Source organism: Vulpes lagopus, chromosome X, assembly GCF_018345385.1.
Source record: "Vulpes lagopus strain Blue_001 chromosome X, ASM1834538v1, whole genome shotgun sequence".
Taxonomy (NCBI): Eukaryota; Metazoa; Chordata; class Mammalia; order Carnivora; family Canidae; genus Vulpes; species Vulpes lagopus.
In genome coordinates, this window is record NC_054848.1 from 75,986,817 (window position 1) to 76,058,905 (window position 72,089).

General features: G+C 38.5%; 2 protein-coding genes and 1 pseudogene across 2 annotated transcripts; 1 reads left to right on the forward strand and 2 right to left on the reverse strand.

The window, feature by feature from the left end:
- Positions 1 to 12,468: 12,468 nt before the first annotated feature.
- Positions 12,469 to 21,427, reverse strand: LOC121483393 (T-complex protein 11 X-linked protein 2-like). Its single transcript, XM_041741875.1, is given in 10 exon segments — positions 12,469 to 12,701; positions 13,507 to 13,577; positions 15,048 to 15,140; positions 15,895 to 16,091; positions 16,173 to 16,228; positions 16,231 to 16,388; positions 16,595 to 16,717; positions 17,655 to 17,875; positions 18,612 to 18,732; positions 21,315 to 21,427. Coding segments are annotated over 9 exon segments (1,257 nt in total). The 5' UTR covers positions 18,717 to 18,732; positions 21,315 to 21,427.
- LOC121482587 lies at positions 20,504 to 30,681 on the forward strand (annotated as a pseudogene).
- Positions 30,682 to 35,962: 5,281 nt separating this feature from the next.
- Positions 35,963 to 37,834, reverse strand: LOC121483066 (protein C12orf4-like). Its single transcript, XM_041741284.1, is given in 1 exon segment — positions 35,963 to 37,834. A coding segment is annotated over 1 exon segment (1,140 nt). The 5' UTR covers positions 37,291 to 37,834; the 3' UTR covers positions 35,963 to 36,150.
- Between the last annotated feature and the right edge of the window lie 34,255 nt (positions 37,835 to 72,089).

A 72,089-nucleotide genomic window follows, 5' to 3' on the forward strand; every position in this document is an offset into this window, starting at 1 on the left:
ACTGAGGTGGGCACTTGATGGGATGAGCACTGAGTGTTGTTCTATATGTTGGCAAATTGAACACCAATAAAAAATAAATTTATATAAAAAAAAGATTCCTTGCTGAGTGCAGAGCCTGATGCGGGGCTTGACCCTGAGATCATGACCTGAGTTGAAAGCAAGAGTCAGATGCTTTAACTGACTGTGCCACCCAGGCACCCCTGAATGCTCCTCTTAATGTATTGCTGAAAGTAGTTTGATAATTTTGTTGATGGTTTTGCATCTATGTTCATCATAAAACTAATCTGCTTCTTCGTGGATGAAATTTGTCATTTGATCTCCTTTGATCTTTATCATATCTTTCACAGTATGTATTATTATCATAGTATTTCCTACAAAGAATATAAAAATAAAAGTAAATTATTCACTTGCCACAGGGCATAGTACCAGGAAAAATCAGAGCAGGAAGTCAAGATCCACACTTACCCTATAGCTCAAGTTGTGTTTCACTGACTTCTGGAGCCTCCACTGTTTGGGGATGCTCTCCAACATTGATCAAGCCACAGATTGGACTTCTGTGACTTCTAGGCATTCTTCATTAACTTTTTAAATATTGAATCATATTATTTCCTTAATCATAAAAATCTAATAAATTTTTAAAACTTTTTGCTTGAAAAGATATTAGAAGGAATATGAAAATCTGAGAAGAAAAACTGGCATATATGTTATTGGCAAAAGATTAATATCCTTCATATAAAAAGACAAAATTGATGTAGAAAGACAAAATTACAACAACTTAGAATACTCATTAAAAGCAACAAACGTGCTAAGTAAAAGCATGAAAATGTTCTTAGCTACAATAATTATAGTAATCTTAGTGCAGAACTTGGAATAATATGAAATGATAAAATAAATTTTCAAAATTTGAAACACTGGGATACAGAATATACTATTTTTTTTAGGAGAAAGGAATATTAAAAACAGGCCCTTATCATATGCGGTTATTTTTTCCACTTCACATTTTATAATTTTGTTTCACTTGGCATAATCCACTAGAATTTAAAATGTTTTATATCATTCGTATAAAATTTAAAGTGTTTATATCCTTTTAGGAATCTATGGCATAGAGGGAACCCCAGGTTGCTGATGAGGGCCCATCCAAAAATGGGCTCCTTTAGAATCTCTCCTTATGTATGGTATCCTTGTCCCCACTGACTCTGCTGCCAGGGCTTGCAGTTAACACTTTTCCCAGTGTGATGCTGAGAAAGTCAATGTGAAGGGTTCTGTGCAGAGGCTGACACTCAAATATGTAGACATAGCTTGATACTTGTATGTTTCTTCGGCTCAAATGCTCTATCTTCACACACACACACATACCCTCTGTGTGCCTCTTGAGTTTGGAATTCATTTCATAACCTTAGTATGATTTGTAGTCAGCAAATGTCATATCTTTATTGCCTTGTGTGCAAGCTGACTCTCTTCTGTATATTCACTGAAACTAAATCTCCTATCAGCACTATTCTAGGATACTCAGTTTATGCCTCCCTTATAGACACACAAACATAGCTAGAGAGACAGAGAGACAAAAGATGTAGTGCTTGATGAAAGTAGGGGTGCAATAATAGTAGTCCAGATAGCTTTTGGAGGGCTTTGATTGTGACACATTTCACAGGTCACAACCTGCACACAGTGGTGGTACTAACACTTACATTGCTTCACACGGAGCTGTAAACAGGAGTTTGAAGTTCAAGAGAGAAGAGTGAGCTGGGCAACTAGACTAGTGATGTCAGGGCCTAACATTATAAATGATCAGATTTATTAAAGCTGTTAGCATTTCTGTGTGTTCTGCCTTAAATTCTGAAAGGAGTGTTCCATTGACTTTTCTGCCTGAAGATGTTGGGTGCCAATTAATTGTGAAAATTGAAGATGATTGCTGCTGCAGAGATGTCTTTAATTGATAGAGGCATCATTAAGCAAAGTTTGAATATTAGGAAAGTGAAACAAATATTAAGAGAAACACTGCTCAGACTTACTTTGATTCTGAAATATGTGACCTCTGGACCTCAAATATCAAGACTGACCTCTTAATATACAGTGCACTAAGTCTCTGAAACATGTTGCTAGAAGCTCCCTTTGGCTCTAATATCTGCTAATGAAAAATGTTTGCATGAGTGTGTATATATGTGTGTGTGTCTGTGTCTGTGTGTGTGAGAGAAACAAAAAGAGAAGGAGTGAATAAGTAAATGGATATCTGTGAATACACTGACAAATTGGCAGTATTAACTATAAGTAACCTGTTATGCATACCCCGACAAGAGTTATATTCCATTTTCCTCTGACACACAAAATCACGCATATTTGCTACAAAACTCCTTTATAAATATATCATTTTAAAGGTTACTTCCAAATTATTTTCCTTTATGTGAAAATAAAAGCTTCTGGATCATGCATGTTCACCATTATCACCTCAGGTAGGCTACCTGTACAAGTTAATATGTTCTCCCCAGTTTCTTGAAATTAAAAACCCACTTAAATTCCTGTTTTTGTAATCACAGCACCAAAAATCTTTCCCTTTCTTTTTTATAATGAGTAAAAAGCAATAGTTCAAGTATTCACAACGATAAATAGAAATAAACACTCTATTCATTTAGTATATGAAATATGGAAAACATTAAATTAATTGCACAAAGAACAATTTACTTAAATAAGGAACTCTAATGCTATATATATTTAAAGATTTTATTATATATAAATATATATATAAAGATTTTTTTATTTATTCATGAGAGACACAGAGATAGAGGCAGAGGGAAAAGCAGGCTCACTCTGGCGAGCCTGATCCGGTACTCCATCTCAGGACCCCGAGATCACAACCTTAGCCAAAGGCAGATGTTCAAACCCTGAACTATCCAGGTGCCCCAACAAAGAACAATTTTAAATAATCTTTAATAAAGAACTGGAAGACAGAATGGAAAACATTTAATTTGCCTGAATTCCCTTATTTCTTCAGCTGCCAAAGAGTTTGACAAAAATTGAAAAGAAAAAAATAGAACTTTTAAGTATCAAAAAATATTCAGTGTATAAAAATACAGAAAAAGAAGTAGGACCCTAAAGGTATAATGCAAATTCATCTTGGCTACTGTCTTGAAGGACCTTCAGATGATTGAATGATGCTTTTGGTGGACACTGATGTATTGTCCATACTCTCCCTTTCAATTAAGGAAGTGCTGCTCCACAAACACTAGGAATACTGTCAGCAGGCAGTTCTCACAGCTGTAGATAGACACCTTAGATCTTTCTAGTTTGCTCGCATTTGAATGACTGGTCTTACCCCAAATAGAGAGTTCCCTGAAGAATGATTGTAGCCTGAGCTTACTACAGGGTTGGTTAAGGCTTTTGTTGAACCTGCACAACTGCTTAACTTCTCTGTCCAATCCAATACTGCTTCCTACCATTTACTTCAACAGGTGTTCATATCAAGAACTATCCTTAATGAACACCCTGTATGCTAACACCCATTTAAGAGATTACACGGAAACCTAAACCCACTGTGTTGAGAGTGCTTCACAAATTATATTCTCTCATTTGATCCTTATAAGCCTCTACTGGTGAGAAATAATCATCCCTAGTTTATAGTTCAGTTAATGTATGAGTTGGTTACTGCAACTGAAAAATTACTGTGAATTGTAGTGATTTAACATTTATTACCTCACAACTTGTGTCAGTCAGGAATTCAGGAGTGACTTAGAAGATGACTCTGGTTCAGTTTTTTTTCACAGGTTATAATCAATATGTAAGCCAAACCTGCATAATACCTAAAGGCTTACCTGCAGCCTTAGTTTCCAAGATAGCTCATTCACATGGCCATTAGCTGGAGGCCTCAATTCCTTGCCACATAAGACCACTCTACAAACTGAGTATCCTTCCAACATGACATCTGGCTTTCTTTAGAGTGTGATCTGAGGTGGGGGAGAGGGGGCAGAGACAGAGAAAACAGAAGGAACAAAATCAGAAAGCCACAGTGACTTTTATGACTCAGTCTCTGAAGTTAATTCTAGTCATTTTTACAGAATTATCCCCGATTTCTTTTTTATTATTTTATTTATGAGAGAGAGAGAGAGTAAGAGTGAGAGAGAGAGCACATAGAGGGAGAGTGCACAGAGAGAGAGAGGGAGTCGACAGAGGGAGAGGCTCTCTGCTGAGCAGGAAACATGACAGGAAGCTTGATCCTAGGACCCTGAGATAATTACCTGAGCCAAAGGCAGATGCTTAACTGACTGAGCTACCCAGGTGCCCCAATCCCCAATTTCTAATACCACAAAACTCCCACTTCTTTGAACAATCCACAAAATCACTTAACACAGGCCCAAATTCTATGTCATCACTAATACCCACTTATTAAGACACCCTCATGGGTCTCCACTATGTGCATCCTGCCTCACTGCAATGAGTGAAAAGCCCAACTTTGTTTTACTACAGATGTATTTCCAGTGTTCTTTTGGCTAGAGAATGATGATAGGATGGTCCTCAATTGGTTGACCATACCAGGGTGATAATGCAGTTTCCAAAGCCCTTTCACTCCTCATTTCTACAAGTATCTGGTCTCCATGCTGATCAAGGATCTGTGAGGGGCAGAGTCCACTGAAGATACCTGTACCAATAAATAGGTAGATTGTGTTTGATATGGGAGGACTGATGCGGATAGAAAGCAGAAAATGGAAGCTCTGGCCAGAAAGGGCCAGCAGCAGGTGCTCTGTTCATTTCCCTGAGCCCTGGCACACTCTGCTTTGGGATATGGTGGCTGGGAGGCTAGGGCTGTGGAGTTCATGTGGGATAAGCTCTGTAAAGAGGCATAATTTCAACATGTTGCTTCTTTTTCTGACCATCAGGCCCAAAAGTATCAAGAATTTGGACACCTCCCACAATGTACTCCTTACATGGGTTGCTGGTGGCCAAACCCTCCCTGTCCTCCATCAGGGCTCATGAACCTCTGTAGGGAAGCTGTCCCAGAAGCAGTGCAGGTCTCCAGGGGAGTGACTTTGATCATGCCCGCTTCTATCCCTCTTCAACCAAATTATGTCTTTTCTCAGAATACCTCTGGTTTCTGTGTGTTACTCTCTGTTCCTAATATTTTGTCCCAAAAATTGTCTCTGAACTGATACCCTTATTCCTGGGATCCCTGACTGTAGTCCTCACCTCCAGCCCTAGTGTATAGCTGTGGACTCTATTGATCCCACTTATAATACTTTAATGTCATCATGTTCTTGTGATCCCACCATTCTGCAACCTCCGCGCTGGAGAAAGCAAGTGGTTGGATATAAACACTTCATCTCCTCAGTAGCCATATCCAAGGGCAGAAACCCCAAACCTAGAAAAAGCAAAGTTATACACTGCCCCCCATCTCTATAAAAATAAAACAGAGTGAAAGAGTATCCAGATGTTCTTAGCACCTTACCCTTCATCAACAAAAGGTGGTAACATAATGGTAGGAGGGCACACTTTCTAGAGGTTCAGTAAAGCAGTCATAAAGGCATGACCTAAGGTAGACCAATAGCCAGCAAATCCTAGGACTCTGCTCAAACCCCTGCAGGATGTCATTGTAGAGCATAAAATCCACAGGGCTGCCTTATCACCAGTGCTCTGCCTGGCACTTGGTCAGCATTTAATGATTGCTCGATGCATGAATGGAGCTTTACCTATCATCCAGTCCAATTCCTCTGTATTTGCTGCTAGATTATCTTGCCAGATCTACCATAACAAAATACCACAAAGTATGTGGCTAAAACACAGAAATTTATTTTTTCACAGTTCTGGAGGCCAGATGTCCAAGATTAAGGTGTCAGCAGGTTTGTTTTTTTCTGAGACCTCTCTCCTTGTCATGAATACGGCTGCCCTTTGCTGTCTCTTCACATGGTCATCCTTCTGTGCTTAAACATGCCTAGTGTCTCTTTCTGTATGTCCTAATCTCTTCATTTAAGGATACCAGTCAAATTGGATTAGGGCACACCCTAATAGACTCATATTAACCTAATTATTTTTAAGAAGCCCTATCCTCAAATACAGTCAAATTCTCAGACACTGGGGGTTAAATCTTGAATGTATAAATTTAAGAACACAGTTCAGCTTATAACAAGTGGTGTCACCAAAATATAGAGGATGGAAGGAACTCCCAATGTTCTAGCGGCAGGTTTTCTGGCTTCTAGAAAAGTACTTCCTAGGTCTTGCAAGGCCTTTATCTTTCCCAAACTTCTTTATCAATATGTTGCCCTTATTTACCAAATGTTCCATCTGTAAGTTTTTCTGAGATACCTCCCCATTTTCCTCTTGAGGGTACCTATGCCTTTCCTGCCAATAGGTTTTCTGTCCCCAAATTTCTGCTTCGGGTTATTTGCAGATGCCACTGGCCTCTCTGAAGAGGGAGCACATGCTCATACTCCATAGTGAAACGGAAGTGAAATAATGATAGAGCCCATGGAACAAGGATGCCCTCTATTATGTGTTGAATTGTGTCCCCTCCCAAAATTTATATGTTGAAGTCTCAACTCTCAGTACTTCAGAATGTGACCTCATTTGGAAATACAGCTATTGCAAGTGTAGTTAAGATGAAGTCATAACTGGAGTAAGGTGGACACCTGTCAAATATGATTACTGTCCTTATTAAAAGAGAGAAATTTGTACAGATATGCAGAGTGAAGATGACGTGAAGAAACACAAGGAGAAGACAGCCATCTACAAGCTAAAAGGGGGGGGGGAGCTGGAGCAGATTCTTCCCTCACAGCTCCCAGAAGAAACAAATTCTGCTAACACCTTGATTTCAGATGTCTCACCTCCAGAAATGTGAGACAATAAATTCTCTATTTGTGTGTCCCAAACATTTCCACTTGTCTTGTGTTAGTGAGGTTAGGAGTACAGGCTTTGGTAGTAGAATGCCTCAGATTCTGGGTTCTGCCACTCACTCTCTATATGATCCTGCACAATTTAGCTTCACTCTGTGTCTAAATTCTCATCTGTAAAAAAAAGAATGTATAATATAATCAATCTTGTCGGGTTATTTTAAAAATTAAATGGGGTAATTTAGTTATAGACCATGTAACTGTAGTTCATATTGCCAGTGTAATTTCTCATCTAGATGATGCCTGTGCCTGTGCTCTTTGTAGGGGCTATGGGGACAAGATAGACATTTGAGAAAGATAAATAGCTCCTAAATTCCAGATTCTTTTGGTTGTTAAGCTTTTTCCCAGGATCTAACTTGTGAGATCATCCTGACTTTAAGACAGGCATTTAAGATGGTTTATTAGCCATCCCTGAAGGCCAGAAACCCAAGGCAGTGGGCTTCTCTATAGCTAGGAACTCAAAACATCTATCAAACCAGTGATGAAGATTCAAGTTTGCATGAAGAAATCAGCAGTACATAGACCCCAGTCACCAAGACTCTCTATTCCCTCTCTAGCTCTGGTTTTGAGGTTTTGAGGTGAGTCTGCATGCAGAGTCTTCTCATACTTTCAGACAGCTTGTTTCTCAGAGAAATTGATCTCTTAACTACTTATTCAACTGATGAGGTCCTTGCCTTAAGATAGCCACCACTCTAGCATAAAGTAAATAGTTGCCAGCCACAGTGCTTTGGTCCTCTCCCTTGCCTAGCTCATCTCAGGCCTAAGCCAACATAAGGAACATGGCTCACAGAGGAGCTATTGGAAATGTAGATTCCTAAGAATGGGGGAAATAGGGAATTGGGACTGACTGGTAGATACAGGGTTTCTTTTTAGGATGATGGAAGTGTTTTTGAATTAGATTGCGGTGATGACTGTACAACATAATGAATATACTAAAAACCTATGAATTTTAAAATGGTGAATTTTATGTTATATGAAGTATATATATCTCAGTAAAATTATAGCAGAGGGAAGTGACTTACACAGCAGAGAAAATATATCATTTTAGAGAATACATTAATTATCATAAACTTTTGGTAGAAATATAAATGTTAAAGGCACTGCTGGTAAGAGTTCAGAAGGAAATAGGGAAACATGTTTTTGAAAACTGGAGAAAAGGGTAACCTTGTTATAAAGTGGCAGATAGCTCACCTTATTGTGTCTTACATTTGTGTAGAAAGCAGAACTTGTAAGGGATGAACTTGATAATCTGAGGAGACATCCAAGTAAAATGTTAAAGGTGTAGCATGTTTTCTTCTTTCTGCTTATAGTAAAAAAGAAAGAAGACATAAGTTGAACGAAGAATGTTAATCATAAAAAACCCTGGACTTAATGACTTGGGAAATTCTCAGTCTATTCAAAATGTAAAAGATGTTAAGCTAAGAGATCCTCTATGAGGAAAGCGTGCTCTTTTTTTAAAAATAAATTTATTTTTTATTGGTGTTCAATTTACCAACATACAGAATAACACCCAGTGCTCATCCCATCAAGTGCCCCCCTCAGTGCCCGTCACCCATTCACCCCCACCCCCCACCCTCCTCCCCTTTCACCACCCCTAGTTCGTTTCCCAGAGTTAGGAGTCTTTATGTTCTGTCTCCCTTTCTGATATATCCTACCCATTTCTTCTCCCTTCCCTTCTATTCCCTTTCACTATTATTTATATTCCCCAAATGAATGAGAACATACATGTTTGTCCTTCTCCGATTGACTTACTTCACTCAGCATAATACCCTCCAGTTCCATCCACGTCGAAGCAAATGGTGGGTATTTGTCGTTTCTAATGGCTGAGTAATATTCCATTGTATACATAAACCACATCTTCTTTATCCATTCATCTTTCGATGGACACCGAGGCTCCTTCCACAGTTTGGCTATTGTGGACATTGCTGCTATAAACATCGGGGTGCAGGTGTCCCGGTGTTTCATTGCATCTGTATCTTTGGGGTAAATCCCCAACAGTGCAATTGCTGGGTCATAGGGGAGATCTATTTTTAACTCTTTGAGGAACCTCCACACAGTTTTCCAGAGTGGCTGCACCATTTCACATTCCCACCAACAGTGCAGGAGGGTTCCCTTTTCTCTGCATCCTCTCCAACATTTGTGGTTTCCTGCCTTGTTAATTTTCCCCATTCTCACTGGTGTGAGGTGGTATCTCATTGTGGTTTTGATTTGTATTTCCCTGATGACAAGTGATGCAGAGCATTTTCTCATGTGCATGTTGGCCATGTCCATGTCTTCCTCTGTGAGATTTCTCTTCATGTCTTTTGCCCATTTCATGATTGCATTGTTTGTTTCTTTGTTGTTGAGTTTCATAAGTTCTTTATAGATCTTGGAAACTAATCCTTTATCTGATATGTCATTTGCAAATATCTTCTCCCATTCTGTAGGTTGTCTTTTGGTTTTGTTGACTGTATCCTTTGCTGTGCAAAAGCTTCTTATCTTGATGAAGTCCCAATAGTTCATTTTTGCTTTTGTTTCTTTTGCCTTCGTGGATGTATCTTGCAAGAAGTTACTGTGGCCAAGTTCAAAAAGGGTGTTGCCTGTGTTCTCCTCTAGGATTTTGATGGAATCTTGTCTCCATTTAGATCTTTCATCCATTTTGAGTTTATCTTTGTGTATGGTGCAAGACAGTGATCTAGTTTCATTCTTCTGCATGTGGATGTCCAATTTTCCCAGCAGCATTTATTGAAGAGACTGTCTTTCTTCCAATGGATAGTCTTTCCTCCTTTATCGAATAGTAGTTGACCATAAAGTTCAGGGTCCATCCCTATCAAAGTACCATGGACTTTCTTCAGAGAGTTAGAACAAATTATTTTAAGATTTGTGTGGAATCAGAGAAGACCCCGAATAGCCAGGGGAATTTTAAAAAAGAAAACCATATCTGGGGGCATCATAATGCCAGATTTAAGGTTGTACTACAAAGCTGTGGTCATCAAGACAGTGTGGTACTGGCACAAAAACAGACACATAGATCAATGGAACAGAATAGAGAACCCAGGAAAGAGTGTTCTAAAGAGAAAGCCATAGGTATAGCTGGACAATCTTTTGCTAGAGCTTTTAAAGGACGAAAAGATCAAAATATTTATTCCTACAGATGGCTCTTTAAGGAGATTAAACATGTGACTCATGGATGCCATCAACCATTTCAGCAGAATCCAGTTACAGAGACAAGTTTATCCAGGAAAGATCTGTGAAAGATCCTCTGGTCAAATGCAATGACTCCTTGATATATATACTAAGCAGACTCAAAACGTTTTTGAGAATGTTATATCAGAAAAATACTGCCAATTTGAACTGACTGGGAGAGAGAAGGGTTCAAATGAAGGAAGGCTGTTGGATTTCCAAAATTCTGCAGGCAGAAAAACAACAATGGTGGCAGCCAAACTTCTAGCTCTGGAGTCAACTCCCTGCTAATAACAAATGCTAGTCTCTGAAATGTTTTCCATCTTTAACGGTATGTCTCTATCCTCAGAAAAAAAAATTCTGCAGGCAGGAAACAGACTGATAAAAATACTCAGCTTCAAACATGTACTATCCTTCAAGAAAAATGGAAGGGTGACTCTGAGGATATGTAAATGGAACACAGGCTAGAGAGTCCAGCCTCAGACAATTATTCCTAGGCCTTCAAGCCTAATAGAGTTTCCCTGGTTGAATTTCTAAGTTGCTTGGAGCTAATAGCTCTTTTCTTCATTTTCTCCCATTTGGAGTGGGAATGTCTGTTATTATTCTATTCCTATCCTACCACTGTAATTTGGGAAGAGGTAATTTTTGACTAGTTCACTGGTACTCTGATAGATATTTTTCCCCAGCAAGGATCATATCCAGTTTCTCATATACCTGATTGAATGATTTACAGTTGAGATTTTGGACTTATATGTAATGTGTTGAGACTTCGGGGGATATTGGGATGAGATGAATGTCTTTTGCATGTAGGTTGTATATAAATTTTAGAGGGTCAGAAGGTAGACTATGGTAAGGTAAATAAGTCTCCAAGGATATCCATACCTGGAACCTGTAAATGTTCTTATATGAGAAAGGGGCTTGGCAGATGTAATTAAGTTAAGGGTCTTCAGATGGAGAGATTATTCCAGTGGGCTCTAAATGTAATAACAAGTGTCCTTATTAACAGGAAGGGAGAGGGATATTTGACACAGAAGAAAGAGGCAATGTGATGACTGAAGCAAGATGCTATGTGGCTGGTTTAAATGATGAAGAAATGGGTCACATTGTTAGAAAAAAAAAAAGACATATGGTGAAAAGCCAATTTCTCTCCCAGTCCTGTGTCTCATTTCTCCTACCTAGAGGAAACCATTGTTATGAGACTTTTTGTGTATTCTTCCAGAGATATTTTACACAAATGCAAGTACATATTATAATAATATATAACATTTATGAGCATGTATGTTCCAGGTGCTCTTCTAAGCTCTCTACATATAAAATTTATTCCTTTATTTTCTTCTAAACATTCCAAACAAGTCAAAATCCAAACTGAATTTTTTCTTAATCTCCTAGATTGCTGTTGGTCTGTCACAGTTGGCATAAGAATGATTAGATGAATCTCTACAATCTCAAAAAACAAGCCCAGGCCCTTATGGACCTAGAACATTTGTCAAGTGTGGTTCCAACTGAGCTGACAATCATAACATAACAGTTATTGTCCCAGGCTGCAAGGGAGAAGTGTGGTGGCTGCCTCCACCCTTGAATACCTATATCACCTCTGTCAAGAAGAATGGAGTGACCTAAGTCTAGAGATGTGGAAACAGGAGATAAATTCAGCTATAGAGCAGGGCCAGGGATGAACCTGATACAAGTCAGTGGCAGAACTAATGCTTAGACTTAGTGTTAATGTCAGAGACTCCAAACCTCACCCTCAGGATCACTTGAGAGACATAAATCCTGTGGCGGCTAAGAACTGTCCTCAACTGAATGCTTGTTAGCAGACAATATCAACTTTCACCCAGTCACCAGTTTTCATATTGCTTCATCCCACATACCAGAAAAGGAGGTGGGGGCTCTTAGTATTGCTATATCCTTTAAAATTATAGGGAAATTTGACACTAGAAATGGGGTTCTAAGTCCTCTCTTGATCTGTAGCTCAGTAAATTTCTGACTTCCAGAAGCCTTTATATTCATACTCTGGATAATTCCATTCCACAGTGTTTTCATTGCCCTCAAGGAAATTGTTTTCCATTACAGAAAATAATGTCAGCACCTGATGCCCTAATGCTTGCTCAACCACCCTCACACTCAAGAATGATCAGTGAGTGAAAGGAAAACTGAGGATCCACTGGATTCTCAGATACTTAGAGAAGATAAGGGCACAGAACTTAGATTCAGTTGCAACACAGAAGGAACAGATGTTTTCTTGCAGCTCAGAAGTTTATTAATCAGGGTGGTTGGACTAGTTGGTGTTACTTGCTTGAACCCTGCATCTCTGTGTCCTAGCTGTAGTGAGGAAGAGGACTAGCTGCTCTGCTGGCCACAGGTGATGTCATCCTAGGAACCTGCTGAGCCTCTCTCCTGGTTTCAATGTTGCCATAGCTGAGGCCTGGCATTATCAGATAAACTCCACTTCTGTTTCATGTGCCTGAGCTGGAGGGATGATATTTTTAAGGATTTTGGCATAATAGGGGCTAAATACCTGCTGATTGTGATGCATCAAATTGAAAAACTTCCAGCTTAGTTCTGCCAACTCCCCTTCAATGAGACTGAGGCCTCCAGGGAAGTCTTGCAGAGATTCCTGCATGCCATGAACCAAACAACATTTGAGAAACAAATGGATTCGCTGATCTGTGAGCAAGGAAAAGCAATGAAAAGGGGAAGATCAAAGAGGTTTCAGAGGAAATTCACAATACCCTTGTACTCTCTGCTCACCGAAATTAATTAAGGTAAAAAAAAAAAGAAATTAATTAAGGTATTCACTGACCTACCCATTTATCTGGATAAACCATATAAATGAGATTTGCCTGCTTCATTTTGGAGGAGGGAGTGCTATCAAGCTTCCAAAGACAATGGATGATCAAAATATTTTGAGCTAGCAAATTTCTGGCTGTTCATAAGATTGTGTGGTTTTAAGTGAGCTCCTGGTATGCAGTGATCTAACGAGAGGATATCATACCTGAAATTAAAAGGGCTATACATTGCAACCAGTGCCCACATACCCAAATCAGACTGTTAAGATGCAAAATTCCAACATGGAATATGTCCCACAACCTAAGTCAGTATCAATTCCTTGGAGGGTAGTAGAAGCACATATGGTAACTTTTAAAGCAAAGGGCTTTCCATCATAGATTTTGGACTATAATTATAAAGTGACCAGGGATGACGTGGTAGGGTTGATGGAACAGCATTTTACACCTGCAAGTTACATGTCTTAGCTGCAGGTCCACCTTAAAACCATGCATTCACTCTTCAAACTGAGAGATCTATTTCAACCCTGCATACTATAGATGAGAAAACTATAGCCAAAAGACTTTCCCAATGATCATGCTTTTCCATTTTTAAATGGTTCAGTAACTAGATTCCAAAGTTAAGTCTACCTCCTCATCCTCCACATTCTTGACACCACTCCCTATCACTACTATGGGTCTCTTACCAATGATGTTACAAACACAGTTCTCCTTCTTGGCGATATTCTGGAGTTGGCCTATAAGAGATGCTGTGTTAAAAGGTTGTGTGCAGACTCACTTGCCCCAGAAACCAGTGCTAAAACACCACATGGAAAGGACATAGAACATAGGTGAAGGAGACCAACTAACTAATCTGGGAACTCCTGCTAGAGGGGCAGGAGACAGCACAGCCCCCCTCCAGAGACTGGGACAATGGTGGCAGTCACTTTGGCAATCTCATTCTGTCCTATTGATCTCAGCACTGAGGGCACCATTTTGGAATCATTTTTTTAGACTGTTAATGCCAGGGGTCATGCTCCACTTGGAGCCCTGCATAACATTGCACCTCAACTGGACCTCATAACTAATAGGAAAATGAATCCACTCACCAGCAAGCCCATAGCAGTGGCCAGGCCTTGTGGACAACTGGCTGGGGTCATACCCACCCAACAGCACAAAAGCAGAGGTCATGATCAGGCCTTGAAGCCAATCAGGCTGGGGGTGCTGAGCTTGTCCACTAGAGTGCCTACAACAGTCATGATCCTACCACAGCAGAAGGGTGCATACAGCCCCCAAAGGGGACAGCTCTGGAGCATCTGGATCTGGTGGTCAAGGGGAATTGCAATCCTGGGCTCCAAAGAATATCTTATACATAAGGTCACTTATTCAAGGACGTGAACATGTAGTAGAACTACCTAATATGTAGGAAAAACACAGAGGGTTAGCAAAATAAGGAGAAAGAAAAATACCTATCAAATGAAAGAACAAGAAAAAAGATTCAGAAAAAAAAACTAAGTAAAATAGAGATAAGCAATCTCTCCACTGATCAAAAGATGCTTACCAAAATTGGGAGCAAAAATGGATAAGCACAGTAAGAATTTCAACAAGAGAAAATATAAGAAAGTTCCTGTAAGAGTTGAAAAATACAATAATAGAAATGAATAATACACAAGGGGAAGTGAACAGCAGATTAAATAACACAGAAGAATGGATCAATAATCTGAAAGACACGGTAGTAGAAATCAACCAAACTGAACAGCAAAAAGAAAAAAAAAGAATTTTTAAAAATAAGGATAGTTTAAGGGATGTGTGAAACAAAAACAAGCCTACCAACATTCACATTATGGGGTCCCAAAAAAAGAAGAAGGAGAAAGGGGCAGATAACTTATTTGAAAAAAATAATAATAGCTAAAAAAATTTCATAACCTGGTAAATGATGTAGACAGCTAGGCTCAGAAACTAGAGTCCCTGGGACACCTGGGTGGCTCAGTGGTTGAGGTAGGGCCATTTTGAGGTGATCAGGTCATGAGGATGGAGAACTAATGAATGGGAGTAGTGCTTTTACGAAAGAGATCCCACAGAGTTCCCTAGCTTCCTCCACTATGTGAGGATACAATGAGAATTTTGAAATCTGAAAGAGGGCCTTCACCCAACTGTGTTGGTATCTGATCTCAGATGTCCCACTTCCAGAACTATGAGAAATAAATTTATGTTGTTTATTTAAAAAAAAGAGAGAGATGCTGTGTTTTCACTGCTCAAGGCAGTAAGGTCCATGTCTTTGAGGCCTTGATGGATTTCCCGGGACACCTGTTCACTCACACTCAGCATAGTCTCTTGAGGCCTAGATAATGGACAGAAAGCAGAATGGCCCTGGCATATGGTTAAGGCCTGGAGAGCCTCTAACAGAAGACAGGTGCACTCAAAGGAGAATTCCAGGCTCTCACCACTAGTAGACAGCAGGACTCCATGTACAGATGAAAAGTCTTCATTGTTACCCTCAAGGTGACAACTAATTCATAATACAGTAGTATACTAGACTTCAAAGAAAATAAGGTAATTGACAAGGGTTCAGTTCTATCGTTGGACCCAGTCAGTGTTCTTTAGTTCCATAAACTTTATTTAAATCTTGTTTTAAGATTTTCTTAGGGATTTTCCACAGTTGTTTTTCCTCTTTTACCAGTTAAACTATAAATATGTTAAGAGACCTAAAACCTCTAATTCCTCTTTTTATTTTGGTTGTGGTGCCCTCCATGCAGTGATGACCAATCAGTATTACCAAAACTGATAAACTTCTGGATATACATACACAAATCCGGTGTCACCCATTCGAATATACAATGACTCATTTTTACAAAACATGATAATGAATCATTTGCAGCAAACTAGCCTCCACACTCTCTTCTTTGGAAATAAGTTTAGTTTTTCTCTATCCCAAGCCTCAATATGACTTATCAAAAGACACCAAGAATCTTGCAGTTGGTACCCAAGGTCCTTTTTGTGGTTTGTGATGAGCAATAATTACATTGTCTGCCTATGTCCCAAAAACCACATATTATTTCCAACTCTAAAAAAGATCTGTCTATGAAACTTCTTACCTGGAGTTAAATTATTCTGTCAGAGCCTTGGTTATGCATTTCAGTTTATCCACAAATTCAGGTGAGTTGAATGAGACATTACCAGAGAAACATCTGGCTACTAGCAAGACTGAGGCCAGGACAGTTAACTGGTGCAAGTGGGACTCCATCTTCTGTAGCTGGATTCTGTCCATCAACAAATGTTTCAACAGGGAAGACTGGGTCAGGAGAGGAGAGTTCTAATAGAGATGTTAAATACCAAACAAAAGGCAATGTTCTAACAGAACACACTTTCCTACCTCAGGGAAATTGTCATTGTCAGGATCCCAGAGAAGAAGGTTCAGGTAAGCCTGTATAGCACCATTGTGGGATTGGGGATCTCTGAGTTGTTAGATACCCAATTTGGAGGTGAACAGGCCAAGCTGGAGGAGCTAGGAGAGGCAGGAGAACTTGGAGATGGTGTAGTGAGGTCTGTTGCTACTTTGGTTAGCCATTTTGTGGTGTAATCAAGGAGATATACAACATAAAAGGGAATATATGAGACTTAAAGTTTTAAGATATCCTCTTGGCCAATAAATATTATTTTGTAGGACTTTTTGTCTTAGAGAAGTATTTTTCCCTATCTCTTACCCAGAAAAGAAACTTTCTATTCAAAAATTAGAAAATATTTTATCAAACCCAAGGTCAGATCTCCATCTCCTGTACATAAATTTTAAACATACTGGGCTGCTTGTCAAGGAGTTCCTGGAATTTAGCTTGTTCATACTGGACAGAATGTTCCTGCAGGTAGGGTTGAAGGCTCTGGATGTCCATTTTCATCAGGCCCGGAACATGGAAGATAACCCTGTCATAAGGAGAAATAAAATATTTACACTTTGAAAGGAAATCTAGTGTGGAGGGGTGGAACTCAAGCAAGGAGTCCTAAAATCACAGTATTTTAGAATTAAAATGGGTCTTAAAAAACAATAATCTAACCTCAATTTACAGATAAAAACACTGGATTGAGGAACAAAGTCCACAGAATGAGTTGTTGTCAGAGGTAAGGAAAAATATATCTTCTGTCCTTTTAGTTACCAATCTAGAACTCTTTCCAACATAACTACTATCTTCTCAGTAAAAGTACCCAGAAGAAGGAAATTGACCAAAGTCCTAACAACTGTGAGTAACTGGAATGATGGTGACTGAATTTCTAACTCACAGGGTATATCACTTTGCCTTTCTGGGTCTTCATTCTCCTAAATGTGAAACAGGGATAATCTTCATTTATGTCCCTTCATGGGGTTTAAATTAGGATAATTTTATTTTATTTTTTTTATTTATTTATTTTTATTTATTTATGATAGTGAGAGAGAGAGAGAGAGAGAGAGAGAGAGAGAGGCAGAGACATAGGCAGAGGGAGAAGCAGGCTCCATGCACCGGGAGCCCGACGTGGGATTCGATCCCGGGTCTCCAGGATCGTGCCCTGGACCAAAGGCAGGCGCCAAACGGCTGCACCACCCAGGGATCCCTTAGGATAATTTTAGAAGAAAGAATTATTGTACTCTGTCTTAACATCATTTCTAAAATGTGTAAAAATGATCTAAAGATCACCAAAAAGGCCTTGAGAGACTATCCTTGGAAAATAAAAGCCAAGAGTCTAGAGAGGAAAATAAAAGGTTTTAGTCAACTCTTCAGTATAGAAGAGCTGGACAAAGCAGGAGCAATAAAACAGTATCAGGGGTAGAGTTTTCCGGCATCGCTGTCTAGGGCACATTTCAGGGACAGTAAATTTGGTTTCTTACTTCAGCAACTGCACAGGATCTGTCATGCTTTCTAGTTTCTGCACTGCTTCATCGCGGACTTGTGCACATAACATGATCATCAAATTAAGAATGTGCGTAGAGAGATGAGGGACATCCAGGGCCCCATATTCTGTTTCCTGCTTGAGGAGATCCATGTCCAGAGATTCTTCAAACTCATTTCTTAGGCGGTTCTGGTGTGGTAACAGCAGTGATAGCAAATTCTGCCCAGAAAAGAAAATCAATGGAGCCAAACTGTTTAGAAACCCAAACATTCTCCAATGAACAACCCTCTTAAAACAAAAACATCCTAGCCTATGTCTTTTGGAAGTCCTGAAAATAGGTCTCTAAATTTCTTATAGAAGAATATTATTTCTTTCTGTTTAGGGACCAATTATAGTTCAAGGCTTCATGGGTATCAATAATGACAGTAATGCCATATAATTTCATGAGCAAAAGGAGATTAAAATGTGAATAAAAATAGGAGGTGATAAAAATAAGCACAGGATATAAAATATATAAAATACACACTACCACAAGGTGATTGAAGCACTCTTAATAAGAGATAAGGACATTTTTAGATGATTTTACTTCAAAAGTCAAAGATAAATAAGCAAAGGAACCATCAAGAGTCACTCAAAATAGCCTTTTGACTCAAAAGTGTATGTTCCTTGTGGGCAAGAGTTCTTTTATTCACTTATGCATTTCTGAAAAACATAAAATATAGTGAGGGTTCAGTGAAAATTTTTTTAATCGAACAACATATTGTGCTATTATATCAAGATGCCAACTTCCAAGCTTCATATCATACCAAAAAATGCTTCTCTAGATGGGCTATTTAAGCAATGGACCATGTGTAGAGAAGTAGTATGCAATCTAGGATATTGACAGCCATCAACAATTCAAAGATTTGGTATGCCCAGGAACTTAACATCCACAAGTGGGAAGTTGGTTACTCACCTCCTTAACTTCTTTTAAAAGTTTAAGAGCACAAGTGAAGTCAGGGGGAGTATTCAATAGCTGCTCTTTCAGATGGTCCCAAAAACCATTGTACATTGTCTCCATGAAACTGCCTTCCAAACTGTAAAAAGGTTAAATGAGCAAATTGCTCTTTACCCAGAGAACTGATCATAGTTAGGATCATAATTTCCTAAATCCTAAATAGCATTTAGGACCATGAAAGATCATTAAATTGATAGGCCAAGGGTTATATTTAGACAAGCAGAGTTGAATAAACTGAGTTTAGTGTCAGATGCAAAGATGTTAGCCAAATCCTCTCAGAAGAGTACCTCAAGGTTCCAGGAAAGCTCTCATCCTGTAGTAGAAAGAACCATGAACTAGGTAGGAATTGAGCCTCTGAGTTTTAGCACTGGTTCTGCATTAAACATAAGCATGTGCCTTAGTTTCTTTTTTTCCAGACAGGGAAAGAATGTATATTATATGTTTCCATATTCAAGAACGTCAAAAACAGGCAAAATAATCTGTGGTAATAATCAGAATACTGGTTACCTTTGGGGAGAACAGTTAACTTTCATTGGTAAAGTGTTGTGTGCTTTAGTTTCTATATCCATAGATTTGTAGTTTGAACTAGATGTTCTTTTTCTTTCCATTTTGAAATCTAAGAAAAAATTTCCTTCAGAATTTTGTTAAGACTTTTAAAATCAATACAAAGATAAATGGGTAAAAAAAGTCAAAGTTCATCACCCAATACACCAGTACCACTTATGAGATATACACACATAACTCTGATGTGTACTGGAGCCCTTCTAAATTACTTTCCCTTCATCCATGGTATCTACTTGGTCACCAGATTCCAGAGATTTTGCTTCCTAAATATCTCTGGAATCCATCCCCATCTACATCATCACCTACCTGGACTATTGCAATAGTCTATTAAATGGTCTTCCTGCCCTCAACAAGTCTTACGCATACAATGCCACATACTCTTGCTAAAATCAATGTTTTGTTCTAAGATATACATTTGGTCATGATGGCATGCTCATTTAAAGTCTTTAGGAAGTCCCTATCACCATCAGGATAGATGGCCTCTAAGACCCTTTATGACCCTCTTCTGCCACTTCTACATTATTGCCTTCTTCCTTCCAATACTCTATTCCAACAACAACCTACTTATAATGAATATATAATGTCTTCCACCATTCTATGCCTCTGACATGACATTTCCAGTTCCGGGAGAATCACTACCCACCCCCGGACCACCTGAAAAGTACCTATTCATACTCCAAAACTCAAGTGTTACCTTATCAGGAAAGTCTTTCTTGATGTTTCTTGGGCAGATGAGCACAAACATAGAACTCTATATATTAGATGTGAAAGAACTTATCATTGCACAGTAGCTACCTACTATTGACTATCTCCCCTACAGAAGCCTCTTGACAGTAAAGCTAGCATCTTTGTCATCTATATGTCCCCAGCATTCAGCATTGTTCCTTATACTTAGTAGGTACTCAATAAATGTTTGTTGTATAAATATCTGATGATGATATTTCCTTAGGAATCTATAACTATAAGTAGTATTATTTTATAAGACCAAAGGTAAAACCAATAATCAATTATCTATACATAACAGATCACTCCAAATTCTATTTCAACTTTGCTTTTTGTATACTTTTTGCATTGCTACACTAGAATAAGGCTGTTAATAACAGAAAAATGAAAATCAAGCTCTAAATAGTATTATTCCTTCTGCTTCATTTACCCACCCCTCATCACCACTACAACCCCCAGCCACTTTAACAGACCTTCACTCTCCTAGTTTCACTTTCTCTGCACCTAAGCCAGCATCAAAAAATCTAACCCAGGTTTCAGGGATAGTAAAGGCAGTGAGGAATATGCTAGGAGATTTTTGTTTTGGTGTAAACTTCTTTTGGGGAAGCTGTGCCTGGCATGAGTACCGGTTGGCAACAGGTAAGGAAAAACTAAAAAGTGTGAATTTCAAGAGAAACAATGACAGAGCAAAGTGTTTTAGAAATAGAACCCCTAAAGTAGCAAAATAGAAGCATTTAATGTGGGAAATTAGAAATTCTATAGAATTAGGTTCCAGCAAATAAATTTACCCATTTGACTATTAACAAACCATTAGAAGCATTCAATTCATACTTAGTGAATGAATTTTTTTATGTCTTGCAATATGAATAAAATTAATAAGAACCAGGACAGAGCTTCATTTGAGACAAGCATTATTTATCAATGTGGTTCTGATCTTAATTCACAGAATTTTTTATTAATCTGTTTATAATCCCATTAAGAGTTGGCAATTAGAAAAGTAGTCTCTTCATCTGTACCTGTTTGATCTGTAGACAGTTAAAAAGAGTAACTGTTACGAGCTACTTCCTCTAAGGCTGTCTAAGAAGATCTGAAATTTACTGTGTTTTATTATTGACTGGAATACCAAAATAAGCATTCTGACAACAACTGCATTGGTTTACTTCCTGTTTAAATATAATTTTTTTCTTCTTTGACACTTGAAACTAATAATTACACTGATTACTCTTATGTTTTATTTGTTGGTACCATTTAAAACATACCCAAAATTAACTGTATTAATAAAAATGCTTCAATCCTGATCGAAGGTCATTTGTAGTATGTACCTATCCCAGGAGTAAAGTGAAAAAAAAAAAAAAACAATAGATGAGTCCGTACCTGTTGGGAGCTAAAACACTCTCTTACATATAGAAATCTTGGTTTACCACGATTTCATGAGCATTGTTAAGTTTAGAAATTTCGTTAACTGTCTCTATCACATCTGTGACAGAAAGTACTTCAGGTCTGCTCTCTAGAAAAATGTATGGCATTCATCAAGAGAGAACCCACACTAATAGAATTTCTATTTTATTTAGAGATTCACTCAGTGAAGTAAAGCTCCCAAATTTAGATCCATCAAGCAGATCTTACACAGATTCATTTGATCATTCTAGTATTTGAGGTTTTCTAAACTCTTTGCCCTTCAAAAGCATTGGAATTCTCAGAGAAGTTAAGCATGAAGAGGAGTTTTTGAAAAGCAAAAAGTAAAACTGATTTCGGAAACCTTTGCTTGTAATGTCAAAATAGTAAGTAAAAAAAAAAAAACAGCAAAGAAATATTGATAAATCATAGTTTAAATAAACAAATTTCCAGGAGTACCTGGGTGGCTCAGTCAGTTAAGCATCTGACTCTTGATCTCAGCTTAGGTCTTGATCTCAGGGTTGTGAATTCAAGTCCCATATTGGGCTCCGTGCTAGGCATGGAGCCTACTTAAAACAAACAAACAAACAAATAATTTTCTAAAAGCTACTGTTTCTATTCTTTGTTAGTTTCAGGAGTAGAAGTTAGTGATGCATCACTTACATCAGTGCTCATCACAAACACTTAATGCCCATCACTCATCCATTCCTGAGTCCACATCTCCTCCAGCATCTCTGTTTGCTCTCTATAGTTAAGAGTCTGTTTTTATGGTTTGCCCTCTCTCTCTTTTTCCCCTATATTCATCTGTTTTGTTTCTTAAAGGCCACATATGAATGAAATCATATGGTATTTGTCTTTCACTGACTGACTTATTTCACTTAGCATAATATTCTCTAGCTCTATCCACATCATGGCAAATGGCAGGCTTTCATTCCTTTTTTTTTATGGCTGAGTAACATTCCTATACATATACACACCACATCTTCTTTACCCATCCATCAGTGTATGGACATTTTGGCTTCTTCCATAATTTGGCTATTGTTGATAATCCTGCTATAAACATTGGGAATAAATTCAAGATGGATGAAAGACCTAAATGTGAGAAAGGAAACCATCAAAATCTTAGAGAACATAGACAGTAACCTCTTTGACATCAGCCATAGCAACTTCTTAATATATATGTCTCCTAAGGCAAGGGGAACAAAAGCAAAAATAAACTATTGGGGACCTCATCAAGATAAAAAGCTTAGGCACAGTGAAAGAAATAATCAACAAAATTAAAAGGCAACCTTTGGAATGGGAGAAGATATCTGCAAATGACATATCTGATAAAGGGTTAGTATCGAAAATCTTAAAGAACTTACCAAACTCAACACTCAAAAAACAGTTTCTACCATTAACTTCTTACCTATGATGAGATAGGAATACACATTATATGAGAGTCTCTTTATAGATAACACCCCAAATCTTACTAGGTAGCTCTAAAGCAGAACCATGCCTAAGATATGGCCCTCAAATATGAGGATTCCACAGAATAATAAAATTTCAAAAAATGACTGACTGACAATAATTTGCCAATTATTTTTCCACATATGGACATCAAACAAACAAAAAACTACCTTACCATTATCCAAATAATAATTTTATTAAAAATATATATATATTTAACATCCCAAAAGGCAGAAAGTAAACAATTTTTTAAATGGGCTCAATTTATATTCTTTGAGTATAGTTGACACACAATGTTAAATTAGTTTCAGATGTACAACATAGTGATTTGATGAGTTTATACACTGAGCTATGTTCAACACAAGTGTAGCTATCGTCTGTCACCATACATCATTATTATATTATCATGACTATATTCCTTATGTTGTGCCTTTTATTCCCATGACTTATTCACTGCTTAACTGGAAGCCTACAGCTCTCACTCACCATTACTCATTTTGCCCATCCCCTACCCCCTCCCTTCTGGCAACCATCAGTTTGTTCTTTGTATTTACAGGTGTAACTATGTGTTGTGTTTATTCATCTGGGTTTTTTTTAGATTCCACATGAGTAAAATCATATGGTATTTTTCCAAAAAAGACCTACAGATGGCAAATAGACACATGAAAAGATTCTCAACATCACTAATTATCAATAAATGCAAATGAAAATCACAATGAGATATTCCTTATACCTGTCAGAATGGCTAATCAAAAAGACAAGAAATTACAAGTGTTGGCAATGATGTGGAGAAATAGGAACCCTCAACATGCTGTTGGTAGGAATGTAAACGGGTACAGCCACTTAAGAAATTTCTCCTCAAGAAATTAAAAATAGAAATACCATATGATTTAATAATCCCATGGCTGGGTATTTAACCAAAAGAAAAGAGGGCAGCCTGAGTGGCTCAGCGGTTTAACGCCACCTTCAGCCCAGGATGTGATCCTGGAGACCCAGGATCAAGTCCCACGTTGGGCTCCTTGCAGGGAGCCTGCTTCTCCCTCTGCCTATGTCTCTGCCTCTCTCTGTGTGTGTCTTCCATGAATAAATAAATAAAATCTTTAAAAAAAAGAAAACCACTAATTTGAAAAGATATATGCACTCCTATGTTTGCTACTGCATTATTCACAATAGCCAAGGTATGGAAGCAACCTGTTTATTTTTTTCTTTCAACCTTTGATTTAAATTCTAGTTAACATGTAGGTAACATTGGTTTCAGGAGTAGAATTTAGTGATTCATCACTTACATATAACACCCAGTGCTCATCACAACAAGCACCCTCCTTAATACCCATCATCCTTTTAGCCCTAAGTGTTTATTGGTAGACAAATGGTTAGGAAGATGTGGCATATAAGCCGCGCAAGCACGTGCGCATACTCTCTCTCTCACACACACACACACACACACACACACACACACTAACATATTATGCAGCCTTAAAAAAAGATAAGATTCTGCCATTTGGGATAACATGAATAGATCTAGAAGGTATTATGCTAAGTGAAATGAGTCTGAGGAAGACAATTTAATTTTACTTCAAAAACTCATTACAAAATCTTTGTTTTATTTCATTCAAGATTGGTAAACACTATTTTACACTCTACCATTGGAATTTGGGAACCACTGTTCTGAAAATTTCTACAGACTACTTACTTATAGCAGTGATACATAGTAAGTACATATACTACTTATAATTGTTATTTAGTATACTTGGCATATAAAAAACATATAATAAGCTATTTTCTCACTCACTTTCAATATAGTTCCATAATTTGTTCAGAGATAACTCTTTCTCCCCAAGATATAATAAAACACAATTTAAGAATTGTGAAACTTGGGGCACCAGGGTGGCTCAGTTGTTAAGTGTCTGACCCCTGATTTCAGCTCCGATCATGATCTTAGTGTTGTGAGATGGAGCCCAGCATCTGGTTCCACACAGGCTGTGGAGCCTGCTTAAGATTCTCTTTCTCCCTCTGCCCCTTCCCACTGCTCACCTGCTTTCTCTCTCTCTCTTTCTGTCTCTCTCTCTTTCTCTCTCTCAAAAAAAAAAAAAAAAGAATTCTAAAACTTATGGCAAAGAGATGCTTACTTACACATATTTACTTATTTTAAAGTCTTTCAACAAATTAGTACCATCAGTCCATATCTCCTTCCTACTTTGACTAAAACGCTACATATGTTAAAATACACCATTTAATCAATGCATTCATTAATTTATCTGAAAGACACTATGAACTAAGAATTGTGCCATTTTGTTTACTAGCAGTGACCCCAAGTGGCCACCAGATAAACATATATGATTCAACTTAATACTATCATGGCTTTCAACTGTTTTCCCCATTTCAGTATTCAGGAGTCAACTAACTAGATTGGGACAGATTTCGGATTGCTGTTTCGTTAAATTCATTAGAGATTATTAAGATAATTGCAATTCTTGTTTCTATAAGATTAGACTATTCAAACCAAAACCTCAAATACATGCCTACTATAAGGTGTGGAAGATACCTCATGCCTCTATGCATACAGAAAAACACTGTTATTAAAGATTTAAAGAATTTCACTCTACATCAGTGACATTCTTATGTCAACAGACACTCCTGGAAAAGAACAGAACAATCCCAGCGCTAAAGAATTGATTCTTTCAAATCTATCCTAGACCTATCATTTATGACCTACAAAATCAAAATACAAGAACGCAATCTATTTCCATAGTAAACAATAATAGTAGTGGACATTACTACTCTACTTAGTTCAATGGATAGATCATTGAATCAGAAAACCAACAAGGAAACAGTGACTTTGTTTTTTTTTTCAGTTGCATTTATTTATTTATTTATTTATTTATTTATTTATTTATAATAATAAATTTATTTTTTATTGGTGTTCAATTTGACAACATACAGAATAACACTCAGTGCTCATCCCATCAAGTGCCCCCCTCAGTGCCCGTCACCCATTCACCCCCACCCCCCACCCTCCTCCCCTTCCACCACCCCTAGTTCGTTTCCCAGAGTTAGGAGTCTTCATGTTCTGTCTCCCTTTCTGATATTTCCTACCCATTTCTTCTCCCTTCCCTTCTATTCCCTTTCACTATTATTTATATTCCCCAAATGAATGAGAACATACACTGTCCTTCTCCGATTGACTTACTTCACTCAGCATAATACCCTCCAGTTCCATCCACGTCGAAGCAAATGGTGGGTATTTGTCGTTTCTAATGGCTGAGTAATATTCCATTGTATACATAAACCACATCTTCTTTATCCATTCATCTTTCGATGAACACCGAGGCTCCTTCCACAGTTTGGCTATTGTGGACATTGCTGCTATAAACATCGGGGTGCAGGTGTCCCGACGTTTCATTGCATCTGTATCTTTGGGGTAAATCCCCAACAGTGCAATTGCTGGGTCATAGGGGAGATCTATTTTTACCTCTTTGAGGAACCTCCACACAGTTTTCCAGAGTGGCTGCACCAGTTCACATTCCCACCAAGAGTGTAAGAGGGTTCCCTTTTCTCCGCATCCTCTCCAACATTTGTGGTTTCCTGCCTTGTTAATTTTCCCCATTCTCACTGGTGTGAGGTGGTATCTCATTGTGGTTTTGATTTGTATTTCCCTGATGGCATAAACAGTGACTTTGAATGACACATTGAACCAGCTGGATCTAACAGATATATTCAGAACATTCAAACCAAAACAGTGGAATATACATTCTTTTCAAGGATACATGGAACATTCTCCAGAGTAGATAATTTATTAGGCCACAAAATAAGTCTCAACAAATTCACAAAATTTGAAATCATAATATGTATCTTTTCTGACCATAAGGCTACAAAACTATAAATCAACAACAAGAAAAAATCTGAAAAGGTCACAAATATATAGAGGTTAAATAACATGCTACTAAACAATAAATGGGACAACCACGAAATCAAATAGGAAATCAAGAAACACATGAAGACAAATGAAAATCAAAAGAAAATAGTCCAAAATCTTTGGGATTCAGCAAATGCTCTTCTAAGTAGGAAGATTATAGCAATACAAACCTACTTCAACAAGCCAGAAAAATTTCAAATAAACAACTTAACCTTATTCCTAAAGAAGTTAGAAAAAGAAGATCAAACAAAGCCCAAAGCCAGCATAGGACCTATATAATAAAGATTAGGTAAGAAATAAATGAAATAGTGAATGAAAAAATAGTACAATAGATTGATGAAGCCAGGAGCTGGTTCTCTGAAAAAAAAATCAACAAAATTGATAAACCTTTAACCAGATTAATCAAAAAGAAGAGAGGATTCAAATAAATAACATTAGAAATAGAAGAAGACAAATAACAACTGACATCACAGAAATATAAACAATTATAAGAGAATGTTGTGAAAAATAGTATGCCAGCATATTGGACAATATAAAAGAAATAAATTGGTAGAAACATAAAACATCCCCAAACTGAATCAGGTAGAAACAGACAAACTACTAGCAATGAAATTGAATCATTAATCAAAAAACTCTTAAAAGGCCGAGGGCAGATAGCTTCACAGGTGAATTTTACTAAATATTTTAAGAAGAGTTAATATCTATTCTTCTCAAACTATTCCAAAAAATATAAGAGGAAGGAAAGCTTCCAAATTTATTTTACAAGTCCAGCATTACCCTAATACCAAAACCAGATTTAAAATAAACCCACAATATTCTCAATAAAATACTGGCAAAATGAATCCAATAGTACATTAAAAGAATCATTCACCATGATCAAGTGGGATTTATTCCTGGGCTGCAAGAGTGGTTCAATACTTGCAAATATATCAACGTGATATACCACATTTCTAAAGAAAGGATAAGAACCATACGATACTCTCAATAGCTGTAGAAATAGCTTTTGACTGGGATGCCTGGGTGGCTCAGTGGTTGAGAGTCTGCCTTCAGCTCAGGGCGTGATCCCAGAGTCCCAGGATTGAGTCCCACATAGGGCTCCCTGCATGGAGCCTGCTTCTCCCTCTGTCTATGTATCTGCTTCTCTCTCTGTGTGTGTTTCTCTCATGAATAAATAAATAAAATCTTTAAAAAAAGAGAGAGAAAGAAAAAGCTCTTGACAAAGTACAACATCCATTCATGATAAAAACCCTCAACAAAGTAGGTTTAGAGGGAAGATAACCTCAACATAATCAAGGCCATATACCAAAAAAACCCACAACTAATATCCTCCTCAATGGGGAACAACTGAGAGGTTTTCCTCTATGGTTGGGAACACAACAAGGATGTCCACGCTCACCACTGTTGTTCAACATAGCACTAGAAGTCTTAGTCACACCAATCAAACAACAAAAAGAAATAAATGGCATCCAAATCAGCAAGGAAGAAGTCAAACTTTCACTATTTGCAGATGACATGATACTCTATATGGAGTCCCAAAAAACTTCACCAAAAAATTGCTAGAACAGATGCACAAATTCAGTAGAGTCACAGGATACAAAATAAGCATACATAAATTCACTGCATTTCTATACAGCAATAATGAAGCAGCAGAAAAAGAAATAAGAGATCAATCCCATTTACAATTGCACCAAAACAATAAGAGACCTAGGAATAAACCTAACCAAAGAGGTGAAAGATCTGTACTCTGAAAAATATAAAACACCAATGAAGGAAATTGAAGATGACACAAAGGAATGGAAAGACGTTCCATGCTCATGGATCGGAAGAACAAATACTGCTAAAATGTCTATACTACCCGAAGCAATCTACACATTTAATGCAATTCTTATCAAAATACCAACAGCGTTTTTCACAGAGCTAACAAACAATCTTAAAATTTGTATGGAACTACAAAAGACAGTGAATAACCAAAGCAACCTTGAAAAAGAAAAGCAAGGGGCACCTGGGTAGCTCAGTCAGTTAAGCATCTGACTCAAGTCTTGATATCAGGGTTGTGAGTCCAAGCCTCACACTGGACACCATGGTGGGCATGCAGCCTACTTAATAAAGAAACCGAAAAAAGCAAAGAAAAGCTGAACCTTAAACTATATTAGAAAACTGTAGTGGTCAAAACTGTATGGTACTGGCAAAACAAAACAAAACAAAACACAGAGTTCAACAGAACAGAATAGAAAATCCAGAATGAACCCACAATTATATGGTCAATTAATCTTTGACAAAGTATGCAAGACTACCCAATGAGAAAATACAGTCTTTTCAACAAATACCAGGGAAACTGGGCAGCTATGTACAAAAAAAAAAAAAGAAAAGAAAAAGAAAAGAAAAAGAAACTGGATCACTTTCTTACCACACATAAATATTAATTCAAAATGGATTAAAGACCTAAATGTGAAACATGAAGCCATTTAAATCCTAGAGGAGAACACAGGCAGTAACTTTTTGACATCACCCTTGGCAAATTCTTAATAGATATGTCTACTTAGGCAAAGGAAACAAAAGCAAAAATACACTATTGAGATGTCATCAAAATAAAATGCTTCTGCACAGTGAAGGAAATGATCAACAAAACAAATGGCAACCTAGAGAATGGGAGAAAATATTTGCGAATGACTTATCTGATAAAGGGTTACTACCCAAAATATATTAAAAAACATAAAACTCAACATCCAAAAAACAATAATCCAATTAAAAATGGGCAGAAGACATAAACAGATATTTTTCCAGAGAAGACATCCAGATGGCCAACAGACACATGAAAAGATGCTCAATATCACTCATAATCAGGGAAAGGCTGATTGACAGAAGGTAAAAACACTCAAACTATAATGAGATAACACACAAATCACCTCACATCTGTAAGAATGGCTAAAATTAGCAACACAAGAAACAACAGGTACTTGTGAGAATGTGGAGCAAAAGGAACACTCTTGCACTGTTGGTGGGAATGCAAACTGGTGCAGGCATTATGGAAAACAGTATGGAGGTTCCTCAAAAAGTTAAAAATAGAACTATCTTATGATTCAGTAATTGCACTACTAGATATTTACCCAAAGAATACAAGAACATTAATCCAAAGGGATATATCCACCCAATGTTTATATCAGTATTATATATAATAGCTCAGATATGGAAGCAGCCCAAGTGTTCACTGATATATGAATGGATAAATAAGATGTAAGATAGGCAGATAGTCTGACCCAGATCACACTGGGAGCAGGGGCCTTCTTCGCCTTGACCTTTACAAAGCACTTGGGCTGCATAGCAAGCCTGCACTTTACAGACACAGAAACTGAGGCTTAGAAGGGTCCAAGAGCTCAATCAAGATCACACTGGTGGTGTATGAACTGAATGGGACCGTCCATAACCAAGAGTGGTCAGTGAGGACTTACAGAGAAATGTCTTATATGTTGTGAAAAAGCATCCTGGGTTCATTGGAATCAAACTCATTTATTCGGATCACAGACTGGCTGGGTACTTCCATAGATAGGAACCTTCTGGATGCTCTAATACTGAACTCTACCAGGATTGGCCATGGATTTGCTTTAACCAAATACCCAGCAGTCTGGGCTGGCTCCTGGAAAAAGAATATTCCCACTGAAGCCTGTCCCATCTCCAACCAGGTTCTGAAACTGGTGTCTGACTCGCAAGACCACCCTGCTGCTGTCCTCATGGCCACTGGGTACACCATGGTGATCAGCTCTGATGACCCAGCCGTCTTTGGTGCAAAAGGATTACCCTATGATTTCTATAAGGGCTTCATAGTCATTGAGGAAATGGAGGCTGCTCTGAGGACACTCAAACAGCTGGCCATGAACTCTATCAAGTTCAGCACCTTGTTGGATATTGATAAAAAGGCTGCCATGAAAACCTGGGAAGAGAGGGGATAAGTTTGTAGCTAACCTGCCCAGGTGGCCAAAGTGAGAAGATAGCCATTTATTACCCTATTCCTCTGCTTCCCTCTGCAAGCTGTTTTTACCTTCTGTCAATCAGTCTTGAACCCACTTCAGTATGGTTTCTACCTCCATTTCTTTATCAAAACTGACCTCATGAAGGTCATCAATCACCTCCACATTGCTTGACCTCTCAAACATTTAAACAGTCTACCAAACTCATCTTTTTTAAATATTCTGTTCTCTCAACCTCAGGACATCAATTCTCTTGGTTTCCTCCTCTCTCTCTGGCCACTCCTTTAGGGTCCCTTTTCCAGAGGCTCTTCTCTATCAAATCTCTGTGTTGGAATTCTTCAGGGCTTAGTTTTGCTGCTTTTCACTCTTCTGTTCACATCTCTACTTCTCTCCTCTACTTTTCTCTCAACTCAATAGTCTTTTCCTAGGTAGTTTCATCCATTCCTTTGCTTTTAAGTATCATTTATTTCCCGATGATCCCCAGTTTATTCACTTAGTTGGTTCACAGGAGTCTCAGAAACCTATGTGCAATTCTGAACTCTCAATCTCTTCCCTTTCAATCTTTTCCTGGTCTTTCCCATCTTGGTAAGTGGCACCTCCATCCCATTCCTCCCAGTTACTCTAGGTAGAATTTTTCAGCAAAATTCTTGATACTGGTCTCTTCCCTGTTCCACATAAAAATGTATCTTGAATCCTCCACACCTCTCTACCTGTATTGCTGTTGGCTGAGTTCAAGCCACTATCACTTCTTGTCGAAGTTATAATAGCCTCTTAATTGATCTCTCCTTTCTTCTCTTTGCCTTCTTCATTTCATTTTTCACAGAGTGATGACTTTTTAAAAATTAAATTAAATCAGGTTACTCCATTGCTTACTATTCAGTGCACTTAAAAAATCTCAAAATTTTCAACAGGGCATATAGCATCCTTTTTAACCTGGATCCCTTCCAGCAGCATCCCACCCTAGGCTTACCTAGTGCACCAGATTCTGGCCACACTGGTCCTTTGTTCCTCATATATCTCAAACTCTATGCTGCATCAGAGTCTTACTGTCTAGGATAGTCTTTCTTTTCACTTTTGTCTAACTGATTCCTATTCACCCTTCAGGCTTTACCTTTAATGTCCCTGTCTCAGAAAAGTTTCCTAGACCCCTAACCTGTTAATATCTCTCATGGCACCTTGCTTTTTTCCCTTCATGACTCTTATCATAATTTGTAATTACATATTTATTTCTGTGTTTATAGTCTTCCCTCCTGCCAGACTGTATGTTCCCTGTGGGCAGGTACTGATGATTGTGAACCCAGAATCTTGCTCCATGCCCCAAACCTAGTCAGTACTCAGTGAAAGATATGTTGAATAAATGGATATAACCTGTATGTATTGAGCTGGTTGCTGAAGCAGGAGAGAACGGAGCAGGGTTTTCCCCAAAGAAAAGACCTCACGTGATCAAATTCTGGCTCCTGGCCCGGTTTTCAGAAGGAAGGCAAGAAGCCAGCCCTGTCTTCACTTGACTAAAGGAAGTGAAGGAGGATCAAAGAATTTGTTAGAAGTCCCCAGCAGATTCAAATATCTTCTAATCCATCACCCATCACCTGCACTTGAGCTCAAAGGCAGCAGCCAATCCTCTCTCCATTAGTAGTTTATCACTATTTGGTTTATGACACTGGAAAAAGTCTTGCTGATTAGAGGCTCTCAACCACAGACTGGTACCCAGATAGAACAAGATGACCTTTAAGCTCCTAATTCTGGCAGTCTTCGATTTATTGCCTTAACCAACCCCAGTAGATAGTATATAGGTACCAACTCAGTCAATTTACATTTAATAAGTGGTAAAAATGGAACTGAGTAGAATGGACTTCTGTAGCAAGTTGTCATGACTACAGGCGTCTCCCAGGAGTGTAAGGGCTCTGGTCTGGACTTGATGTGATCTCTGATTTGGCAAATTAAACCAGCTACTAACTAGTCTTGTCTGCATGCCAGGTTCAATAGGCTGAGTCCTAGCAGAGAACTAAAAACATCAACAGAACCAGACACTAAGTTATTAAGATCTGGGAAACAGGCTATCGCCACCTTGGAATAAGTAATATTTCTGCCAGGAGTAGAGTTGTTAAAACTGATTTCACTTATTCCTCCTGTAGGACTTCCCAAAAGGTACCCTGACATATGTTTTTTGGAAAAACTTGTGTGTTGGTTGAATTTTTGTAAATGAAATCATGCTGCACCTGGGGACTTGCTATTTATTTAAGGGAAACTAAAGCAAAGCCTCCTGTTAAAACATATTTTGTAATTTGAATTATGTAGTCTATATTTATTTATTTCTTAGAGTAAGGTTAAATATTTTTTCCCTCTTTGTCAGGTGAATTGTCCAATCTGGAGAAATCTAACAGCTAGAGACACTAAGAGTCCCTGACTTGCCTGGCTTATTTTACCAGTTTCCATTATCTGGCCCATGATGAATGCCCTGGTCAAGCACCATCCTCCTGGGTCCTGGAGCTTTTTTTTTATCTGGCACAGCTCCCAGGGAAGGGGAGGGAGACTTTTCAAAATTCAAACCAAGAGAATGTTGTTGGAGATGCGAATCATCCTGTTTCCCAGCAGGTGAGAATTTGGGATCCAGTCTTAGGGAAAACCATGGAACATTTTTCTTATGATCTGAAATAGTGTAAAACCTTCATAAAAGTTGCAATAGTACAAAGTACTCTAAGGTTAGACTCTTTGTCTAGGTTCTCCAATTATTGACATTTTATGACTTGCCATATCATCCTTTTATATATATCTGTATCTCTTTCAAAGTCTGCATGATAGATCTTATTTTTTTAACCATTCAAAACTTAAGATGCAGCCATTATGCCCCATTACTCCTAAACATACTAGTGTACATTTACTAAAGACAGTGCTGTTCTTCTGTGTAACCATCCAAATCAGGAAATTAACATTGATAAGATACTACCATCTGGCCCTGGCCCTTCCAGGCATATTTCTTATCTGGCCCCAAAACCCAACCCAGGATCACATGTTACATTTAGTTACACTCTCCCTTGTTTCTTTTACTCTGGAACAGTTCCTCAGTCTTTCCTTGTCTTTTGTGACCTAGACATTTTTGAAGAGTATAGACCAATTATTTGGTAGAGTATCTCTCATTTCAGGTCCATGTAGTGTTGCCTTGTGAAGAGATTCCAGGTTATACATTTTCAAGGGGAATGCCTCAGGAGTGGTGTTTTGTCCTTCTCAGTGCCTCACATCAGGAGCCACATGGCTCAGGGCCTGCTGAAGGCAGTATGCACCAGCAAAAACCAAACAATTGTAAAAATTTCAGCCTGTTGTTAAACCAACGGTGGTTTGAAATTGGTCTTTGTGGGAGCTTTTTTATAATGTTTTTTTTGTGTGTGTGTGTGTGTGTGTGTGTGTAGGCTCTAAGTAACATGTGGAGCTCAGACTCACAATTCTGAGATCAAGAGTAGCATGCTCTACCAGCTGAGCTAGCTAGGCAGATGAGTTATCAGGGGAGTTTTTACACTACAGAAATCAGCAAATATTACAAATCAGTAGTGCCCCCCCTCCACTGCCTGTGCCATTCCAGCCAGTTGTTAAACATTTATCAGCATACCAATGTGTACAATATCAATCTGGCCCATTATGATGATGTTCACATTAATTACTTTGTCAAGGAAATGTCTGCCAGGATTTGGAACTGTAAAATTTTCCACTTTGTGACTAATAAATATTTAATGAGAAAACACTTTTAAAAAAAGAAAATGTGTATATATATATATATATGTATTATATATATGTATAATATATGTGTATATATATGTATTATATATGTATATATATGTGTTATATATGTATGTATGTATATATATATATGTATTATATATAATATAGGACTATTAGCCATAAAAAGAATGAGATCTTGCCATTTGCAATGACATGTTGGAACTAGAGAGTTTTATGACAAGTTTTATTCCACTCACATAAAATAAATGAGCGTAGCAGAAAAAAGAGAGAGAGAGGCAAACAAAGAAACAGAGTCTTAATTATAGACAACAAACTGATAGTTACCAGATGGGAGGGATGAGGATATAGGTTAAATAGGTGATGGGGATTAAAGAATGCATTTGTTATGATGAGCACTGGAAGTTGTATGGAAGTGCTGAATCACTAAAATTGGATACCTAAAGATAGTATTACAGTGTATGTTAACTTAGTGGAATTTAGATAAAGAAATTTTAAAAGACACATTTAAAAGAAATCTGCATGTCAGTATCTTGGATATACATACATCAAAAATCCTCAACAAAATACTAGCAAAACAAATCCATAAATACTTCAAAAAAATTATTCACCACCATCAGGTAGGATTTATTCCTGGCATACAATGATGCTACAATATTTGCAAATAAATCAACATGATAAATCACATTAACAGGAGAAAAAGTAAAAACTATATCATCTTTTCATGGGGTAACTGGGTAATGGGCATTAAGGAGGGCACTTGATGTAATAAGCCCTGGGTGCTATTTTTAAAGAGTTATTTATTTGAGAGAAAGTGCAAGGAGGGGCAGAAGAAGAGGGGAGAGAGAGAAACTTTAGCAGATGCCATGCTGGGCACAAAGCCCAAGACAGGGCTCAATCTCATTACCCTGAGATCATGACCTGAGCCAAAATCAAGAGTTGGATGCTTAATCAACTGTGTCACCCAGGGGCGCCAAGCACTGGGAGTTATATGCAGGTGACAAAACAATAAACTCTACCTCTGAAACTAATAATACACTGTTAACTAATTGATTTTAAATCTAAAAAATCGTATCTTTTCAATGGATGTAGAAAAAGCATTTGAGAAAGTATAACATCCATTCATGATAAAAACTCTCAAAAATGTATGTTTGGTGGGAACATATCTCAACATAATAAAGGCCATATACAAAAAAATCCATAGCTACATCATATTCAATAGTGAAAAACTCAGAGCTTTCCCCTAAGATCAGGAACAAGGCAAGGATGTCCACTCTCACTACTTTATTTTTTTTTTTATACTTCAGTGCGTTTTAATTTTTGCTTGGCAAATAAGGTAAAAGAAATATTTTATTTTTATGCTTAATTAAGTCTCGTACTTGATATGATTCAGACCTTTTGGAAAAGTCAACTGTCTCCATGAAAATGCAATTAACAATCTCCTATATCAAGTGTCCAGGTATGATGTGTAGGACGTTTTAACTTACTAATACAGATAGTGCATAACAGGAGAAAAAAAAGATTTTTTTCAAAAAGAAAATTTAAGAATAAATGTACGAGTAAAAGGCTGATCACTAGACTATATAGTATATGAATTTTTGGAAGGTTTTACAGACATACATTATGACTCAATTTGTGGCCTGAATTACAAGTTCTCTTTCTGGGCTTCTTTTGCTTGACAGAATCCAAGCACAGCTCAAGTTCCTGGAAAGTTTGACAGTCTTCTTCTGTCAGTGTGTCAGTCTCTAAGGGTTTAGTGCTTAGACGTCAGAGTAAGTGTTGATGATACTCGGAAGATCTGGGGGAGCATGTTACTAAGTTGATAAAACATTTCTTCAGAAATACTCTGTGGTACCAGAAACTGTACCGTCCTGGATATGCCTCCATCCCATGAAGCCATTTCCATCATGAAACCTTTGACACACTTAAACACAAGTTCTGCTCTCCTTAAGCACCATGGTATAGTCATTTCCTCTGACATATCATGCACCAGCAAGAGAGGTATGCTTATCGTTGTGATGTCATGGGTACAGCAAACCTTGAGTATATTTCGGAGTCCCATAATGGCAGGATCTCGAGCAGTGATGTTTCCTGATTTCACGTTGTCATCCACACAAAGGTGGAAAGCAACATGTATTTCTGAGAGATTAGAATGCCGTGTAATGTAAAATTCTCCAGGTAAAATATTTAAATAGTTTCTGTCAGCATTTTTAGCCTTATCGTCACTTCCTCCATTTCGGTTTCCAGAATCATGTGATTCTTTCAACTTACTCCTTCGCTGGGTTCTAGCATAAAGTACCACCTGCTGGACAACTTCCAGTTGCTCCTCAATTCGGGGAAAATGGAAGTCAGTACATTCTTGGCAAACTGTGGCAAAATCTCTTTTAATGCCACTATAGGAATTGATTCGATTATCTACTAGCAAAACGAGGCCACAGAGAGACGTAGAATAAAGTGATAGTGCAGTCTGGAGTCGATGGAGTTTCACGCCACTTCGATGATTTCTTTTGTGCTTACAAAAGTCCAGCATATCTGCTCTCAGCAATCTCAAATTATGCATGGTTTTCAACTGGGCTCCTAAGTGAATGGTAAAACTTTCTTCCAACTTTCTCTGCTCCTCATAAATCCTTCCATTTGCTTCTACAGATTCTCTGAACTGACTCGGTTGAACTTTAATTTCCTCACTGAGGGAGCTGTTGTTGGGTTTTTTTAGGTCTTGATGAAGTTTTATCACCCATTCCTGATACTCTTGCTTTTGGATGGCAGTTGATTGTTTTAATTCATTGGACTATTTATTTTCTAAGTCTTGCTGGGATTCAAAATGCTGAGCAGCCAGTGAGTTTACATCTTGATCGGTCAGTGATTTTCCCAATTCCTGCATCACTTTTTCCATTTCGATGCCTTGTCTCTCTCTCGTAATTTTTTCAGCTCCACATTTCGTTCACCAATCAGTTCTGAGATACTAACAAAGTAATTATGTTCCAAATTTAGGAGAGTTTCAGAGGCTGGAGAGTGGATTAGGTCATGGTATACATCTGCAAAATCTTCATCCCAGCTGGGCTCTTCAGGCTTTGCATGCTCTAAGGTGGTCTCAGCATAAGCTTTGGCCCATGAACTGGCCAGCTGATGTAAATCTACTTCACCCGATTTCACAGCTTCCAGGGATGCCTCGGCGTCTCTGTCATAATCTCTTAGAGATTCTTCTTCTATAAACTGGCTCAGAGCTTCTTTTAAGTCTTTTTCTATAAAGCATGGTAAACTGTGCAGCAGCATCAGACGCCTGTGTAAATGACTGGCATTTTCTTGAACAGGAAATTTGAGAGGTACCTTCAGTTCTAAGCACTGACTTCCTACTTTGAATTTATACACAAATTCCCTCTCTCTGTTGCAGAATCTTTATATGCTTTTCTTCATCTTCTTTGGCAGGATTTCTTCCCCGGTTCCGAAGCGCTGAGCAGGCTGCACACTCAGAGCTGTCAAGGAGCTGCGGCGCAGGGAACATCAGCTGATGTTGGATTACTCACCCATCTGTCGACTTACTCACCCATCTGTCCACTCTCACTACTTTAATTCAATGTAGTACTGGAAGTCCTAGCCATAGCAATCAGACAACAACAACAAAAAAAAAAATAAAGGGCATCCAAATTGGTTAGGAAGAAATAAAACTTTCACTATCTGCAGATGGCATAATACCAAATATGGAAAACCCTAAAGACTCCACCAAAAAACTCCTAGAATTGATAAGTGAATTTAGAAAAGTTGCAGGATACAAAATCAGTATACAGAAATCTGTTCTATTTCCTTACTCTAATAATGAAGTAGCAGAAATAAATTAGGAAACAATCCCATTTACAACTGCACCAAAATAATAAAATGGCTAGTAATAGACTTTAAAAGGGAATTGAAAGACCTGTACTTTGAAAACTATAAAACACTTATAAAAGAAATTGAACATGATACAAACACATAGACATTCCATGCTCATAGGTTGGAAGAAAAAGTATTGTTAAAAATGTTCATACTTCCCAAAGCAATCTACACATTTACTGCAATCCGTATCAAAATATCAACAGCATTTTTTTTCATAGAACTAGAGCAAATAATCCTAAAATCTGTATGGAACCACACAGTACCCCAAATAGTCAAAGCAATCTTGGAAAACAAGAACAAAAATGGAGGTATCATAATTCCAGATTTCAAAATATACTAAAAGCTATAGTAATCAGAACAGTATGGTATTGGAACAAAAATAGACACATAGATCAATGGATCAGAATAGGAAGTCCAGAAATAATCCTCCACTTTTATGGTCAATTAATCTATGACAAAGAAGGCAAGAATATGCAATGGGAAAAAGGCAATCTCTTCAACAAATGCTGCTGTGATAACTGAACAGCCATATGCAAAAGAATGAAACTGGACCACTTTCTTACACCATACACAAAAATAAACGCAAAGTGGATTAAAGACCTAAAAGTGAGACTTAAAGTTCCTAAAAGAAAACATGGGTAGTGATCTCTTTGACATCAGCCACAGAAATATTTTTCTTAATATTTCTCTTTCAGCCAGGGAAACAAACACAAAGTTAAACTATTGGAACTGTAACAAAATTAAATGCTTTTGTACAGTGAAGAAAACCACAAGACCATACAAAAGACAACCATACAAAAAGACAACTCACCTAATTAGAGAAAATATTTGCAAATAATGAATCTGATAAGGGGTTAATACCCAAAATATATAAAGAACTTATACAACTCAACACCCAACAAATTAATAATCCAATTAAATAATGTGCAGAATATATGAATAGACATTTCTCCAAAGAAGACACCCAGATGGCCAACAAACACATGAAAAGATACTCAACATGCCTGATCATTAGGGAAATGGAAATCAAAGCTACAATGAGTATCACTTCACATCTGTGAGAATGGCTAAAATCAAAATACACAAGAAACAGCAAGTGTTTACAAGGATGTGGGGGAAAAAAACACCTGTGTACTGTCGTGAGAATGCAAACCATGCACAGTGGTGCAGTTACTGTGGAAGACAGTATGGAGGTCCCTCAAAAAAATAAAAAATAAAATTTCCATATTACCCAGTAATTCCACCACTGGGTATTTACTCGAAGAGTATGAAAGCACAATTCAAAAAGATATATGCACCTCTATGTTTATTGCAGCATTATTTACAATAGCCAAATTATGGAAGCAATTAAAGTGTCCATAGATGAATGGATAAAGATGATGTGGTGTGTATATACGCAATGAAATACTACTCAGTAATAAAAAAAGAATGAAATCTTGCCATTTGCAACAACATGAATGGATCTAGAGGGTATAATGCCATGTGAAATTAGTCAAAGAAAGACAAATATATGATTTCACTAATGTATGGAATTTAGGAAGCCAAAAAAAAAAGAGCAAAGGAAAAAATAGAAACAAACCAATATAAAGAATCTTTTTTTAAAAAAAAAAACAGACTTAACTATAGAGAACAAACTGATGGTTACCATAGGGGAGGTAGGTGAGGGGATGGGTGAAATAGATGAAGAAGATTAAGAGTACACTTTCCATGATGAGCACTTATTAATATATAGAATTGGTGTATTAGTATATTGTACACCTGAAACTAACATGACACTGTATGTTAACCATACTGGAATTATTTTTTTAAAAGCTCTTAAATATAGAGGACAAACTAGTAGTTTCCAGAGAGTAGGTGGGTGGGAGGGATGAGTGAAATAGTTGAGGGGAATTAAGAGTACTTATCATGCACTGAGTAATATACAGAATATTTGAATCACTGATTATACACCTGAAACTAATATAACACTGCATGTTAATTATTATGGACTTTACAAATAAATGATAAATAAATATGCAAGCCATTTCCAATGTTTTGAACTAATTCAAATACTCTCAAGTCTTGTCAAATACAAGTTATTATACTTTGTTGGCCTCTTTCTCTATAGCCAAAATGTCTTAATTTTACTTGCCAGTGAGGGTCCTAGGTCCTACATGTAAAGATTGGAAGGGGAAAAAAGACAACAAAAATAATAATCCAAAAGAGGAAAAGTTGAAGGATAAAAAAGGAAAAATACAAGGTTTCAGGAGACTTCCATGCTTCTTAAAGACACTTAAGCCATGGGCAGTCTATTCCTTTAATCTAACTGCTATCAAGCACTACCCAAAGATGTGTTGATAGAATTTTAGACCTACCAGGAGAGTGGTCATCTAAACAGAAGCTCCTGTTTTCCTGGCTCTTCCCTGGTGTTTTAGGCTTATGAGCCCCACCCTCTGCTTCACTGGGATCATTTTGGAGCACAGTTTCCTCAATCTTGGGCATCCTAATGTTATCTGGAATTGGGGAGACAAGAAGAGGTAAGCTGCTGGTAGTATAATACCTAGCTCTGACCCACGAATGAGGAGGAGGAGGGTTCTTCAGCTGCCACTGTGTGCCTTGATGACAAAATCTGCTCCCAGTTAAGGAGGTTAGAAACAAGGGCTTCATGGGCCTCTTACAGCAATAGCTAAAGTCCTCAAATAGCCTTGGGGGAAGGTGAACTAGAGATTAGTGGGGGCTGCCTTTCCATAAACCAAAGCAGTTAGGGGCAGGGCAAGCAGAAGAGGAAATCAAGGCTCAGACAATGGCTTGCACAGGAATGGCGGGGTTAGGAAAGGAAACTTCCTCAACTCTGGCCATCTTTAATTAATCCAAGAATGACCCCCTTTCCTCCTTAACTTTCACCCCAGACCCGCCTTTGACTATGAAGAGAATAGCGGTTGGACTCATGCAGCAAGAGACTCTCTTAGCCTTGGAGACCCTGGCCCCTCACCTCCCACCAGTCCTTGAACCGCTGCCCCACTGCCCCACTGCATCTGCTAGTAAAGCCCTTCTGTCGCATCAGTCTGGTTCTGGAGCATACCATGGTAGACAGGGCAGGAGGGGAGATCAGCACTAAGGGACTGGGTGGCACCATGGAGATGATGAGACCTACCTGGAGAGCACCCTTACCAATGATGCCAGGTAGAAGAGTCCAAAACCTAAAAACAAAGGGTGGCCAGTCTCTCAGGTAGCAATACCGGTTTTGTGTCAAGGGTACCATGGGAACCAATAGAGCAGGAAAGGCAAACCCGGAAGCACCACTGGTGATAGAGATGGGAGCTGGAGATTCCTCATGCAGAGGCTTCAGGCTCATATCCTTCTTCCTAGGCTTGAAATGAATTTTCTCAAGTCCTGTTCCTTACCCACAGGTAAGGTACTGTCCAAAACTATTACACTCTTTCCCCCAGGAAATAAAAATTAAATTACCATTTAGAAAGGAAAAGGGGCATTAGTTTTTGTTTCACCTCATGCTGTTCATGTAGCCTTAGAAATAAAGAACCAATGGGGTTACAGAATTCCAGAATTCTGTTCTGATGTTTTTTCTTTCCTTTATGTCTTCTACACAATGTGAAGTAAACATATAAGCTGTTAAACTCTTATTTTACAAATATAGAAACAAAGAATTATTTTAAAAGGGCCAATTATAGAAGATGTGTGGTGAGGGGGCAAAACCCTATGTTTGAGACAGAGCCTAGGTTTTGGTTTTATGCTTCTAACTGAATTTCTGGCAGTTTTTCATTACAATTCAATTATGAGCCTTGGAGATCATCTAGGACCTGAGGATGTTGGAAGAGATGATTCTAAGAGCCCTCATGTTGCTTACTCTTTACTCCTAGTTTATTCTTTCACTCTACTCTATATTTTTAAAAAGTACACCACACTACAATATCCCATCGCACTCTTTTATCCCGACTTAATTTTTTTAAATATTTATTTACTCATGAGAGACAAAGAGAGAGAGACACACACACAGGCAGAGGGAGAAGCAGGCTCCATGCAGGGAGCCTGATGTGGTATTCGATCCCGGGTCTCCAGGATCAGGCCCTGGGCTGAAGGCAGCACTAAACCGCTGAGCCACCCGGGATGCCCTATCCCAACTTAATTTTTAATCCATTAACTTTTTTTCTATAAAACAAGACTATAACTTGGCCCAGTTCTTATCCAAATCCTAGAGTTGGTAGCACCTATAATGAAGCGTGGATATCTTGCACAGCATGTGAATTTTGAGAAAGGAAGTTATAAAGAGAGCTTTCCAGACTCAGGAAAATCCACCCTATTCTCCAGGTCCTAGAGGATATGAGGGGTCTTGGCCTAAAAACCAGAAGTCAGGGGCACCTGGCTGGCTCAGTGGTTGAACATCTGCTTTTGGCTCAGGGCATGATCCTGGGGTCCTGGGATTGAGTCCCAAATCAGGCTCCCCAGGGGAAGCCTGCTTCTCCCTCTTCCTATGTTTCTGCCTCTCTTTCTGTGTCTCTCATGAATAAATAAATAAAATATTTAAAAAAGAATGATGAAAGGAATGGAAAGGACGAAAGTAAGCCATGAACTAGGTCTGCAAGAAATGAAGAAAAATAATCAGGAGGGTGGTAGGTGACAGTAATGAGGAGGGTAGAGGAGTGAGGCTTTTGGAGGAGGGAGAGGGAGCAATGATAATAAAGGGATCTGGGTGTGGGAACATGGTTAAGAGGCAGTCAAGATTCCACTTACAGCAGGAGGCAGAGGACATGTCCTGTTAAAAACGTTAAGGATATAAGAACTTTGGCCTTCACAGACAGCCATTTCTAGAGAGCACAGTAAGTCTTTAAGAAGAAGTAGAGGAAGTAGCTTACATCTGATTGGACAATAAATACGGCAGTATGGACGGTGAGCAGTAGCCAGAAAGGCTTGGGAGTTAAGGCACAATGAGATTAGTTCTGACAAGTCTCTTAGAAGAGGGTGATCAGTTCATTGTAGGTTGAGGTCCAGAGTATTCCATTCAATCGTAGTCTTTGACCCTTGGGATGGCCACATTTGGCTCACATGAGGCAGTGTGAAGGTTCCTCAAAGAAAGAAATCAGAATTCCTTTTTGTTTTAGGTTTTATTTATTTATTTTTGGGAGCGGAGAGCATGAGCATGAGTGGGGGTGGGTACAGAGGGAGAGGCAGACTCCCCCCTGAGCAGGAAGCCTGATCACATGGGCCTTGATTCCAGGACCCTGAGATCATGACCTGAGAAGAAGGCAGAGGCTTAACTGAGCCACCCAGTCACCCACCTCAGTCAGAATTCCTGTGGTGGAAGGGCTACAGCATCTGAGGCAGCAGTCCCCTTGAGGCTCACACAGTGGGATTGTGTTGGTGACTTGCACAAAGCAGCGCATCAGTCCTCACCCACTGAAATGTCTGGCAGCAGCAGCTTTTGCCTTTGTTTTCTCTTTTGGTGTGGCATGAACCAGATTTTCTCTGACCATAACACGCCTGCCAGGAATACTGGCATGGATCCTTTCTCACTTTCAGCAACCCTTCATTCACGAGGCCAGCTTTGCAAGGACAGGGCCAAGTGGGAAAGATACAGAGTAGGAGAATAAGAAAACAATTCATTCTATCTGATCTCCAGCCTCACCTCCATAAGGTGGTTCTTGCAGTGAAGGAAGCCCAACATCATGCTTCACGCTCTGCATAGTTGGCCTTTGTAAATGTTGTCCATTCAGGTTGTACTAGCTTGGGGCAGCTCTGTGGCTTGGCTAACAATCAAATGAGTCCTGAGTTCCTGCAGTTCAATGGGCAGCCAGAAGGCCACCTCAGCTTAGGGCTGGGCTCAGAGCAAAGGAGAGCAGGACTGCATCTAGGCCAGTCTCCCATCAGCAACAGGTGACATTTACTCCATCAGTGAGAAGGGGTCACCTGTACCCCTACTTATGCTTCCTTCCAATCTCTGGGATGGTCTAGCCAAGGCCTCTGGGCATATAGATCTGTACGTTCTGCCAGGCTATAAACCTTTGCAGTATTAACATAGCTAACAAGCTCCCAGGTGACACTGATGTTCCTGGTGCAGGACCACACACTGAGGACCACAGGCCTCCATTAGAACTTTGCCTCCATTTGTACCCTTTGCTAATCAACTCAGCTTTCCAGACCAGAAAGTATTATTAGCCGAAAGTAACTGAGCACTAAATTTGTTCTAGGAGACATATATCCCCCAAACCAACTTCCCTCCCAAATTCTTAGCTCTCCCAAAGGCACTACATGTTTTCCAATCATTTAGGCTTGAAATCTCTCTCTCTCTCTCTCTCTCTTATTCAGATCCTGTCTATATAGTCAGTCATCGAATCCTTCCAAAACTTCCTTTAAAATGCCTCTCCTGCCTTTCCTTCCTGTCTCCAATTCCAACATTCTAGTATAGGCTTTTATCACCTCTTGCTACCCTGGCCCCTGACTCTAATCTCTCTCTCCCTTTCAACCCATCTAGCACACTGCCCCCAGGCTACTCTTCTGACCTCCAAGACTTCTTCTAGGTCAAACTTCGGTATGCCTTCCAACATGTCACCTGATTAATCCAAAAGCTTTCCATAAATCCTGCCCCATTGAGCCTGCACAACTCAACAATCACTGGTCCTCAGCCACTCTGCTTCTTCAAAAGCTGAGTCTACCTCCTAGCTGACAGTTCCAGAAATGCAACCCTGAAGAACACCTGCCTCAGAAATGCCTGGGATATGTGAATAAGATGCATAATTCTGAGTCCCACCTCAGACCCACCCAATCTAAAGCCTCAGAATGTGAAGCTCAGATATCTGCATTTTATCAAGCTTCCCAAGGAAATTCAATGCATGCTAAAGTTGGGGAACCACTTCTTTAGTCTCCTACTATAAACAGAATCCAGCATCACCCCTTCTGTATATTATCTATTGCTGTGTAACAAATTACCACCAAACATAGTGGCTTAAAACAACACAGTTATTACCACACTGTTTCTGTGGGTCAGAAACCCAGACATAACTTAGATGGGTCCTGGGGCTCAAAATCTCTTCAAAGGCTGCAATCAAGATCTGGTTCAAGGCCAAGTTCATGTGTCTGGCACAATTAGTATCTCACAAGCTGTTGAACAGAAGACCTCAGTTCCTCACTGGCTGTTGGTCCGCAGCTGCCCTCGTTTTCTTGCCAGGTAGATCTCTCCTAGGTCAGTTAACAACGTACCACCTTGTTTCATCAGATCAAGTAGGTGTAGAGAGCCAGAAAGAGAGCCAGCAAGACAGAAGTCCTAATCTTTTGTAACCTAATCATAAAAGTGACATCTCATCACTTTTTTGCTGAATTACATTTGTTAGAAAGAAGTCACTAGGTCCAGCCCACATAAAAGGGGAGAGAATTGCATGGCATGTGAATACCAAGAGGTCGGAAATCACTGGAAGCCAGTTCAGAAGCCACCTGCCACTCCTTCTTCAATATCAGTACACACCTTTTAGTCCATGTTCTTGCCTATTTTTCCAGTCACTACATAAAAACTAGAAAAAATAGTCTGGTTCACAAGAAAACAATGCATAAATATATGATTGCCCTAGTCTGACTCTTTAGCTTACAAGTGTCTGATTTTAGTGAAGGAAAAAGCAGTTAATCAAGGCCCAAAGTGGACACTTGGAACCTTCTGACAAACACATATTAATTATTTGGGCCTGTTTTCAACCCTGGCTGCAGATTAGAAAGCCAGGGGAGCTTTTTTTTTTTTTTTTTTTAAAGTACTGATGCCCAGGGTCCCACCACAGACCATTTAAATCAGAATTTCTGGGGGAGGAGGGGCAAGATGGCGGAAGAGTAGGGTCTCCAAATCACCTGTCCCCAACAAATTACCTGGAAAACCTTCAAATCATCCTGAAAATCCACGAATTCGGCCTGAGACTTAAAGAGAGACCAGCTGGAACGCTACAGTGAGAAGAGTTCGCACTTCTATCAAGGTTGGAAGACGGGGAAAAAGAAATAAAGAAACAAAAGGCCTCCAAGGGGGAGGGGCCCCGCGAGGAGCCCGGCTGAGGCCGGGGCGAGTGTCCCCAGGACAGGAGAGCCCCGTCCCGGAGGAGCAGGGGCTGCACCAACCTTCCCCGCGGAAAGGCCTCCCGGGGAATTGGAGCAGGATCCCCAGAAAGGCGGGGATGCCCTCGGGCTCCCTGGGACAGTAACAGAGGAACTGCGCCCCGGGGAGATGCGCCGAGCTCCCTAAGGGCTGCAGCGCTCGGCGGGACCCGGAGCAGCTCGGAGGGGCTCGGGTGGCGGCTCCGCGGAGGGGGCTGCGGGGCTCCGGGAACAGCTCAGCGGCGGCGGCTCGGGCGGAGGAAGAAGCTCCGCGGAGGGGGCGGCGCGGCTCCGGGAACAGCTCGGAGGGGCTCGGGCGGCGGCTCCGCGGAGGGGGCTGCGGGGCAGGAGCGCGAATCCAACAGTGCAGGCCCCTGAGCACAGGGCGCGGGGACACAGCCCAGGATCCAGCCTCCCCCGGGACAGGCAGAGGCCGGGAGGGCCCAGGACAGCAAGGACGCTCCAGCCTGGAACTGAGCAGATCAGCGGCCCCGCCCCGGAGCCCCCAGGCCCTGCAGACGGAGAGCCCCGGAGTTACTGCGGGGGCTGAATCCAGGTACCCAGAGCTGCCCCCTGCCACTGGGGCTTCCTCCCAGGGCCTCACGGGGTGAACAACCCCCACTGAGCCCTGCACCAGGCAGGGGCAGAGCAGCTCCCCCAAGTGCTAACACCTGAAAATCAGCACAAGAGGCCCCTCCCCCAGAAGACCAGCGAGACGGACCAGTTCCAGGGGAAGTCAAGGGACTTAAAGTATACAGAATCAGAAGATACTCCCCCGTGTTTTTTTGTTTTTTGTTTTTTGTTTTGTTTTTTTTGTAATGTTTTGTGCTTTTTTTTCTTTCTTTCTTCTTGATTTCTGATTGCTTCCCCCACCCCACCCCCTTTTTTTCTCCTTTCTTTCTTTTTTCTCTTTTTCTTCTCTTTTTCCCCCTTTTTTTCTTTCTCTTTTTTCTTTTTCTCTTTTCTTTCCTTCCCTCTCTTTTTCTCCTTTTCCCAATACAACTTGTTTTTGGCCACTCTGCACTGAGCAAAATAACTAGAAGGAAAACCTCACCTCAAAAAAAAAAAAAAAAAAGAATCAGAAACAGCCCTCTCTCCCACAGAGTTACAAAATATGGATTACAATTCAATGTCAGAAAGCCAATTCAGAAGCACTATTATACAGCTACTGGTGGCTCTAGAAAAAACCATAAAGGACTCAAGAGACTTCATGATGGCAGAATTTAGATCCAATCAGGCAGAAATTAAAAATCAATTAAATGAGATGCAATCCAAGCTAGAAGTCCTAACGACGAGGCTTAACGAGGTGGAAGAACGAGTGAGTGACATAGAAGACAAGTTGATGGCAAAGAGGGAAACTGAGGAAAAAAGACAGGCAATTAAAAGACCATGAGGATAGATTAAGGGAAATAAATGACAGCCTGAGGAAGAAAAACCTACATTTAATTGGGGTTCCCGAGGGTGCCGAAAGGGACAGAGGGCCAGAATATGTATTTGAACAAATCCTAGCTGAAAACTTTCCTAATCTGGGAAGGGAAACAGGCATTCAGATCCAGGAAATAGAGAGATCCCCCCCTAAAATCAACAAAAACCGTTCAACACCTCGACATTTAATAGTGAAGCTTGCAAATTCCAAAGATAAGGAGAAGATCCTTAAAGCAGCAAGAGAAAAAAAGTCCCTGACTTTTATGGGGAGGAATATTAGGGTAACAGCAGACCTCTCCACAGAGACCTGGCAGGCCAGAAAGGGCTGGCAGGATATATTCAGGGTCCTAAATGAGAAGAACATGCAGCCAAGAATACTCTATCCAGCAAGGCTCTCATTCAAAATGGAAGGAGAGATAAAGAGCTTCCAAGACAGGCAGGAATTGAAAGAATATGTAACCTCCAAACCAGCTCTGCAAGAAATTTTAAGGGGGACTCTTAAAATTCCCCTTTAAGAAGAAGTTCAGTGGAACAATCCACAAAAACAAGGACTGAATAGATATGATGACACTAAACTCATATCTGTCAATAGTAACTCTGAACGTGAAGGGGCTTAACGACCCCATCAAAAGGTGCAGGGTTTCAGACTGGATAAAAAAGCAGGACCCATCTATTTGCTGTCTATAAGAGACTCATTTTAGACAGAAGGACACCTACAGCCTGAAAATAAAAGGTTGGAGAACCATTTACCATTCAAATGGTCCTCAAAAGAAAGCAGGGGTAGCCATCCTTATATCAGATACATTAAAATTTACCCCGAAAACTATAGTGAGAGATGAAGAGGGATACTATCTCATACTCAAAGGATCTATCCAACAAGAGGACTTAACAATCCTCAATATATATGCCCCGAATGTGGGAGCTGCCAAATATTTAAACCAATTAATAACCAAACTGAAGAAATACTTTGATAATAATACACTTATACTTGGTGACTTCAATCTAGCTCTTTCTATACTAGATAGGTCTTCTAAGCACAACATATCCAAAGAAACAAGAGCTTTAAATGATACACTGGACCAGATGGATTTCACAGATATCTACAGAACTTTACATCCAAACTCAACTGAATACACATTCTTCTCAAGAGCACATGGAACTTTCTCTAGAATAGACCACATACTGGGTCACAAATCGGGTCTGAACCAATACCAAAAGATCGGGATAGTCCCCTGTATATTCTCAGACCATAATGCCTTGAAATTAGAACTTAATCACAACAAGAAGTTTGGAAGGACCACAAACACGTGGAGGTTAAGGACCATCCTGCTAAAAGATGAAAAGGTCAACCAGGAAATTAAGGAAGAATTAAAAAGATTCATGGAAACTAATGAGAATGAAGATACAACCGTTCAAAATCTTTGGGATGCAGCAAAAGCAGTCCTGAGGGGGAAATACATCGCAATACAAGCATCCATTCAAAAACTGGAAAGAACTCAAATTCAAAAGCTCACCTTACACATAAAGGAACTAGAGAAAAAGCAACAAATGGACCCCACCCCCAGCAGAAGAAGACAGTTAATTAAAATTCGAGCAGAACTAAATGAAATCGAGACCAAAAGAACTGTGGAACAGATCAACAGAACCAGGAGTTGGTTCTTTGAAAGAATTAATAAGATAGATAAAGCATTAGCCAACCTTATTAAAAAGAAGAGAGAGAGGACTCAAATTAATAAAATCATGAATGAGAAAGGAGAGATCACTACCAACACCAAGGAAATACAAACGATATTAAAAACATATTATGAACACCTATACGCCAATAAATTAGGAAATCTAGAAGAAATGGACGCATTCCTGGAAAGCCACAAACTACGAAAACTGGAGCAGGAAGAAATAGAAAACCTGAACAGGCCAATAACCAGGGAGGAAATTGAAGCAGTCATCAAAAACCTCCCAGGACACAAAACTCCAGGGACAGATGGCTTCCCAGGGGAATTCTATCAAACGTTTAAAGAAAATCATACCTATTCTACTAAAGCTGTTTGGAAAGATAGAAAGAGATGGAGTACTTCCAAATTCGTTCTATGAGGCCAGCATCACCTTAATTCCAAAACCAGACAAATATCCCACCAAAAAGGAGAATTACAGACCAATATCCCTGATGAACATGGATGCAAAAATTCTCAACAAGATACTAGCCAATAGGATCCAACAACACATTAAGAAAATTATTCACCATGACCAAGTAGGATTTATCCCCGGGACGCAAGGCTGGTTCGACACTCGTAAAACCATCAATGTGATTCGTCATATCAGCAAGAGAAAAACCAAGAACCATATGATACTCTCATTAGATGCAGAGAAAGCATTTGACAAAATACAGCATCCATCCTGATCAAAACCCTTCAGAGTGTTGGGATAGAGGGAACTTTCCTTGACATCTTAAAAGCCATTTACGAAAAGCCCACAGCAAATATCATTCTCAATGGGGAAGCACTGGGAGCCTTTCCCCTAAGATCAGGAACAAGACAGGGATGTCCACTCTCACCACTGCTGTTCAACATAGTTCTGGAAGTCCTCGCCTCAGCAATCAGACAACAAAAAGACATTAAAGGCATTCAAATTGGCAAAGAAGAAGTCAAACTCTCCCTCTTCGCTGATGACATGATACTCTACATAGAAAACCCAAAAGCCTCCACCCCAAGATTGCTAGAACTCATACGGCAATTTGGTAGCGTGGCAGGATATAAAATCAATGCCCAGAAATCAATGGCATTTCTATACACTAACAATGAGACTGAAGAAAGACAAATTAAGGAGTCAATCCCATTTACAATTGCACCCAAAAGCATAAGGTACCTAGGAGTAAACCTAACCAAAGAGGTAAAAGATCTATACCCTAAAAACTATAGAACACTTCTGAAAGAAATTGAGGAAGACACAAAGAGATGGAAAAATATTCCATGCTCATGGATTGGCAGAATTAATATTGTGAAAATGTCAATGTTACCCAGGGCAATTTACACGTTTAATGCAATCCCTATCAAAATACCATGGACTTTCTTCAGAGAGTTAGAACAAATTATTTTAAGATTTGTGTGGAATCAGAAAAGACCCCGAATAGCTAGGGGAATTTTAAAAAAGAAAACCATAGCTGGGGGCATCACAATGCCAGATTTCAGGTTGTACTACAAAGCTGTGGTCATCAAGACAGTGTGGTACTGGCACAAAAACAGACCCCTCGATCAATGGAGCAGAATAGAGAACCCAGAAGTGGACCCTGAAATGTATGGTCATCTAATATTCGATAAAGGAGGGAAGACTATCCATTGGAAGAAAGACAGTCTCTTCAATAAATGGTGTTGGGGAAATTGGACATCCACATGCAGAAGAATGAAACTGGACCACTCTCTTTCACCATACACAAAGATAAACTCAAAATGGATGAGAGATCTAAATGTGAGACAAGATTCCATCAAAATCCTAGAGGAGAACACAGGCAACACCCTTTTTGAACTTGGCCACAGTAACTTCTTGCAAGATACATCCACGAAGGCAAAAGAAACAAAAGCAAAAATGAACTATTGGGACTTCATCAAGATAAGAAGCTTTTGCACAGCAAAGGATACAGTCAACAAAACTAAAAGACAACCTACAGAATGGGAGAAGATATTTGCAAATGACATATCAGATAAAGGGCTAGTTTCCAAAATCTATAAAGAACTTATTAAACTCAACACCAAAGAAACAAACAATCCAATCATGAAATGGGCAAAAGACATGAAGAGAAATCTTACAGAGGAAGACATGGACATGGCCAACATGCACATGAGAAAATGCTCTGCATCACTTGCCATCAGGGAAATACAAATCAAAACCACAATGAGATACCACCTCACACCAGTGAGAATGGGGAAAATTAACAAGGCAGGAAACAACAAATGTTGGAGAGGATGCGGAGAAAAGGGAACCCTCTTACACTGTTGGTGGGAATGTGAACTGGTGCAGCCACTCTGGAAAACTGTGTGGAGGTTCCTCAAAGAGTTAAAAATAGACCTGCCCTACGACCCAGCAATTGCACTGTTGGGGATTTACCCCAAAGATTCAGATGCAATGAAACGTCGGGACACCTGCACCCCGATGTTTCTATCAGCAATGGCCACAATAGCCAAACTGTGGAAGGAGCCTCGGTGTCCATCGAAAGATGAATGGATAAAGAAGATGTGGTTTATGTATACAATGGAATATTACTCAGCAATTAGAAACGACAAATACCCACCATTTGCTTCAACGTGGATGGAACTGGAGGGTATTATGCTGAGTGAAATAAGTCAATCGGAGAAGGACAAACAGTGTATGTTCTCATTCATTTGGGGAATATGAATAATAGTGAAAGGGAATATAAAGGAAGGGAAAAGAAATGTTGGGAAATATCAGGAAGGGAGACAGAACATAAAGACTCCTAACTCGGGGAAACGAACTAGGGGTGGTGGAAGGGGAGGAGGGCGGGTGTTGGAGGGGAATGGGTGACGGGCACTGAGGTGGACACTTGACGGGATGAGCACTGGGTGTTTTTCTGTATGTTGGTAAATTAAACACCAATAAAAGTTAATTAAAAAAATAAAAAATAAAAAAAAATAAATCAGAATTTCTGATGCTGGAGCTCTAGAATCAGAATTTTAAAAAGATTTCTAGGTAGTTTTAATGTACAGCCAGGATTTAAAACTCCTGGGTTGGCCCATTCTTCCTTTCTCACTTGCATTTTGAGAAATGTTAGATGGAAACAGCTTCTCATTTAGGATAGTTTCAAAGCCCCTTCTAATTGATTTGGAAATGCCCTCCAAAGGAGAATGAATTGGATGCCAGCTTTTCAAAACAGCAGGAAAATCTCTTAATGGAAACTGACAGAGGTGGCCTGAGAGAGGGCCGAGGTTTGAGACATGTCTGGGTCAGAACAAGAGGACATGAAGTCAATATTTGCTTCAACGTGGATGGAACTGGAGGGTATTATGCTGAGTGAAATAAGTCAATCGGAGATGGACAATCATCTATGGTTTCACTCATACATGGAATATAAGAAATAGTGAAAGGGATTATAAGGGAAAGAAGGGGAACTGATTGGGAAAAATTAGAGAGGGAGACAAACCATGAGAGACTCCCAACTCTGGGAAACAAACAAAGGGTTGAGGAAGGGAAGGTGGGTGGGAGATCGGTAACTAGGTGACAGACATTGAGGAGGGCACTTGATGGGATGAGCACTGGGTGTTATACTATATGATGGCAAATTGAATTTAAATTTAAAAATGTAAATAAAAAATATTTGTTCAGTCAGTACCCACTAAAAAACTGGTAATGGTCTAGGAACTGCAGGGAGGAATAAAAAGATATGTCCCCCAGGACAGAGGTTGAAAGCTGGCAGCCCATGGTCAGATGTGGTTCACAAATGTGTTGTATGCATGTGTGTGTATATATGAGTGTGAGCATATATGTGTGTTTGTTTTTCACAAAGTTTACATAAATAAATATTTTTATATACAACTTATTCACATTTGGAAAAATAATTTAACATGAACCCTTGGCATATTAAAGAGTTAAAGTCTACATTTTTCTTCTAATAGCTTGTAACTTCACTGAGGAATTAACTCTTAACTGTACACCAACCATCATTTAAACTGATTTACTACCAGTGAAATCAGGGAAAGAGTCCATTTCTTATTAACAACACTGAGAATCAATATAGAAAATGGGGAGTCCATAGGCTTACACTGAACAGCAGTATCTAGAATTAGCAGTGTTCCTAAGAAGCACTGAGTAAATATTTTATAAGTATGCAAATTAAACATCCTTATCTATAATTTTATGCTTCCTATCCACAGATTTTTTGATAAGCTAGCAAAGTGCTTTGTAAAAATTGGCATTTGTCGCCACTATCAAAAATAAGGAAATTTTATATAAAGATCCAGATCGGGGGTTTCTCTTTTACAAACTGGCAGCTTGGATGACACTGTGCTTACCTTTCCACATGGTAACAATCACCAGAAAGTGAAGAGTGACTCCCACTTCCCCCTCCTTGTCTCCTCAAATGGACATACTTAAACCGTTTGAAATCCTCTGCCTTGCCTGAGCAGGAATCTAGAAGACAGGATAGGAGAGTGGATAAGAATAGACTCTGGAGTCAACTGGGTTCTGTTGGCCTTGGGCTCTAAAAGAGGGTCCATCCTTTCTTTTATTGGGCCCAGACCAGATGACACCATTTTTCCTCTTTCCCAGGAAGGAGGAAGGAGGGAGGAAGAAGAAGGAGGAAGAAGGAGGAGGAAGGAGGAAGGAGGAGAAGAAGAAGAAGAAGGAAGAAGAAAGAAGAAGAAGGAAGAAGAAGGAAGAAGAATAAGAAGGAAGGAAGGAAGGAAGGAAGGAGAAGAAGAAGAAGAAGAAGAAGAAGAAGAAGAAGAAGAAGAAGAAGAAGAAGAAAGAAGAAGAAGAAGAAAGAAGAAGAAGAAAAGAAGAAGAAGAAGAAGAAAAGAAGAAGAAGAAGAAGAAAAGAAGAAGAAGAAGAAAGAAGAAAAGAAGAAGAAGGAGGAGGAGGAAGAAAGAAGGAGGAAGAAGGAGGAGGAGTGGGAGGAGAGGAGGAAGAGAAGGAGGAGGAGGACAATGGCGACTCTGGAGTCAAACTGCTTTGTGTCCAAAGACTGCTTCTGCCCTTATGAACATTTCCAAAGAATTTAAATGGTTACACTTAAAAAATAACTTTCAGGGACGCTTGGGTGGCTCAGCAGTTGAGCTCTGCCTTCAGCTCAGGTTGTGATTCCCGGGTCCTGAGATCGAGTCCCACATCAGGCTCCCCACAGGGAGGCTGCTTCTCCCTCTGCCTATGTGTCTGCCTCTCTGTGTGTCTCTTATGAATAAATAAATAAAATCTTAAAAAAAAACAAAAATCAATTTGATTTCTTTTTTAAAAATCAGATTTCTACTTGGTTTGTTTCTAAGAAAAAACACCTAGAATTACACCAGTTAGTTTCCTCACAAAAAAATGCATTGTTTAAAAGACTCCCCGTAATGATGCCTGAAATTCTGTTAGTATTAAAATCATATAATTCAAGCTGTTTTTTAAAATAGACTATGTTTTATAAAGTAGTTCTAGGTTCACAGCAAAACTGAGCAGAAAGTATAGTAATTTCCCATATGGCCTGGTCCCCACACATGCATAGCTTTCTCCATTATCAACATTCCCCACTTGAGTGATACATTTGTTACAACTGATAAACCTACATGAGTACATTATCACCCAGAGTCCATAGTTTACATTAGGGCTTAGTCTTGGTGGTGTACACTGTTTCTAGACAAATGTATAACATGTATCCACCATTATAATATCATACAGAGTAGTTCCAATACTCTAAAAATCATCTGTGTTCTGCCTATGTATTTCCCCCCTTCCACCTAGCCCCAGATAGCCATTGATCTTTTTGCATTTTCCAGAATGTCATGCATGTCATATAGTTGGAATTATTCAGTAAGAGATCTTTTCAGAGTGGCTTCTTTCACTTAGTAATATGCATTTAAGTTTCCTCTATTTCTTTTCTAGCTATATAGATTATTACTTTTTAGCTCTGAATAATATTCATTTGTCCAGATATATTAGTTTATCCATTCATCTACTGAAGGACATCACGATTGCCTTCAAGTTTTAACAATTATGAATAAAGTTTATATAAATATCTTTGTGCAGGATTTTGTGTAGAAATAAGCTTTGGGTAAATACCATGGAGGGTGTCTCCTGATCAAATGGCATGAGTATGGTTGGTTTGGAAAGAAACTGTCAAATTGTCAGCCCAAATGGCTATGCTATTTTGACTTCCAGCTAGCAATGAATGAGAGTTCCTGCTGTCCCACATCCTCATCAGCATTTGGTGTCACTCTTCTGAATTTTGGCCATTCTAATAGATGTTTAGTGGTGTCTCATTGTTTTAGTTTGCATTGTCATTATGTCATATGAAATGAAACATCTTTTCATATGCTCATTTGCCATCTGTATATTTTCTTTGGGAGGGCATCTGTTAAGTTTTTTGATCCATTTGTTTTTAACATACAATGTTTTATTAGTTTCAGGTATACAATATAGTGATTCAACAATTCCATTCATCATCTAGTGTTCATCACAAGTGTACTTAATCCCAACACCTACTTAACCCATCCCCCCACTACATCATGCACACAAAAAAATTCAAAACGGATTAAAGACTTAAATGTGAGGCCTGAAAACATAAAAACACTAAGAGAGAACACAGGCAATAACTTCTTTGGAATAGGTTGTGGCAACTTCTTTCTAGATATGTCTCCTTGGGCAATTTTGTTTATCTTTTAAATAAATCAGCTCTTAGTTTCAGTGATCTTTTCTATTGTTTTTTTCTTTTTTATACTACTCTATTCATTTTTTTTAGAGAGAGTGAGTGGGGGAGGGGCAGAGGGAGAAAGAAAATCTTAAGCAGTCTCCACGTGTAGCAGAGCTCAATCTCACAACACTAAGATCATGACCTGAGCTAAAATCAAGAGTCAGACATTTTCCTGAGCCACCTAGGCACCCCTCTATTGTTTTTCTATTTTCTATTTCATTTATTTCTGTTCTGATCTGTTATTTCCTTCCCTCTATTAGCTTTGGGTTCAGTTTGTCCTTCTTAAGTTCTTTGTGGTGTGGAGTAAGGTTTTTTTAATTCAAAATCTTTCTTTTTTTCTTAATGTAGGGATTTATCACTATAAATTCCCCTCTTAGAACTGGTTTCTGCATCTTGTAAATTTCAGTATATTGTGTTTCCATTTTCCTTTACCTCAAGATTTAAAAAAAATGTTTCAACCCATTGGTTGTTCAAGAGTGTGTTGATGGGGAGAGTTTCAAGATGGCAGCATAGGAAGACCCTGAATTCACATCCTCCCATGGGTATAAGTTCACAGCCACATATGGAATAACTTTCCTCTGAAAAGGACCTAAGAACTAGATGAATAGTGCCTATACAATGAAAGATAAAAGATATGCATTGACATAGGTAGGAGAGGCAAAGACTCAGTCTCATCAGGCACAGTGATCCACAGTCAGAAAGGGAATCCAAAACTACAGAACTTTTCCTCAAGGAGTAAAGGGACTGTGCCCCATATGAGACATACCAACCCTTGGGTCTGTCACCAGAAAGATGAACCCGCAGGCGCACCTGGGTGGCTCAGTGGTTGAACATCTGCCTTTGGCTCAGGTCATGATCCTGGGGTCCTGGGATCAAGTCCCTCGTCATGCTCCCTGCAGGGAGCCTGCTTCTCTCTCTGTCTATGCCTATGTCTCTGCCTCTCTCTGTGTGTCTCTCATGAATAAATAAACAAAATCTTAAAAAAAAGAAAGATGAGCTCCCAAATGTTTTTTTAAGACTTTATTTATTCATCACACACACACACACACACACACACACACACACACACACACAGGCAGAGAGAGAGGCAGAGACACAGGCAGAGAGAGAAGCAGGCTCCTCGCAGGGAGCCTGATGCGGGACTGGATCCCAGGACCCCAGAATCACACCCTGAGCCAATGTCAGGCACTAAACCACTGACCACCCAGGGATCCCCTCCTGAAATGGTTTTAAAAATCAACAGGGATTAAGTCCAGGGGACCCACAGAACTATAGAGAATAGAGAAGGTGCCCTTAAAGGAATTATGCACAAACTGTCTCACTCTGGGATCCAGCACAAAAGAATCGTTTGAGACATGTCTAGACCATAATTGAGGGACACCCACTTACTAATCCTAAAGCAGCTGCTGGACAGATAGGAAACTGCAGAGGCTTTGCCCAGGGAAGAAAGCACTGGTGCTAACCAGTTTTGCAATCTCATCCTAACTTGCTGCTGAAAGAGCTGACAGGCACCATTGTTGGTGCCTTCCCTATAGCCCACTAGCACCACTGGGTGTGTTCTGCCCCTCACTGACCCTGCATAGTCACTGTGCCACAATCAGGCCAAGTGATACTACTATGCCATGCCCTCCCCCACATAGTGCCTTGCCACAACTAGGCCAGGGGAGCACCCTGACTCTCACTGACCCAGTACAACAGCCATACTATGATCAGGCGAGGTGAGTACCCATGCCCAGCCCATCACATGTAGCAGTTACATTGCAAGAAATCTGAGGTAGCTATAATTATATTACATAAAAAAGAATATGAAGCAAAGAGTGTAATAAAAGACCCAAAAAAGGAACTGCATATATATATATATGTATATATATATATATATATACACATATATATATATATAACGTAGGAGCACTATAGTATATAAAGTAAATATAAATGGACATAAAAGAAATTGAAAGCAATACAATAAAAGCAGGGAACATTAACACTCCAATTAAAGCAATGCATAGATCATCAAGACAGAAAAACAATAAGGAAATAGCAGCCTTAAATGACACATTAGACCAAATAAGCTTAATAGATACATACAAAACATTCTATGCAAAATTAGCAGAATATACATTTTCTTAAGTGTACATGAAACATTCTCCAGAATAGATCATGTGTTGAATCACAGAAAAAATCTTAATAAATTCAGAGACATTGAAATCATATCAAGCATCTTCTCTGATCACAATGATACGAAAGATGAATGGATAAAGAAGATGTGGTATATGTATACAATGGAATATTGCTCAGCCATTAGAAATGACAAATACCCACCATTTGCTTCGACGTGGATGGAACTGGAGGGTATTATGCTGAGTGAAATAAGTCAATCAGAGAAGGACAAACATTATATGGTCTCATTCATTTGGGGAATATAAAAAATAGTGAAAGGGAATAAAGGGGAAAGGAGAAAAAATGAGTGGGAAATATCAGAAAGGGAGACAGAACATGAAAGACTCCTAACTCTGGGAAACGAACTAGGGGTGGTGGGAGGGGAGGAGGGCGGGGGGTGGGGGTGACTGGGTGATGGGCACTGAGGTGGGCACTTGATGGGATGAGCACTGGGTGTTATTCTATATGTTGGCAAATTGAACACCAATAAAAAATAAATTTATAATAAAAAAGATATGAAACTAAAAATCAAATACAATAAGGAAACTGAAAAAAAACCCACAAAAACATGAAGATTAAATGACATGCTGCTGAGCAACCAATGTGACATCAAAGAAATCAAAGAAGAATTTTTTAAATTTTAAAAGGAAAATGAAAACAGAAACACAACATGCTAAAATCTATGGGATGTAGCAAAAGCAGTTCTAAGAGGGAAGTTAATAGCAGTACAGGCCTGTATCAATAAAAAAGAAAAATTTCAAATGAACAATCTAACTTTACACCTAAAGGAACTACAAAAAGAACAAGTGAAGTTCTTAGAAGAAACGTTTTTTAAAAGATTTTATTTATTTATTTCCCGAGAGACACACAGAGAGAGGCAGAGACATAGGCAGGAGAAGCAGACTCCACACAGGGAACCTGATGGGGGACTTGAATCCCGAACCCTAGGATCACGACCTGAACCAAAGGCAGATGCTCAACCATGGAGCCACCCAGGTGCCCCTAGAAGTTAGAAACTTATTAGAAGAAAATAATAAAGACCATATTGAAAATAAATGAATTATAGAATAAAAAGATTCCAGAAAAGACCAATGGAAAAAAAGAGATGATTCTTTGAAAAGATAACAAAACTAACAAAACTTTAAGGATACTAGCCAAGAAGATTTTTGAAAAGATGGAGCTCAAATAAATAAAATCAGAAACGAAAGAGAGGTTACAATTTATATCACAATGGGATGCCGGGGTGGCTCAGCAGTTAAGCGCCTGCCTTTGGTCCAAGGAGTCCTGGGATTGAGTTCCACATAAGGCTCCCTGCATGGAGCCTGCTTCTCTCTCTGCCTATGTCTCTGCCTCTCTCTCTGTGTGTCTCTCATGAATAAATAGATAAAATCTTTAAACAAATTTATATTTGTATCACAAAAATACAAAGGATAATAAGAAAGTACTACAAACAATTATGCAGCAACAAATTGGACAATCTACAAGATATAGGTAAATTCCTAGAAATATATAATCTTCAAAAACAGAATTAGGAAAAAAGAGAAAATCTGATTAGACCAATTAGTAGCAATGAGATTTAACTGGTAATTTAAAAAACTCCCAAGTCATAGCCTCAGCAATCAATCAACAAAATGAAATAAAAGGAATCCAAATCAACGAGGAAGAAGTCATACTTTCACTTTTTGCAGATGACATGATATTCTATGTAGAAAACCTGAAAGACTCCACCAAAAGATTGGTAGAACTAATACATAAGTTTAGTAAAGTCACAGGATATAAAATCAATGTAAAGAAAACTGTTGCATTTCTATACACCAATAATGAAACAGTAGAAAGATGAATCAAAGAATTGATCCCATTTATGATTACACTAAAAACAATAACCTATCTGAGATTAAACTTAACCAAAGAGGTAAAATATCTGTACTCTGAAAATTATAGAACACTATTAAAGAAATCAAAGAGGATCCAAAGAAATAGGGAAACATTCCATGCTCATGAATTGGATAAACAAACCCCTGTTATAATGTCTATACTACCCAGAGAAATCCACACATTTAATGCAATCATTATCAAAATAAAGCCAGAATTTTTCACAGAGCTAAAACAAACCATTCTAAAATTTGCATGGAACCACAAAAGGCCCTGAATAGCCAAAGCAATCCTGAAAAAGAAAAGGAAAGCTGGAAGCATCACGATTCCAGACATCAAGCTATATTACAAAGCTGTAGTTATCAAGACAAGTACAGTACGGGCACTAAAACATACACAGAGATCAGTGGAATAGAATAGAAAACCCAGAAATGGATCCACAACTATATGGTCATCTAATCTTCAAAAAGGCAGGAAAGAATCTTCTACATATCCATGTAAAAAGACAACCTCTTCAACAAACGATGTTGGGAAAACTGGGCAGCTACATACAAAACAATGAAACTGGATCACTTTCTTACACCATACAGAAAAATAAATTCAAAATGGATGAAAGACTTAAACGTGAGACAGGAAACCATCAATATCCTAGAGGAGAACACAAACAGCAACCTCTTTGACCTCAGCTGTAGCAACTTCTTACTAGACACATTGCAATGTGTTTAGTAAGAAAAAACAAAAGCAAGAGAGACAAAAGCAAATATAACATATTGGGACTTCATCAAGATAAAATCTTCTGCACAGCAAAAGAAATGATCAATGTAACACAAAGGCAACCTTTGAAATGGGAGAAGATATTTGCAAATGACATATCAGATAAAGGGTTACTATCCAAAATCTATAAATAACTTATCCAACTCAACACCCAGGAAACAAATAATCCAGTAAAGAAATGGGCAGAAGACATGAATAGACATTTTCCAAAGAAGACATGTAGATGATGAACAGACACATAAAAAGATGCTCAATATCACTCATCATCAGGGAAATACAAATCAAAACCATGATGAGATACCACCTCACACCTGTGAGAATGGCTAACATTAATAACACAGGAACAACAGATGCTAGTAAGGATGTGGAGAAAGGAGAAACCTCTTATGCTATTGATGGCAATGAAACCTGGTGCAGCCACTCTGAAAAACAGTATGGAGATTCTTCAGGTAGTTAAAAATAGAACCACCATAGGATCCAGCAATTGCACTACTAGGTATTTATCTAAAGGATACAAAAATACAGATTCAAAATGGCACATGCACCCTGATGCTTATAGAGGCAGTATCAACAATAGCCAAACTATGGAAGGAGCCCCCATGTGTCCATTGACGTATGTATGGGGAATATGGAGTATATATAATGGAATATTATGTGTATATGTATATGTATATGTATGGAATATTATTCAGCCATCAAAAAAAGAAATCTTTCCATTTGCTATGACATACATGGAGCTAGAGTGTATTATGTTAAATGAGATAAGTCAGTCAGAGAAAGACAAATATATGGTTCACTCGTATGTGTGGAATTTAGGAAACAAAACAGATGAACATAAAGGAAGGGGAAGAAAAGAGAGAGGGAAACAAACCACAAGAAACTTAATGATAGAGAATAAACTGAGGATAGATGTAGAGGTGGGTGGGAAATGGACTAAATGGGTGATGGGTATTAAGGAGGCCCTTGTTATGATGAGAACTGGGTATTACATGTAAGTGATGAATTGCTAAATTCTACTCCCAAAACCAGTATTACACTACATGTTAACCACCTAGAATTTAAATAAAAATTTGGGAAACAAACAAAAATAAGACATTGTTCAAAACTACATAATTATGTAAAATAAAAGCAAAAAACTATATAATTATTAATATAAATAACAAAAATCCTAACAAACAGAAGTCTAGGACCAAGTGGATTCAAAGGTGAATTCTACCAAACATTTAAAAAAGAGTTAATAGAGTCAGAGGAAGATAACAATGGAGTAGGTGGCTCCTTGGGTCATCTTGTCCCACAAACACAACTAGATAACTAATCATCCTAAACATGACAGAAATTGACCTGGAGAATCACAGAATAAACTTCACAACTAAAAGGAGAGAAGAGACTTCATCAAAGAAGGTAGGAAGTGCAGACACATGATTTAGGAGAGAAACAGATAATGGTTGCTGCAGAGGAGAGGGAGCTGTGGTCAAGGGCAAGAGAAAGGGGCACATAGGGGAACACACAAGGAGAATGTTTCCCCAGAGCCATTGGCTTAGAAAATTGAAAGGGTTGAAGTTTGTGAATTCTTCCAACCATCAGGGCTTAAAGCCAGGAATTTTAAAGGTCAGTGGGCTGGGATAGACCTGGAGGTCACTGTACTACTCCTGAAGAGAAGACAGGAAAACAACCCAAGGAAGGACAGAATGGAAAGATTAGAAATATGTTTGATGCAATGAACAGAAGGCTGGAAGAAGCAGAGAAATGAATTAGTGACCTAGACGACAAAGTATTGGAAAGCAATGAAGCTGAACAAAAGAGAAAAGGAAGAATTATGCAAAACAAAAATAGACTTAGGAAAATCAGTGACCTCATCAAACATAATAACATTTGTATTATAGGAGTCCCAGAAGAAGAAGAAGAGATAAAAGGAGGCAGAAAATTTGTTTGATGAAATAATAGCTGAATACTTCCCTAATCTGGGGAAGGAAACAGATATCCAGAACCAGGAGGATCAAAAAACTCCCACCAAAATCAACAAAAGCAGGCCCACATGAAGATGTATTGTGATTAAATTTGCAAAATATACTGATAAAGAAAAAATCTCCAAAGCAGCAAAACAAAGAAGTCAATAACTTACAAGGGAAAACCCATTTTGCTAGCAGATTTTTTTACAGAAATTTTGAAAGCCAGAAGGGAGTGGTATCATATATTCAAAGTACTGAATGGGGGGATCCCTGGGTGGCTCGGCAGTTTTGCGCCTGCCTTTGGCCGGGGGCGTGATCCTGGAGTCCCACGATGGAGGCCCGCATCAGGCTCCCTGCATGGAGCCTGCTTCTCCCTCTGCCTCTCTCTCTGTGTCTTTCATGAATAAATAAATAAAATATATATTTTTTTTAAAAAAAACAAAATACTGAATGGGAAAAATCTGCAGCCAAAAATACTCCATTCAAACTGGAAGGAATTATGCTGAGTCAAGTAAGTCAATTGGAGAAGGACAAACATTATATGGTCTCATTCATTCGGGAAATATAAAAAATAGTAAAAGGGATTATAGGGGAAAGGAGTGAAAGTGAGTGGGAAATATTAGAGAGGGTGACAGAACATGAGAGACTCCTAACTCTGGGAAACGAACAAGGGGTAGTGGAAGGGGATGTGGGCGGGGGGATGGGGTGACTGGGTGATGGGCACTGAGGGGGGCACTTGGCGGGATGAGCACTGGGTGTTATGCTACATGTTGGCAAATCGAACTCCAATAAAAAAATATACAAAAAAATACTCTTTCCAGGAAGGCTATCATTCAGAATAGTAGGAGAGATAGAGTTTTCCAGACAAACAAAAAACTAAAGGATTTTGTGACCACTAAACCAGCCCTGCAAGAAATACTAAAGGGGATTGAGTGGAAAGGAAAAACCAAAAATAACAGTATAAAGGTAGAAAACAGAAAAGCCAGTATAAATGAATATTTTTGTAAAAAAATGATTCAAGAAATTAACTTAAAAAGATATAAAATAAAAAAAAAGATATAAAATAGAATAACATATACCTAATACATGGGGGAGGAGAGGAGTAAAGAATGAATTCAGGCTTAAATGACCATCACGTTGACATACACTGCTATATGCAGAACAGGTGACATGCAAGCCTAATGGTAACCATACAATCAAAAACCACTAATAACCAATAAAAAATAAATTTAAAAAAAAAACAAATATTTGACACAGCCTCAAAAAAAACATGCAAAGAATAAAAGGAAAGAAATCCAAATATATCACCAAAGAAATTCAGCAAAACATTAAAGACAAGAAGGTATCAAAGAAAATTTCCAGAAACAAGTACAAAACAAATAATAAAATGATACTAAATACATATCTATCAATAATTACTTTGAATGTAAGTGGACTAAATTCTCCAGTTAAAAGACAAAGTGGCAGAGTGTATTAAAAAAAAAATCCATCTATATGCTGTCTACAAGAGACTCATTTCAGACCTAAATACATCTGCAGATTGAAAGTGAGGGGATGGAGATACAAAAGTATGCCAAAGAAAGCTGGAGTAGCAATACTTATATCAGAAAAACTAGACTTTAATGCAAAGACTTGGATGAGAAACAAAGAAGGGAACTATGTAATAATAAAGGGGACAATCCATCAAGAAGATATAACAATTGTAACTATGCAACCAAAATGGCAGCACACAAATACATAAAAAAATAACAAACATAAAGGAACTAATGGATAATAATACAGTAATACTAGGAGACATTAACACCCCACTTATATCAATGGACAGATAATCTAAACAGAAAATCAACAAGAAAACAATGGTTTTGAATGACACACTGAACATGGTGGACTTGACAGATATATTCAGAGCATTCCTTCCTGAAGCAGCAGAATACACATTCTTTTCAGGAGCACACAGAACATTCTCTAGAATATATCACATATTAGGCAAAAAAATAGGCTTGAATTAGTTCAAGAAGATCAAAGTCATACCTAGCAATCTTTCTGACAACAATGCTATGAACCTAGAAATCAACCACAAGAAAAAATCTGGAAAGAACACAAATACATGGAGGTTAAATAACATGCTACTAAATAATGAATGGATCAACCAAGAACTCAAAGAAAAAAATTTTAAAAAAACATGGAAACAAGTTAAAATGAAAACACAGTGGTCCAAAACCTTTGAGATGCAGCAAAAGTGGTTCTCATAGGGAAGTTTATAGAAATACAGGCCTATCTCAAGAAGCAAGAAAAAATAATCAACCTAAACTTACACCTAAAGGGGCTAGAAAAACAACAACAAACAAAACTTAAAGTCAGCAGAAGGAAGAAATAACAAAGATTACGGCAGACATAAATGATACAGAAACTACAAAAACCAGTACAACAGATAAATGGAATGAGGACGTGATTCTTTGAAAAAACTTAATAATATTGATAAACATCTAGCCAGACCTATCAAGGTAAAAAAAGAAAGGACTCAAATAAATAAAATCACAAATGACAGAGGAGAAATTACAACCAATATCACAGAAATACAAATAATTATCACAATTATGAAAAACTATATGCTAATGAATTGGACAATCTAATAGAAATGGATAAATTATTTGAAACATATAAACTACCGAAACTGAAACAGGACGAAATGAAAAATTTGAACTGGTAACAAGCAAAAAAAAAAAAAATTGAGTCAGTAATCAAAGACTTTCAACAAACAAAAGTCCAGTACTAGATGGCTTCACAGGTGAACTCTACCAAACATTTTAAAAAGAGTTAATACCTATTCTTCTCAAACTAAAAATAGAATAGAGAAGGAAGCTTCCAAATTCATTGAATAAGGCCTGTATTACTTTGATACTAAAACCAGATAAAGACTCCACTAAAAAGAGAACTACAGTCCAATATCCATGATGAAAACATATGCAAAAATCTTCAACAAAATACTAGCAAACTGAGTTCAACAATACATTTAAAAAACCATTCACCACAATCAAGTAAGATTTATTCTTGGGCTGCAAGAGTGGTTCATTACCCCCAAATCAACGTGATACATCACATTGGGGTTCTTAAAGGATAAGAACCCTATAATCATTTCAGTAGACACCGAAAAAGCAATTGACAAAGCACATCCATCCATGATTTTAAAAAACCCTCAACAAAGTAGTTTAGAGGGAACATACTTCAACCTACTAAAAGTCGCATATGAAAAATCCACAGCTAGCATGATCATCAATGGGGAAAAACAGAACTTTTCCCCTAAGGTTAGGACAAGACAAGGATGTCTACTACCACCACTTTTATTGAACATAGTACTAGAAGTCCTGGTCACAGCAATTAGACAGCAAAAAGAAATAAAAGTTATACAAATTGGTAAGGAAGAAGTAAAATTTTCACTATTTACAGATGGCATAAAACTATATATAGGAAAACCGAAAAGACTCCACCAAAAAACTACTAGAACTGATACAAAATTTAGTAAATTTGCAGGATAAAATCGTCGTGCAGAAATCTGTTGTGTTTCTACACACCAATAATGAATCAGCAGAAAGAGAAATTAAGAAAACAATCTAATGTATAATTGCACAAAAGACTAATAAGATACCTAGGAATAAACCTAGCCAAACAGGTGAAAAACCTGTACTAAACTATAGAGCACTGGTGAAAGAAATTGAAGAGGATACAAAGAAATGGAAAGACATTTCATGTTCATGGATTGGAAGAAAAAATCTTTTTTAAATGTCTATACTATCCAAAACAATCTACACATTTAATGCAATCCCTATCCAAATGCCAACAGTGTTACTCACAGAGCTAGAACAAACAATCATACAATTTGTGTGGAATCATAAAAGACCCTAAATAGCCAAAGTAACATTGAAAAAGAAAAGGAAAGCTGAAGGCATCACAGTTCTGGACTTTAAGTTATATTACAAAGCTGTAATAATCAAAACATTACAGTACTTTCTTAACCAGGAAATTAGAGAAGAAATTTTAAAAATACATGGAAGCAAATGAAAATGAAAACACAACAGTCAAAAACCTTTGGGATGTAGCAAAGGTGGCCCTAAGAGTGAAATATATAGATATACAGGCCTTCCTCAAGAAGCAAGAAGAGTCTCAAATACACAACCTTAACCTTACTCCTAAATGAGGTGAAAAAAAGAACAGTAAATAAAGTCTAAAACCAGCAGAAGGAAAATAATTAATAAGATCAGAGCAGAAATAAATGATATAGAAATTTTTTAAAAAGTACAACAGATAAACAAAACTAGGAGATGGTTCTTTGAAAGAATTATCAAAATTTATAAACCCCTAGCTAGACTTATCAAACAGGAAAAGAGAAAGGATCTGATAAATAAATCATGAATAAGAGAGGAGAGATCACAACCAACACAGCAGAAATACAATTGTAAGAGAATGTTATGAGCAATGATATGCCAACAAATCAGGTAATCCGGAAGAAATGGATAAATTCCTAGGAACATATAAACTACCAACAGTGAAACAAAAAGAAATAGAAAATTTGAGCAGTCTTATAAACAGCAATGAAATTGAATCAATAATAAAAAATCTCCCAACAGAGGGTACAGGGCTGGATCCTAAGGTAATTCTACCAAACATTTAAGGAAGAATATCTATTCTTCTGAAGCTGTTCCAAAAAACAGAAATGGGACGAAAATTTCTAAACCCATTCTATGAGGCCAGCATTACACTGATTCCCAAACCAGACAAAGACTCTACTGAAAAGAATTACAGACCAGTATCCCTGATAAACATGGATGCAAAAATTCACAAGATACTAGCTAATAAAATCCAACAGTACATTAAAAGGATTATTCACCAAGATCAAGTGAGATTTATTCCTGGGCTGCAGGGGTGGTTCCAAATCTGCAAAACAATCATTGGGATACATCACATTAATAAAAGAAAGGACAAGAACCATATGCTCCTCTCTATAGATGCAGAAAAAGCATTTGACAAAATACAGAATCCTTTCTTGATAAAAAAATCTCAAGAAAGTAGGGATAAAAGGTCCATACCTCAGCATCATGAGGGCCATACATGAAAGACCCACAGCTAATATCATCCTCAATGGGTAAAAACTGAGAGCTTCTCCTCTAAGGTCAGAAATATGACAGAGATGTCCACTCTCACCTTTGTTGTTAGACATAGTACTGGAAGCCTTGCCTCAGCCTTCAGACAACAAAAAGAAATAAAAGGAATCCAAATCAGCAAGGAAGAAGTCAAACTTTCATTCTTCACCGATGACATGACACTCTATATAGAAAACCCAAAAGAGGGGATCCCTGGGTGGCGCAGCGATTTAGCACCTGCCTTTGGCCCAGGGCTCAATCCTGGAGACCTGGGATCGAGTCCCACGTTGGGCTCCCGGTGCGTGGAGCCTGCTTCTCCCTCTGCCTATGTCTCTGCCTCTCTCTCTGTGACTATTATAAATAATAAATAAAAATTAAAAAAAAGAAAACCCAAAAGACTCCACCGAACAATTGCCAGAACTGATTCATGAATTCAGTAAAGTGGCAGGATACAAATTCAATGTACAGAAATCTGTTGCATTCCTATACAGCAATAATGAGACAGCAGAAAGAGAAATCAAGGAATCGATCTCATTTACAATTACATCAAAACCCATAAGATACATAGGAATAAACCTAACCAAAGAGGTAAAAAGATCTATATGCTGAAACTAGAGGGCACTTATGAAAGAAATTGAAGAAGACACAAAGAAATAGAAAAATGTTCCATGCTCATGGATTGGAAGAACAAATATTATTGAAATGTCTATACTACCCAAAGCAATCTACACATTCAGTGCAATCCCAATCAAAATAATACCAGAGTTTTTCACAGACTCCTTTGACAAAGAAGGAAAAACTATCCATTGGAAAAAAGACAGTTTCTTCAAGAAATGGTGTCAGGAAAACTGGACAGCCACATGCCAAAGAATTAACTGGATCACTTTCCTACACCATACAAAAAAAAAATTCAAAATGGAAGAAAGCTCTAAAGGTGAGACCTGAAACCATAAAAATCCTAGAAGAGGACACAGGTAATAACTTCTCTGACATCAGCCATAACAACTTTTTTTTTTTTTTAGATTTTATTTACTTATTCATGAGAGACACAGAGGAAGAGAGGCAGAGAGAAAAGCATGCTCCACGCAGGGAGCCTGATGTGGGACTCAGTCTCAGGACTCCATGATCATGCCCTGGGCTGAAAGCAGGCGCTCAACTGCTGAGCCACCCCGGTGTCACAGCTGTAACAACTTTTGTCTAGATAGGTCTCCCTGAGGCAAGAGAGACAAAAGCAAAAATTAATTATTGGGACCTCATCAAAATAAAGTTTTGGCACAGTGAAGGAAACAATAAACAAAAGTAAAAGGCAATCTATGGAATGGGAGAAGATATTTGCAAATGGCACATCTGATAAAGATATATAAAGAACTCAACCACCTCAACACCCAAAAAACAAATAATCCAATTAAAAAATGGGCAGAAGACATGGACATATATTTCTTCAAAGAAAATATCCAGATTGCCAACTGACACATGGAAGGATGCTCAACATCAATCATCACCAGGGAAGTGCAAATCAAAACTACAATAAATATCACCTTATACCTTTCAGAATGGCAAAAATCAACAACACAAGAAACAACAGGTGTTGGCAAGGATGTGGAGAAAAAGAAACCCTCTTGCAATTTTGGTGGTAATGCAAACTAGTACAGCCGCTATGTACAACAGTATGGATGTTCCTCAAAAATTTAAATATAGAACTACCCTGTGATCCAGCAACTGCACTACTATGCATTTACCCAAAGAATACAAGAACACTAATTCAAAGGCATACATCCACCTCTATGGTTATACTAGCATTATTTACAATAGCTCATATATGGAAGCAGCTCACTGCCCATCGACTGATGAAAAGATAAAGATGTAATACACACACAACCACACACACACAATGGAATTTTACTCAATCATAAGAAGAATTAAATCTTGCCATATTCAATGCCATGGATGGAGCTAGAGAGTATTTGGTAAGCGTAATACATCAGAGAAACACATATATCCTGTGATTTCACTCATATATTGAATTTAATAAATAAAACGAATGAATAAAGAAAAACAAACATAAAAACAGATGTTTAAATATAGAGAATAAGGGCACCTGGGTGGCTCAGTGGTTGAGAGTCTGCCTTTGACTCAGGTTGTGATCCTGGGGTGCTGGGATAGAGTCCTGTATTAGGCTCCCTGCAGGTAGCCTGCTTCTCCCTCTGCCTATGTCTCTGCCTCTGTGTGTCTCTCATGAATAAATAAATAAAATATTTTTAAAATAAATATAGAGAACAAATGTGGTTGCTAGGGGGAGGGAGGTGGGAGAATGGATGAAATAGATAAATGAAATTAAGAATACACTTATTGTGATGAGCACTGAATAATGCATAGAATTTTTGAATCATATTGTCCACCTGAAACTGATATAAGACTGTTAATTGTGCTTGAAGATTAAATGGCAAATAATTTTAAAAATAAAGCTGTATTTTTCATGGAAAAAAAAAAAGAGACAGAGTGGTATTCTCATTTTCACCCACCCCAAATATTTTCCCCAGTTTGGTGTCCCATGGTTTGAAATTGCTAAAAACATGGAGATGTTTCCTTCCAATTTTTCTTAACCCCAAGAGGTTCCTTTTTTAAAATGCAAGTAAGAAAAAACAATAAAAATAAAATGTAAGTAAGGCCTGTGAGGAGATCACCTGGGCCCAGGTACTTACCTTTTCTCATATGCTCCAGGGTCTTATCTATCAACCATCAACAAATTCCATACTTGTTGTGCTACATATACCCTAAATGACATAGAGTAGCATATTTGAAAACTATTTGAATATTTCAAAAAGAAATGTAAAAATAAGGAATGTTATAATTCTTTTTTTTGTATATTTTTTATTGGAGTTCGATTTGCCAACATATAGCATAACACCCAGTGCTCATCCCATCAAGTGCCCCCTCAGTGCCCATCACCCAGTCACCCCATCCCCCTGCCCACATCCCTTTCCACCACCCCTTGTTCATTTCCCAGAGTTAGGAGTCTCTCATGTTCTGTCACCTTCTCTGATATTTCCCACTCACTTTCACTCCTTTCTCCTATAATCCTTTAACATTTTTTAATATTCTCCAAATGAATGAGACCATATAATGTTTGTCCTTCTCTGACTGACTGACTTTACTCAGCATGATACCCTCCAGATCTATCCACGTTGAAGCAAATGGTGGGTATTTGTCATTTCTAATGGCTGAGTAATATTCCATTGTATACATAGACCACATCTTCTTTATCTATTCATCTTTCAATAGATGCCAAGGCTCCTTCCACAGTTTGGCTATGGTGGACATAGTTGCTATAAACATTGGGGTGCAGGTGTCTCGGTTTGTCACTGCATCTGTGTCTTTGGGGTAAATCCCCAGCAGTGCAATTGCTCGGTCATATGGTAGCTCTATTTTTAACTCTTTGAGGAAACTGCACACAGTTTTCCAGAGTGGCTGTACCAGTTCACATTCCCACCAAAACTGCAAGAGGGTTGGTTCCCCTTTATCCACATCCTCTCCAACATTTGTTGTTTCCTGTCTTGTTCATTTTCACCATTCTCACTGGGGTGAGGTGGTATCTCATTGTGGTTTTGATTTGTATTTCCCTGATGGCAAGTGATGCGGAGCATTTTCTCATGTGCTTGTTGGCCATATCTATGTCTTCTTCGGTGAAATTTCTATTCATGTCTTTTGCCCATTTCATGATTGGATTGTTTTTTTCTTGGGTGTTGAGTTTAATAAGTTCTTTATAGATCTTGGATACTAGCCCTTCATCTGATAGGTCATTTGCAAATATCTTCTCCCATTCTGTAGGTTGTCTTTTAGTTTTGTTGATTGTTTCTCTCGCTGGGCAGAAGCTTTTTATCTTGATTAAGTCCCAATAGTTCATTTTTGCTTTTGTTTCCCTTGCCTTCATAGATGTATCTTGCAAGAAGTTGCTGTGGCCAAGTTCAAAAAGGGTGTTTCCTGGGTTCTACTCTAGGATTTTGATTGAATCTTGTCTCACATTTAGATCCATTTTAAGTTTATCTTTGT